Source organism: Phoenix dactylifera, chromosome 17 (genome assembly GCF_009389715.1).
Source record: "Phoenix dactylifera cultivar Barhee BC4 chromosome 17, palm_55x_up_171113_PBpolish2nd_filt_p, whole genome shotgun sequence".
Taxonomy (NCBI): domain Eukaryota; kingdom Viridiplantae; phylum Streptophyta; class Magnoliopsida; order Arecales; family Arecaceae; genus Phoenix; species Phoenix dactylifera.
This window is the reverse complement of record NC_052408.1, coordinates 2,705,252-2,776,919: the sequence shown is the minus strand read 5'-3', so window position 1 is coordinate 2,776,919 and position 71,668 is coordinate 2,705,252. Positions and strand designations below refer to the sequence as shown.

The 71,668-nt window shown below is 42.8% G+C and overlaps 3 protein-coding genes and 1 long non-coding RNA gene across 5 annotated transcripts; 3 read left to right on the top strand and 1 right to left on the bottom strand.

Moving 5' to 3' along the window:
* Positions 1–14,410: 14,410 nt before the first annotated feature.
* Positions 14,411–19,113, top strand: LOC103724096 (growth-regulating factor 4-like). Its single transcript, XM_008815249.4, has 4 exons — positions 14,411–14,933; positions 15,620–16,010; positions 18,269–18,744; positions 18,842–19,113. The coding sequence occupies exons 1-4, from the start codon at positions 14,744–14,746 to the stop codon at positions 18,847–18,849; spliced, it is 1,065 nt and encodes a 354-aa protein (XP_008813471.2). The 5' UTR covers positions 14,411–14,743; the 3' UTR covers positions 18,850–19,113.
* An 8,388-nt stretch (positions 19,114–27,501) lies between these two features.
* On the top strand, positions 27,502–35,572 carry LOC120104166. The gene is made up of 2 exons (XR_005506626.1): positions 27,502–27,918; positions 34,665–35,572. It is a non-coding gene; the product is annotated as an uncharacterized LOC120104166 (long non-coding RNA).
* LOC113461070 (transcription factor MYB1-like) lies at positions 31,270–34,666 on the bottom strand. The gene is made up of 3 exons (XM_039114752.1): positions 33,650–34,666; positions 33,197–33,326; positions 31,270–32,060 (listed from the first exon to the last, which is right to left on the bottom strand). Exons 1-3 carry the CDS (start codon positions 33,864–33,866, stop codon positions 31,472–31,474), a joined length of 936 nt encoding a protein of 311 aa, XP_038970680.1. The 5' UTR covers positions 33,867–34,666; the 3' UTR covers positions 31,270–31,471.
* Positions 35,573–51,627: 16,055 nt separating the features above from the next.
* Positions 51,628–55,703, top strand: LOC103698239. 2 transcript variants are annotated; one of them, XM_008780229.3, is made up of 5 exons: positions 51,654–51,784; positions 51,945–52,571; positions 53,805–53,970; positions 54,062–54,346; positions 54,758–55,703. In XM_008780229.3, exons 3-5 carry the CDS (start codon positions 53,821–53,823, stop codon positions 55,394–55,396), a joined length of 1,074 nt encoding a protein of 357 aa, XP_008778451.2. In that variant the 5' UTR covers positions 51,654–51,784; positions 51,945–52,571; positions 53,805–53,820; the 3' UTR covers positions 55,397–55,703. The 2 variants fall into 2 exon arrangements, with proteins under 2 accessions (XP_008778453.2, XP_008778451.2); XM_008780231.3 differs by lacking the exon at positions 51,945–52,571 and having other exon boundaries at positions 51,628–51,784.
* The last annotated feature ends 15,965 nt before the right edge of the window (positions 55,704–71,668 follow it).

The following is a 71,668-nucleotide window of genomic DNA, read 5'->3' as shown; positions in this document are numbered from 1 at the left end:
TTATCTAATAACCATGCCAATTCAAATGGCACCTCAGCGAAGTATATACACCTGCATGCCTTCCTCTCTTCAACATTTTGCGGTGCTTGCTCAGATAAATGCACATGCATGGCCACAATTTGTTTCATGGACTGAGGAGAGAGCCGCTCTATGAATCTGGGCGAAAATGGAGGAACCATGGTACTCCTCCCAAAATTAAAGCTAAGACAGATGTTTAACGAAAGAGGGAGCAAAAAAATGATGGGCAACCTTAGTCTATATATTGCTCGTTAGACGCCATGTACCAGTCTTGCAACTGGCATTAAAGGATCGGTCCTTCACTTGCGCTTCAATCTCTTATCGTACTTTTCACTCATTCCCTCGAGCTAGAGACTCAAATCACTGCTGATTTTTGGAAGATCGTCCGTTCTTCACTCTCTTGCGATTATTTATAGAGAGCGCAGCAGCCGACTGCGCATCATATTATATAGAAACAAACGAAGTGCAGCAGTTTGTACCACCGAAAAACTCCCGCTAACCGGCAGAAAATTCTTCATACAAACAGAAGAATGCTCTGCAAGAAATCACTATAACGTTGTAATACCTCACTACTACTTGCTGCAGGAAATTCTTGTCCTTGGGTGCGTTCTTCCTCTTGGAAACGCATCAAACCAGATATCGAGGCTGGCAGCAGCAGACTGTATCCACATTGATGTTTGTGTGGCATAACCACACAAGCAAACAAAGCTTTCAAGGCTTGGATTCTTTGCTTGTTCCATCCGTGTCGACTTCAAATGGCGACAGAAGCATGACAACTATTCTCTGTTCGGCAAATTCTTTTCCATCATCAGAAGACATTCTTTCAGAAATGCGTTGGGTTTGCTGCAATCTCAAGCATATTACGCCCCAGCAGTCAAGGACACACGAAAATTTGAAGGTATCAGTACCACCCTTGATTAATAAACCTTTGTTCCTGCACCACGTTTGATTCAGAAACGTGCATGGTCATGGTCCTAAACTTTGGCAAACCCCGGCATCCATTCCTTGAACAGGATTTTGTAGGGAGTTCAGATTAATAAACAACATGTACTACTAATTTGACATGCTCTTTCATTCAAGTTATTTGAACATGAGATATTTTCCAAGCTTCCATTGTCTTGTCAAAACAGGAGAAGAATGAACCGATTTAGTGTTATTCCTCAAGAAAAATCAGTAAAGAATATAATAGTACTCGAAGAGCACAATGGCAGTCTTGCTACAGACATGCATTGAAATTGCCAAATCCATTGCGATGTCCTAGAACTAATCCTGAGCTTCTCTGGTTATAGAACTCAGTCTGCAAAGAAATAGAAGATATCAAGCAACTTTATGCGCCATCTTTTGTCGGCATTGCAGCTATGGAGAGTATCCAATGCTTGCACCATCTTCTATCGACACTGCAGCTATGGACAGACGGTGAACTTTGGTCCAAGCCATCCAACTAGAAAAACGCCGACAACTGGACTCAATTCAAGCACATGTAGAGCCATATAGGCTATATATATATATATGGACCACACTGAGGACTTTCTGAAGTGTATATCAAAAATATCTCTTATCGGCTTTGCAACTAAATCAGTGCTCCCATTCCACCATGAAATAACATATCATGGAACGTATTTGAGTATATATCAAGCATATAGGTACATGCAACTGGCCTAAGTTATTCGTAATTACCAAGCTTGAATGACGACAAACCGACAAATGTGTATTTCATGGAACAAGGGTGTATCCACTATGGGACGATAACCAAAATCTATAACACGCTAAGGTTACAAAAATTCTCTGCGACTAGGGTTGTAAATGAATGGGAGCCGCATAACCTGCTTATCATGGACCACATTGAAGGATTTCTTGAATGTATACCCATCACTCTTATCCTATTTGCAGCTACGGACACTAGTGGTCCAAAATTTTAGCCACCTAGCGAAAAAAGCTACATGCTATCAACCCTAATAAAGGCAGTTCCTCCTTCTCCTTCTTCCATCACGTCTATAAATCCTTAGATTATAGAAGTACATATCAGGCATTTTAACACTTGTCCAACTAAAACGGACCATGCATGAACTGCTCCACCAGACTTCATCCAATTTGAACCATGTGAACGAAATGCGTGTAGCCAAATCTTACAACCTTACCCTTAGGTTATTGGAGTTTTTATTTGAGTTGATGTTTGCGCGCGGAGAAAACCATCACATCGAACACTTAGTTAAAAGTGATGGATAGCCCCTGCTGCATCAAAAATCGTGCAACGGACATGCTCCCCACGAACACCTGGTGAGCTGCCAATGGCGGCCCCTAGCACAGGCATGCCAGGAGGCTCCAATAGGGGTCGGCAGTCTCGCCCAGCTCCAGGGATGGCCGAGACCACCCCATTGTGGTCAGCGGTGGCGCTGGGGATTTCGCGACGACCAGAGAACTCCATCCACCAGTTCACCGAAGCTGAGTTGGAGGAGCTCCAACGACGGTACCCCTAGGTAGTGGTGGTGCCGCCAGAGCAAGTAGCGCAAGCTAGAGGTGTCTGGGAAGAGACGACCGTGATCACGAGAAGCTTGGGCTGGCACGTCCCTGCAGAGTTGGTGGCACGAAATCTCCAGAGCCGAGCCAAGTTGCAGAGCTCGGTGGAGGTCCTGCCAATGGCGGAGGGGCTTCTCACCATCTGGTTCATGTCTGGCGAGGATCGGGCTGCAGTGATGGCAGTTGGCCCGTGGCGAGTGACGGGCCAACTATTGGCCATGGAGGAATGGCAGCCCAACTTCATTCTGGGCATCCACACGGTGAGTCGCACGATCATCTGGCTCCGACTGCTTGGGCTTCCCCTCGAGTATTGGGACAAGGAGTCCATAAACGAGATAGCGACAGTGGCAAGGTGTCCTCTGGAGTTCGATGGGGTCTCCAGTGAGAGGCGACAGATCGAGTATGCAAGGGTGAAGTTGAAATCGACTCCCTTCAACCCTTGATACGAGGGACCATCGTCTAGGGAGCGAAGATGAGGTCTTGGTAGGCCTTCATCTATGAAGACCTGCAGGGCCTCTGTTATCAGTGTGCCTGCATCAGCCAGCAGTTTGGCGACTGCCGGTTTCAGGGCTCGGGGCCAAAGTTGGGGAAGGGATCGAATCTAAAGGTGGTCGAGGGCCCGAAAGAACCGTCGAGTGGGACGAAGGAGGGAGCCCCTGCAGAGGAGGGTCGGACGGTCTTCGGTTTGTGGTTGGCCGTCGCCCGGATTCGCCAGCCACGGGAAGGCATTGCCGGGGGCGAATCGAGGAAGACGATCGAGGCTCCATCTGAGTCGACTCGGGGGCTAGGCTCTTTGCACTCGAAGCCAAGTCCAACCAAGAATGGGCTGAGTGTGCCCAAGTCATCGCCGATTTCGAGGGTTGTTAGAAACCGAAGAAAATTGCCCGACGAATCTTGTCGGAGAAGAACATCGGGCACGGCAACTCGGTTACTGGCATGGTGGCGGCACCCCCGCTTCAATCCTAGTTGACACTAGGTCGGCCACGACCGAGTGGAGGACCGAGCCAGTCCCAGGGCCCAAGCCCAAGCCCGACCCGCACAGCGAACCAGGCTGTGGGGCTGCAAGTCCTGGGCCAGGGCCCAGGCCCAGGCTAGACCCCCATGGCATGTTGGGCCGTGGGGCTGCTAGACCAGGGCCAGGCCCAGTTCCAACTGCACAGAGTGGCCCTAACGACAACGGGTGCGAAAGGTGGGCCCAGCCCACTAAAAGGGCCCCACAGCCCTTCCAAGAGGAGGACAGGCCCTGGGCCGGCAGAATGTGGACCGGCCCATTTGGCACTGGTGCCCTCCATGCCATCTATGTCAGGTGTGGTCGTGGCACACTTGCGAGCCAGCCGGCCGAGATTTCGGAGTCCAGGCTGGGCTTGGATGAGCTGAGCTCAGTGCTGCTTGGTTGTCGCACAACCCGATGCATTAAGCCATAGTCCAGCAGCCGAGGCACGTGATGGAGGGGTCCGATCAGATGGAAGTGGTGGCCAATAGGGAGGAAGGGGGGAAGAGGGAGCTCGGTGGGTGCAGCCCAGCCCAATAGTCCCCAACCTTTAGAATAAAGATTCTCTTATAAAACTGTCGGGGAGCCAGGAAACCCTCCTTTAGGCCATCTTTCCACAGGTTGGTGAGTTTGCATAAGCCCGAGATTTGTGTGCTATTTGAGACCCGATTGTTGGGAGCCAGTCTGCAACGGGTCAGGATGTCTATTTCGAGGACTTGGGGAGGCTATGCAGTGGAGTCACAGGGCCGCTCCGAGGGCATCATTGTGTTATGGCGGCTATAGGGATACAACCTTGACATCTTCCAAAAATGCAGCCAGCAGGTGGTAATGGTAATTTTAGAGGGGAGCATCCCCTTTGGGTCTTGTTGGCGGCCTACGCTAGCACATACTATAAGAAGAGAAGAACTTCATGGGAAGAGGCATCTAATCTCATCCAACTAGGGCACCTATGTTGATGGCAGAGGACTTCAATTGCATCAATGGCCTAGAGGAGAAGCGGGGAGGGAAGGTCTTCACCAACAAGATCGAAGGTAGAGAGTTCTAGGACTTCATCTTGTCCAACAGGCTAGATGACCTCGACTTCACAGGCCCGAGATCCACCTAGTGCAACAACAGGCTGGGATGGGTGTGTGTGGGAGAGGATTGACCTAGTTTTTGCTTCGGCTAGTTTTTGTACTCATCTCTGACGGTTTTCGGACTTCTGGGTTTGCCACCTATCCAGAATAGTTTCGGATTGCTGCCCCATTCTGGTGAGTACCTTACATGTTTCTCTGATTCATGGTCCCTTTCGCTTTGGAAAGATATGGCTATCCTATCCACGGTCGTGGGATGTGGTGAGGGAGGCATGGAGAACACCAGTCTGAAAAGACGTGATGTACAGTGTGACCCACGAACTGGAGTTGACCAGGCGCCAGCTGCTCAGATGGAATAGGAAGGAGGTGGGGAATACCTTCAGAAAGGTGGAGAAAACTAAAGATCCATCGTCGGGCTCCAGTCCCTAGAGGACCGCGGGGGCAATCTCCCAGATAAAGACAAGAGTGAGCTTTGGGGGCTGTTGGATAAGCATCACTCCCTTCTCAGGCAGCAGGAGGTGTACTAGAGGCAGGAGTCCATAGTTCAGTGGATCAGGGAAGGTGACCGGAATACGAGATTATTCCACCAATCTACCATCATCCAGAGGCAGTGAAACTGGATCAGTAGGGTCAGAGACAGCAGTGGACATATGTCTGAGAATCTAGAGACCGTCAGGCAGACCCTGAAGCAGTTCTTTTGGGCCAGATAGACTGAGTCAATGGGTGCTGCGGGCGGAGGCTGTGGGCCGGACCCTGAGCTGAGGATATCGAGGGACGAGAACGAGGCGCTGGTCAGTCCAGTGACAGATGTAGAGGTTCAGGAAGCCCTCTAGTCCTTGGGCGAGGAAAGGCCTCGGGCCTGAATAAGTTTTTCCCAATTTTCTTCCAAATGTATTTGTTCATCATCAAATAGGAGGAGACAGGGGTTGTCCGGCAGTTCTTCTCGACAACAACGATGCCCGATGAGTGAAAGCAGACCTTCATCACTTTGATTCCAAAGAGACAGAATCCGCTGGAGCCGAGCCACTATCGACCGATTAGCCTGTGTACCACCTTGTATAAGGTAGTGACAAAAATCCTAGTCCGGAGGATGTGAGGCACCCTATCTAGACTGATCTGTCCTGAGCAAGGGCCTTTCATTGAAGGGTGGTCCATCTCCGACAACGTCTTCATTGCACATGAGTTCATGTCACACATCCAGCAAGTGCTAGGGCGCAAGAGTTTGATGGGCATCAAACTCGATATGGAGCGAGCATACGACAGGATGCAGTGAGACTTTGTGACTCGATGCCTAGAGGGATTCGATTTTCACCCATTATGGATCACATGGATTTAGGGATGTATTCTGATCCTGTCCTTTGCCTTATTGATTAATGGATTTCCATCACAGTCCTTCGAGTCTTTGGTGGGGTTGAGATAGGGACACCTCTGTTACCTATCTTGCAGGATTCCGAGAGTTATGGATGTTTACTTTAATACCTCATGGGCTTTATCTGTAATATTCTAGTTTATCCGAATTTTTACAATGATGGCTTTCACACTATCGTCTTTTTCAAGGTCAATATTATTATTATTATTATTTTTTCTTTTTCTCTTTTTTTTGTATTTATAGATTACGCACTTTTACTCTTGTAATGATTCCTCCGTATAGCGAGCATTCAGTCAACACTCCCACACCAGATGGCATAAGGTGTTGGGCATTAAGACTTCCCTACGGACCTATGCTCGGGTTCATCATCACAAGCCCGCTGACCTTTAACGATAGGTAGCCCTTTTCGATGTACCTGACTAAATTCACTTTTCTTTTATTATTATTATTATTATTTTTTTGCGATAAAAGTGAATTAGATAAGTATGATTTATCAAGACTCAAGATTGCTATCAAACTTAATAACATAATATTGAACCTAACCCTTAGAAGTGCAGGCCATGTGTGTTGTGAAATTTCAAAGTAAAAATTATTTTGCAACTCGCTAAAATTTTTTTTAATAAAAAGAACTTAAATTGACTTACTCCTAACTAGTCATTGGGCTTTTTAGATTTTATATACTTTGTGTGTTTATCATTTCAGCACTAAAGCATAGAAATTAGGTTTTTTTTTGAGATAAACTTATTTAAAAATACAAAAACTTTTTTCAAAAATTTGAATCCTATACCCCCCCAACCTAGATCAGACATTGTCCTCAATATTTTTTTAATTAATTATTATTATTTTTTGTATTTTTTTAATAATATTATATTATTATATTTTTTATTTTTATTATTTATTATTATTATTTTTATTTTGGACGAAAATATGATGCATATGGAGGATAGAAGTATTGTACCTTAGTTGCATCAGTAATATGAGGACTTCTGAAAAAATACGATAAGAAAATGTGCAACAATAATCTATGGAAATTGGGTTGCCTCCCAACAAGCGCTAAGTTTAACGTCTTCAGCCAGACGCAGTGCATCCTTATCAAATCATACCGAGTTCATGCTGAGTTCTTCAAGAAAGAAAATTTGTAGGAAACTGATTGTTGGGCATAGAGTTGACTGCTGCTATGGCCTTTTCTACATCAAAGTCAAAATGGGTCAAGCATGTTTTCAGAGGGTCATCTTCTAAAATATAGGGAAGGGCTTCTTCTACAAAATCATCTATTTTGTCTATTAGGAAGCACTCAACTTTCCTCCCGGGTTGATCAGAGGCACGAAATATATTTAACTTGACCTTCATATTCCCAAAGGATATATTCATCACCCCAGTTCTACAATTTATACTCGCATTGGCTGTAGCTAAAAAGCGACGCCCAAGGATCACGGGGATTTGTTTCTTAGGATTAGGCTCATGTTCCATATTAAGGACGATAAAATCTACTGAAAAATAGAATTTGTCTACCTTGACAAGAACATCTTCAATTATCCCACATAGTGTTTTTACAGATCGTTCAGCCAATTGAAGGGATACCGAGGTTGGTTTTAACTCACCTAACCTAAGTTTCTCATAAACTGAGTAAGGTAAAAGGTTGACACTTGCCCCTAGATCTAAGAGTGCTCGATTAATGAAATTATTTCCTAAGACACAGGAGTTGGTGGGAGCACCAGGATTTTTGAATTTTGAAGGGGTGTTGTGTTGGATAATAGAACTCACTTGCTTAGTTAGGAAGACCTTTTTAGGCACATGTGTCCTAGATTTTCGCTTTTGGGTACAAAGGTCTTTGAGAAATTTGGCATAGGAGGAAACTTGTCTAATAGCATCAAGAAGCGGAAAGTTGATTTTGACTTGTTTGAAAACCTCCATCATCTCCTCTAGTGAAGTTCCCTTTTTGCTAAAGGAAGAGGGTGAATTAAGAGCTTCAGGAAATGGGACTTTTGGAATGTTAGTTTTGGCAGAAAGTGGACTAGTGGAAGAAGAAGAAGAAGGTTTTAGATTTTCATTTGACACATTTCTATCCTCTTCTTTACCTTCCTTATTGTTATCCTCCCTAATCTTATTGTCTACTATACGTCCACTCCTTAGGGTAGTCAAAGCATTGGCTTGCTCATGATGAATTGTATTTAGTTGATTTTCTTGAGCCATGTATTGTCCCCTAGGATTACTCACTGGTTGGCTTGGAAGCTTTCCTTCATCTCGCTTGTTCAGTGCATTAGCTAGTTGCCCCATTTGGGATTCTAACTTGGCGATAGATTGCGTGTGAGAGTGCACCAATTGTGTAATGGTTTCCAAACCTTGAAGGGAGGTCAACACTTTCTCCTCAAAGGCTGTGTTTCTATAAGATGGAGGAGGAGTGTGTTGAAATTGAGTCGAAGGACGGTAGAGATGAATATTTTGTGGGGTTTAAAAATTCTGAGGGTTTTGAAAATTTTGAGAGTAGGGTTGGGCAGTATTCGAAGCTTGCTGCTTCCAAGAAAAGTTTGGATGATTCCGCCATCCCGGGTTGTAAGTGGTAGAATATGGATCATTACCAGGTCGGGATTGCGTTTGGGCAGCATTTACTTGTTCTTGCACAAATTCAGAAAATTGTACTGCCGAAGGGCACTCAAAAATAGTATGAGACGGACTAGAACAGAGAGCACACACTTGTGCTTGGGGAAAGTTTGGAAGCTGTTCTTTAGACATTAGCTGGTCCAGCTTGCGGGATAGTGCATCTACTTTGTCAGATAGACCTATAGACTGGCTAACTTCATATATGGTTCCTTTTCTTTGAGAACTCGGGGGTGCTTAACGAGTGGAGGAGGTATAGTGGAGGAAATTTTCATTGAGGTTTTCAAACAACTGCCATGCCTCATGCTCACTCTTAAGCATGAAAGTTCCCCCACACGAAGTATCAACCATCTGACGATTTCGTTCAGACAACCCGTCATAAAAGCATTGCACTAGTTGCCATTTGGGTATTTGATGATGCGGGCATTTTCGGAGTAAGTCTCTAAATTTTTTCCAGGTTTCATGAAATTCTTCCCCGTCAGATTGGGAGAAGCTCGTGATCGCACGCCTAAATTGGTTCGTTCTTCCTATGGAAAAATATTTTTTCAGATATTCATGTTGCATTTAAGCCCAAGAGAGAATAGAATTAGCTTCTAATGAATGGATCCACTGCTTAGCTCTATCCTTAAGGGAAAAAGGAAACAGCCTAAGTTTCAGAGCATCATCAGTGAAGTTCTGAATTTTGACAGTAGTGCAGATCTCAAGGAACTCATCCAAATGTTTGTATGGGTCTTTATTGTTAAGTCCATAAAAAGAGGGAAGCATTTGGATGACACTAGACTTAATTTCAAATTGTACAGTCGCAGTGGTATCAGGTAGTCGAATACAAGATGGAGAGGTATAAATGGAAGGAGTAAAGTACTCCTTTAACAATTTGGGTTGTTCTTCAGCCATCTCGACAGGTGGAGCAGATCCTATGGCTCTATAGGTACGGATTTCGACTCGAAGGGCCTTAATAGAATGCTCTATTTCAGAATCAAAAGGTACTAATTCAGGAGATCTGAAACGACACCCTAGCATACACTAATAACTTTTTGATCAGTCAAGAGTCAAGCATGCACTAAAAGAAAAACACATCAAGTCCTTGTATTTGCCCTAAAATCACTAGACAGCTCCTAACTGGTTTGAAGAGGGCACCTAAGCCTCCAATCCGGTCTAATGAACTGAGTTGACCAGGTAAGCTCCCAAGTAAGTGGGGGGGTCACGATGCGTTGCAAAGGTCCCACTTAAAAACCACTTGCCTCGAACAGATGAACTGTCTTCCTTGGGACATAGCTTGCCTAGACATCAACTAAGTCACAGAGCGAAATTGGTGCAACTTTCGGTGATCTTCGTCCTATTGAGCTCGAATGTCCCTAGGAGCCGGCGTCTAATTGATTTTAATTAAAGTGATAGCTATGTGAGAATTGATTCACCTAATTTGGGCAAGAATCTGGTGATGAAATTCAGTTCTTATTATATTGGGGTGATTGCCCTTACTACGTGCGGATTAATTGGTATATGTGTATCAAGCATGCATTCACACTTTTACTGAAATTAAAATCAAACAATCACCACAAAATTTTAGGCTAATTAGGAATCAATTTAAAAAGGTTCAGATGTTACCAAAGGAAATTTCTCCAGCAAATTTTTTAAAGCCTACCTCTACAGCATTCCTTTTCCAACAGTTCTCTTTTTGATCGTCCTAAATTTTCTCTTCGATTCCTGATCAAATAATACCAAAAGAAAAACAAAAAATTAGTACGAGAGAAAAAAGAGATAAGTAAAGTAACAAAAATAGGAAAATTTTTTTATTTTATTTTAGATATATATGTATATATATATTTTTGAAAGTTTAATTTATAAAAAGAAAAACAACTATGCTAGCAATCCCCGGCAACGACGCCAAAAATTGATAGTCAACTTTAAAGACCACGCAATAGCACGTATTTGGTAGGATAGTGATTACGGGTATCGATCCACAGGGATTGGGGTACAGTTGCTTTCTTAAAAAAATATTTAAAAGAAAAAGTTTGTGAAGAAAATTAAACTAAGGAATTTAATAAAAAAATGCAATTAAAAGGATATCAGTTTAGAACTCACTCCCTGCATCTCAAAGGGCTCCCAGGGTCAAAGGGAAAACGAAGGGCTCCAACCTAGTGGGACAGAAGGGCTGCTTATTAGGGCAAGGAATTCACCACTATCATTATACTTAAAAAAAGAAAAAATAAAACCATCACGTGACAAGCCATGGTCCCGGGCCTTTTTTTTTTTGGTGAAAACGGCAATTTCATATAACTCTAACGTAAGTACATTCTGCCATATCAGAAGAAAGCAAAAAATATAGAAGAGGTGGAAGCTCTACCGTGGAAGTCCAGCAGATCTCCCATGAATGCCGTACAACGTAAGAGACGACCCAGTCTGCTGCTCTATTCGCCTCTCGGAAAGCATATACTACCTCAAAATCGTCCATCTCCAAAGCCAGCCTGCGGATCTCACAAATAAGAAGATGACCATCGCCAAACCTGTCCGCACCCCGGATCCAATCGATGACTATAGATGAATCCCCCTCGAGGTGCACCCGCCTAGCACCAAGCACCCGCCTCGCGTAGGATACGCCCTCCCAAGCTATCCGCAGCTCAGCTCCCACTACTATGAGCCCAGGCGTACACTGGCCACCCGCAGCAACCAGGCGCCCAAGGTGATCTCTGATGACAAATCCAACCCCTCCGGACCTTCCCTCCAACACCACGCTACCATCAAAACTTACCTTAAGATAACTAGGGGGTGGGGGCACCCAAGAAGCAACGACAAACCTGAGTGCTGAAACAGCACAACGAGTACCCCAGATGTCCCTGGCCATCCTAAGAGAACACAAGTCGAGACCGGAGGAAATCTCCCCAGCCTGAAGCACAGCTCTATCCACCACCATCCTCGTCGAAAACCTCCTACCCTCAAACAATCCTGCATTCCGGTCCAACCAAATGTGGTAGGCCAGATATGCTCTATGTATCCCTGCCTGGGCAAACCTAGGGCTCTGCTCGGATACTCTCAGCAGATGTAACAAATCATGTGCCGACTCCACTGAACAAGGAAGAGGGATAGGTGACCTCCTCCATATCTCCCTAGCCTTGGGACACTACAACAGGACATGCTCGATGGTCTCCACGGCGTCTGAACACATCTCGCAATATTGAGGGATCCGCACACCCCACCTGACTAGCACACTCCTGGTAGGTAGGCAACCCTAGGCCACCTTCCAGATGAAGAGTGCCACCCGCGGATGGATCCGCATCCTCCAAATCCACCCTCCTTCATCTGCCTGATTGGCTCCTCACTGAAGAGAGCCAGGAGATCCCTAGCTCGCACCTGCGACCGTCCCGATGGCACCCAGATCAGCCTATCAAACTCCCCTCGGTGGGCATCGGAAGAGCCAGGATCATCTCTGCCAGCTGCTCCCCAAACACCTCTCGGACCAGCCCCACCCTCCACCTGCCCTCATCTGGGATCATCAGATCACTGACCCTACAGCCTGCTAAACGTCCCGAATCCACCATGGTGGGCAGGCGGCTGATCGGCTGCGCGGTCACCCAACAATCCTCCAACACATCGATCGAGTGTCCGTCGCCAACAGCCCATCTGATCTCCGGCAATACCGCCCCCGCTCTGGTGCACATCTCCCTCCACACTGGAGAGTGATGACGGGCTGCTCTCGCTCCGGGAATCAAAACTCCATACTTAGCCCTCAACAACGAGGACCACATGCTGTCACGCTCCATAACAAATCTAGCAACATGGCGCGCCGCTAAAGCCTCCCGCTTCTCCAATAAGGACTGCACCCCTAACCTCCCCATCTGGTCAGCTGATACACCACCTCCCATGCCAGCAGATGAATACCATCTCTACCACCCTGCTCCCCCAGATGAAACTTCTGAGAAGCTGCTCAATGGTCCTCAAAACCGCCATTGGGATGAAGGAGGTGGAAAGTAAATAGGTAGGGATCGAAGAAAAGACTGACCGAACCAAAGTGATTTTTCCCATCATAGATAGTGAGTGCCTCTGCCAGCCCTCCACCCAGGTAGCGATTTTTGGGGCGGTCGTGATCGTACCCATCACGTGCACTTGCTGTCAGGGCAAGGGGCAGCAGCGAGCTGTGGGGGCGAGGGGTGGCTCCTTTTCTTTCTTTCCTTTTTTTTCGTTGCTTCCCCCCTTCGGCATTGGTGGCGGTGGGGGATAGCTTGCTTGGTGTTGGGCCGGGTATCAAGGCAAAGGGAGCAAAGGTACAGCACAAAGGCAAAGGGTATGGGCCCTCGAACATCTTGGAGGAGTGCCGGCTAAGACATGGCGTAGGGAATGATTGCTCCTAGAGGTCCCAAAGATTTTAAAAGGAGGAGAGGGAGAGAGGAAGCAGTTGCCCCTCCTCTCTCTCCAGTCTCAGTCACAACTCACAACTCACAACTCACAAGGGGGGGATGGAGCCGAGAGGAAAAAAGAGAAGGAAAGAAAAGTTACCAAGCTACACGATTAAGAAGATTCTTACTCCCCTATTGTGGAGTTCTTGGGAGCGTGCGGAGCAAAAGAGAGATGTGATGTGGGGCTCATAAATTAAGTGATAAGACCCACTTGACGCCGGTGGAAGGTCGCTCAATTATTTCAGCCAAAGTAGGTGCACCCCGGGCATCCACCATGTTTGGATTTTGCGGGTTCCCCTTTACTCGAATTAAATGGATCGCGGTTGCGGTCTCCTTCGGCATCGACGGATGGTTTGGGCCCGCAAGTCATTTGGCAGTCGTCGGTACGCCTCCTGCTGACATCCACCCGTGTCGCCCTTCGTAGCCATGGAGTAGTGCGCAGCCGGCAATCGTGTACGTAGTAACTTTTTACGCTGCAAATGGGTTCGGATCCGTACGATGAATATCTCCGGCATGAGCCATGCAAATGGGTTCGAATCGCATCTTTCTCACGCAACGATTCATCTTCTTCTTCTTCTTCTTTTTCCATCATCGGCCGCCGCTAGATTTTCTCTGCATGGATCTGAAAGCACTCCCAACTCTTTTCTATATGAATCTCAAAGCGCCCTGGCAGAGATACCACCCCTTGAGGCGATAAAACGTTAAAATAGTTTCTATAAGGAATGAAACTTACTCGATAGTCTATTACTCATGTCGAATCTGAGTTTGACGAGGTGAGAATTGTATAGGTTTCTTATTATTCATTGGATTATTCGACTGTTCGGATATAATTAGTCATATCTGTTCTTAGAGTGCATGGGCTGTGCGGCACTTGAATCGGATAAACACGTAGATTTTGCTCCAACTCACATCTCATGTTGCGTAAAACAACTTAGGCAGGTATGGCAGGGATGCTCTAATATTTCCTTCAGATACATGATTTACTTTAATGGAGCACAAATAAATTTACAAGTCTCGACTGTCAACCAAGAAAGATAAACAAATCAACCACAACGAAGTCTGTGCTTGAACATTCTCTTAGGGTTTTAAGGATGAAATCTTGGCTTGCAAGCCTAGCCTCAGGCCACACATTTCCTGATATTGAATCTCGAGGTACACGTAAGTGCACATTCCAATTCAGCCGCACCATGCAGATAACTTCCAAAAATTGTTAAAGTGGGCACCAAAATGAGTAATAATAACGGAGGTAAAATATTGTTTTTTTTTTAATAACCTCTTTCCTGCACCCAGAGCAGATATTGTCTCCTTTCCCAACACTGTGAACCCCAAAGTTTCAGATAGAGACGCGGAGAGCAAGAGATGAAACCGGCCCCCACTCTCCCCAGCGCTCCTCTCTTTTTACCTTCACCTCCCTCCACTTTGTATATATTCCATATCCCCACTTCCCTCGCCATTACTTTGTAGCAGCAGCATCGATCCCCTCAACCCCCTTCCCTACAATAAAATGTTTCAATAAATCCCACCCCTCCGCTATAAAACCTCGCTACCGACTCCGTCCCTTCTTTCTCCGCCGCCCCCTCGTCTCTCTCGCTTTCTCTCTCTCTCGGAAATGGCGAAACCTTGTTGCTTTTTCTCACCGGAGAAGGACGCGACCGCGTCTCGAACCCCATGTCATGACTGAGGGCCGGGGAGGTTCTTCTTCCTCTTTCTCTTCCTCTTCTTCTCCTTCTTCTATCTCTCCTGCTTCTCCTCGTCCTCCTCCTCCTCTGCTTCGATCTTTGGGGCGATGAACAGCGCGGCGGCGGCGGCGGCGGGGTGGCGGCCGCCGTTCACGGCGTCGCAGTGGCAGGAGCTGGAGCACCAGGCGCTCATTTTCAAGTACATCATGGCCGGGGTCCCCGTGCCTCCCGATCTCCTCATCCCCATCCGCCGGAGCTTCGAGGCCACCCCCGCTCGCTTCTACCACCACCCTGCCTGTAAGACATTTCTGATCCTCGATCTCCTTCTTTCTTTCTGGTTACTGCTATTTTGGATCAAACTTTTGGTTTTTCTGGGGTTTGCGGAGCTGCTACCGGCTTGCCCTTTTTAGTGGATGTTCCTCATAATTGCTCGGTTGCGATCTGGAGTTCGAAAGTTTAAATCTTAGTTTTCATCACTGCTTTCCTCCTTTTTCTCTGTTTCTCTTTCTCTCTCCATTTCTGAGGTCTTGTTTGAAGTTTGCTTTTCCTTTTTTGTTTCTTTAAAAAAAAAAGAGAGGCTTCTAATGCATTTTTTTCAAGTAAATGGTGCATAGTTGCCTTCATCTCTTTCACTTCTTTGGGCATTTGAGAATTCCTGCGACTTTTGATCGTAATTTGACGACTTTTTCAGCTTTACCCCGCTCCCCCCTCCCCCTTTTTTTTTTTTTTTTGTTTTAAGATGTTTTCCTCTCCAATGTTCTCCTTTTACTTGATGCTGCGATTAGTCGCCATTTTTTTGGTACTTTTGTTATGTTTTAGAAATGTGCGTGCCCCAAACGTGTAATCACCTCTTGTATGCATTGTGATATATTTAGAGTGCCACTATGCTTGATCCTCTGAAAAACTACAGAAGAGAGCATCCACTTCAGATACCAGTTCCTTCTGAGTCCATTGATATAGATTGGTTTTCCTTTTGAGTACAGTGGGTTACTGTTCCTTCTATGGGAAGAAACTGGACCCAGAGCCAGGTCGGTGCCGTCGGACGGACGGGAAGAAGTGGCGGTGCTCCAAGGATGCGTATCCTGACTCCAAGTACTGCGAGCGCCACATGCATCGTGGCCGCAACCGTTCAAGAAAGCCTGTGGAATCACAAACCCTCTCCCAGTCGCAGTCATCCTCGTCCACTGTGACATCCCTCGCCCCCTCCGGGAGCAGCGCGAGCAGGAGCGGTAGTGGCAGCTTCCAGAGCATACCCCTCCACTCCATTTCAGGTGGTAGCAACCTGCAAGGCTCTTACCCTGGCGGGGGCAGCTCCTCTCAGCAGCTGTATATGGACCCTCATTCCTATGGTATTGGCACCACCACCAGCAGCAGGTCTCTTTTCTTTGGTCATTTGCTTTAAAATGCTATATATACTTGCATCTTTTGGTAGCAGCCTGCACTGATGATTTTTGCCTGCGATGGTCTCTCTTATTGATGTTACTAGAATGTGATAAACAAATGATTGACAGGTATGGCACTCACTAAGGCGGTATCACTTGACTATCTGCTCTCTTTTCCTTTTTTTTTTTTTAAATTAGTATAACTGACAGGTCTCCGACTAATGGCTGCTGATGAGTTTTTTGTTTTTCGATTCTTTTCCTTACTATCTAATTATCACCAAGTATGCACATCAATGTGTAAGATAACGAAAATTCCTCATATTATGAAAAATAGCCGGCGTTCTGACGTCTGGATACCTATATATTGGCCAAGATATCCAGATATCTTGATTATTTAAACCATAATACAAATAGCAGAATATTCTCGCTTTCTTGGCTGAGATAAAGCAAATTAGGATCTCAGTTTATTTCAGTCTAAGTTGTCCATCAACGTTGCCAGGACTTTGGAGATTTAAATTATTGGTGGAGTAGTCTGAAAGTTAGTTGGTATTGTTCCTTTGTTGTTATATCCATGGTGTGAAAAATGTTCTAGTCTTCCACCTGAGCAATAGAAAATTGTGGATATGTGGCTATGCAGTGGTGCTTTGGCTGATTGGGACCTCTGGGACTTGGTTGTGGAACACCTGAGATTAATTCTTGCAGAAATAAGATTGCTAATGAAACTTACTGAAACCTGTCTGATATTGTTTTTTTGTCAGAGCTCGAGGAGCTGTGAGTCTTTTTTCTGTAGACTTGTCTTTTTCTTTTAGCTACATGATAAGTACTGTAGAGGATTGGCACTGTTAGAATACTGCTAGCAGCTTTTTTACTCCCCTGTATATTATTCTGTTTATAAGGAGTTAGTGGTAGTTGTCTGACGAGCTTTACATAAATTTGTCCTCTGCTATAGTAGAGGCAGTATGAGCACTCTTGCCTTCGAGACATGTCTATCTTCACAGCTGGCAGATATATTCACTCGTTGTTAAATCTCTAAGGCACCTCTTCCGCATGAGTACACTGTAGATGGATATCATGTTAACTTGCAAATGTAGTTATCTTTGTGTTATTTTTCAATGTTATACAAGCGTATCGCCATATGAATGAACCCACAGGCTTAAACTGGGGCTACTGGTTTCTTGGATTTTATTTTATCGATTATCAAGCAAAAGATTGCTTCTGGATATTCTTTTGTAATAACTTTGTGATAGTTTATAACATATGTCTCTGCTGTTCTCTCTGTTTCTTGCAATAGTTTTGCTGATGGCTGGCAAAAGGTTGGTGACCAAAATACTGCATTGTTCTCTCAGTGAAGGAAGCCTAGTCCTAGGCTATGACCCATAATGTATCATATTCAACAATATTTGCCCACTTTAATATGAAAACGCCTTAGTTATGAAACATAGATATTGCTGATCTCATCTTCGCGCGCTATAGTTTCCAATGTCGACTTAGTAACAGTGCAGGGTTACTTTTTTGCATTTCTTTAGTTTTGATTACAGGTTGCAATTCCATAGTTGTTTCACCGATATGGTGTTCTTGTCTCTCGGTTACTACATAAACTTTAATACTCAATTCTCATGCTAGAAGCCTTGTGTTGGTCTTGAGGACAAGGCACTTCTGCTTCCTCTGTCAAGCAGTGTTCGTTTTTGTCCATCACATGCCATTCTGAAGCTTACTGACATGAAAATTTAGGTATCTGTTGAAAAGAGAAAGTTCAAGATATCCCAAATGGTAAGGCAGAAATATGGACTAATTGGCATAACCTTAATATTTTTCGGTTTGTTTCATGCTTAAAACTATGCATGATGTTCACACGCTCTTGCACATCAAATAAAAAGTCCATTTAGTGTCTTCATGATATATCATTTTGGGATGTCCCTTGAAGATCTCATCTTAGGCTCCTTTGCATTTTGTGTAACATATATTTCATGAAGTTGTTGAATGACATCGGTCTGGTGTGATGCATAATCACCTGTTTGCGCAAGTTGGTACTTGATAGGGTGTGCCGGCTTATCCATGCCTGCCATTTACCAACATAGAAAACTTCAACATTAATTATGTGATGCGTCATCAAGTAGCAGGCCTGTCCATTTTGCTTGATGCTAGATGCCTTTAGTGAATGGAGTGATTCTCTTCATTTACTTGGAATTCTTTAGCTTAGTCTCCTGATTATTCTTTTCCGTTTGGAATGGATTTGGGCCGAACATACAGGTACCTCTCTGGATTGAAAGGAGAGTTGGATGAGCATAGCTTCTTTTCAGAAGCTTCTGGAAGTGCAAGGGGCCTCGGGATGGACTCCTCGGTGGATAGTTCATGGCGGCTGATGCCATCTGGGATCTCCTCATTTCCGCTGTCGAAATCTAGAGACCCTTCTGTTCTACAGAGCGCTTATCCTCAGCTGCAGACGGTGCAAGATCTTGGGCAGGTAACCATCAGCTCGCTGCCGAAACATCAGCAACAGCATTCCTTCTTTGGCGGTGATTTTGGTTCAGCAGAGCCTGCGAAGCATGAAGGCGGCAGCCAATCGCTCCGGCCTTTTTTCGATGAGTGGCCTAAGACAAGGGATTCATGGTCGGATCTGGAAGAGGAGAGGTCCAACCGGATCTCATTCTCGACAACCCAGCTCTCCATTTCCATCCCAATGGCCTCCTCCGACTTTTCTACCACCTCTTCGAGGTCTCCTAATGGTGGGTCCTTCATCCACAGGCAATTTTCTTACTTTGTTCTGCATTTATTTTGGATTGCCACGCCTCGTGACTTGTCCTTGGGCTACTTTTGCTGCAGATGACTGAGAGAACTCTACAGGCCTTGTGGTTCTGGCAGTGTTAAGAAGTCAGGAAGTGGCTGTGGTATCAGACTATAAGCAGTACTCTTAGGGTTACCTATTTGGTTTTCTTTAAAGATATTGTCCTGGGTTTTGTTAACAATCTCTCCATCCCACGGAACTGTTTGACTGATCTATCTGTGGCTACTGGCTAGTATTATATTATTTTTATGTACTGAAACTGCCTGTGAACACTTTATGCAAGTGAAGTTATGAGTTTAGTGCTTGGTGAGTTTGCTGAAGTCATCTATCATCCAGAGGCGCTGTGTTCAGAGTTGGTGGCATTAAGGGATTTTCCTAGGCCCAGCCAACACTGCCCTCTGGCTCAGGTACAATGATCTCTATCCTTGCGTTCCAAAATTCCAGTTTTCTAACTTGGCTTCTGTTGGCATCTTGCCGCTTTATTCCCTGGAATTGCTTGGTTGATGGCCAAAGTGGAGACACCACCCCGCCAGAAACTGATGGGAAAAGATGGCCGGGGTTTCGGATTGACAACTGTGAGGTAAATCTTTATAGTGGTAATGGGTCATGGGCTTGTTGATAGCCTTCCGTGGGACCGACTAAGCTACCGGGAGAATTGTGAAGTCTCTCTCTCTCTCTCTCTCTCTCTCAGTCTATATTTGCTGATATATGTTTTGGGTAGGAACTTAAGATATATTTGGATAGAAGCTGATCATTGATGGAAAAAGGGACGTCCAAATTCTAGGATGGCAGAACATTACAAAGAAAGACTAATTCTGAACATTGTTGTAGTCCTACATTAACTAATAAAAAGAGTGTTGCATGGGTTTATTAGCTTGGATCACTTCTTTTAGTAGTTTAAACTTTTGGTAAGTCAGTGACAAATGGTATCAAAGTTAAATTCATTGTGTCCCACAATCTTTATTAATTATGTGGATCTTGCGTTGAGGGATATGATATGATAGGATCAAGTAAGACTTGAGCTATAGGTGGGCCATCATTCTCTCATGTAGAAGCTAATTATGATGAGGCCATCATGAGATTGGGTTGGAAAGATAGTCGTTTTCTCAAATTGACTAATAAAACAGATGCCTTGTGGATTTATTAGTCCGGGTTGATCCTTCTAATAGGTTAAAGTTTTGGGTTGTGAGGTCAATTATGTATCACCATGTAGGCCTCTTAGGCTCTTACCGGGGGATACTAGGGTTGAGGAGGGATCGGTAAAGTCGAGTAGGATCTGGGCCATTGGTGGGCCTCTTTTACTTAACTGGGGAGCGAGCCATGATGAGACCATTATGAGATGGCATAGAAAAAATTATCATAGTTCTATATTAACTCATATAAAAAAAAAGGTACCATGTAAGTTTATTAGTTTGGCCTGGTTTTTCTAACTGCTTAAACTTTTGAATTGAGTCAGCTACAGAAGACAGCCTTATTTAGGATTCTTTTACGCTTTGTGATTATTATATTCGCTTCCAGCTTGTGCTTCATGTACAGTTCTGGATTGTTGTTCAAAGAATCATGTTGTTGGCATGTGTGCTTGTGCTGCACAAGCACACAATCTTTCTTTATTCTGTCACCTGCTTTATATTCCACTGGGGATTCGAAGGCTGAAATCCTAAAATGATTTATATTGGTCGGCATGTGCGCGTTTGCTTGGATCATTTTAGAATAATTTAAAGCCTTACATTGGCCAAGGCATTTGAAGTGGATGTCACCAATTGCTCTATTGGTTGTTTGCCAACATTTTTGATGTTTGGAAAGCATCGAAGTAGGAGGTCCCAGCAGGACAAGGAAATTAAGGAAAAAGCAAGCACAAAGTGAAATACGATATGATGCATGAGCAACGGGACATGGGATTAGGGGACTTCAAGAAGGGTTAATCATACTCTCTCTAAATTGATTCGAGCTTGGCGGCCTCATTGATTTCTAGACGTGAACATCCAATTGAGGAACTCTGATTGTGTCGCGTTCTTAGTGAACTTGCTCCGTGGAGGTGAGTACGAAGATTGGAATTAGAGAAGTTCATGAGCAATTACTTTCTAGGTAGATTCCTTATATTATAGATCAAATTTAGCTTTCTTTTTAATGATGGATATTTTAGGGATGATTGGTTACCACAAAGGAGACATATTGACGGTGGCAAAAAAAATGGCTGTCATTTTTGCATTAAAAAGTTTTCTAGACTTGTTACCTTGGTAAAAAATGCCACTTGCAGTACCAGGATTTTATTTTGTTTTGCTTTATTTGATGGAGGATATCATGTTCATTGGAATGGTAATCTTACTTTCAACCACAATGGCACACCAGCTGCAACCCCTCCATGACATCACCGCAGCTGTCCATGCACCAAGTCATGATTTGTTTGGTGAGAATGCGCATTCGTTGTGCGTGTTTTTCAAGGTTTGGGGTACCATATAACTAAATAGCCAGCATTATCCATAAAAATATAAAAATTAAAAACTAAAATTTACTACTTTAGCTCTGTGTCGATGCCAATTCTATTATAATATCGATGTATAGTACGATATGAGTGGGTAAAATGTACACAATATTAGAACGGTCCAAAATTGTATTATATCGGTACTAATTCTATTATAATATCGGTGTAGATGGCAAGACACGGTACAAGATTGTATATGAATTTAATATTAATATAATAAATTTTATAAAATATTAAATTTTAGATGAAACTACGTACATAAAAGTTAAAAGTTAGAGAGCTTCGGTGGCAATGACCCATGTCTGCCATATAACAAGATTCAGAATGTTGAAGGAGGAAGCCAGAATGATCCCAAATATATATATATTTTTTTTGACAATTGTTTGCTGTTATATTATATGTACATCATTTTTTCTCGCGAAAAGTTGTTCCTCCGAATGTAATTCAGATCGAAACACTAGATTTTTCCACCAGGCGGTAGTGATCAGGAGGCATCGGAACAGGATCAGGATGATCAGGGATGAGGATGGGCAGTTAGTGGAGGACCCAGATATGATTCGGAGGGTGCTGGAGGATTTTTTCAGGGCCACATGGTCTGAGTAAACGGGTTCTGGGACCTCAGAGGGTATCGTGCCGCCACTGATACGGATGGCAGAGGAGGATATGGCCGCATTGATTAGGCCGGTATCGGAGAGGAAGATTCAGGAGGTGATGTGGTCCCTGGAGGGGGACAAGGCGCCAGGTCCGGACGGCTTTCTTCCATTATTCTTTCGAAGGTACTGGATGGTTGTTGGTCAGGGTGTGATGGCTTCTATACAGCAGTATTTTAGCACAGCCGTGATATCTACGGATTGGCAGAGGATTCTAGTCACCTTGATACCAAAGCGTCATGATGCTTCAGAGCCTAGTCACTTTCGCCGATCAGTCTGTGTACTACCTTGTACAAGGCGACGACGAAGTTACTAGCTGTTAGATTGAGGGATATTCTTTCAAGACTGATCAGCCTAGACCAGGGGGCTTTTGTGGGAGGGCGGAGTATTACAGATAATGTTCTTATTAATTGCTCAGGAGTTCATGTTTGATCTTGGTAGGGCTTCGAGTAGGAGGAGTTTGATGGGGATTAAGCTTGACATGGAGAGGGCCTATGATAGGATGAAATGGGATTTTATGCAGCAGTCTCTGCAGCGGTTTGGTTTTCCCGAGGCATGGATCAGATGGGTTATGGGTTGTATCAGAACTCCTTCCTTCGCCATCTTAGTAAATAGAACGCCATCACGGTATTTTATTTCTTGTGGTGGATTGCGTCAAGGCTGCCTCCTCTCTCCATTATTGTTTATTTTATGCGCAAATGCACTTTTCAGGGCACTGTGACATGCAGTGATCACCCAGAAATTGGAGGTTTACAGGCCTATGCCGAATGCCACATCGATCTCTCATCTACTCTTTGCCGATGATTGTCTTTTGTTAGCCCGGGCGACTAGGCAGGCAGCATGGTTTATTTGGAGGATTGTTCAGGATTATTGTTCTATGTCTGGTCAACGGATCAATTCATTTAAGTCAGCAATTTGTTTTAGCCCGAAGACCAAATCGGATGTGAAGACCGCCATATTGGAGATTCTGGGAGTGGAAGAGCAGGAGGGCACTTTGAGGTATTTGGGAGTGCCGATCTCCAGTCAGCGTCTACGCAGCAGCAATTGCTCCTCTCTCGAGATCAGTATCAGGCATAGGCTGGAGGGGCGGCAATTACACTCTCTCTCCATGATGGGCAGGATTATCCTGGTATGGTCAGTTCTTTCCTCGATCCCGATTTACCTATTATCTAACTCCTTTATACCAGTAGCGACAGTGAGGAATATTGAGCAGATCTTCAGGAACTTTTTCTGAGGGAGGAACGGAGGCAGAGGAGGCATCCATCTTATGGCATGGGAGGTTGTATGTCAGCCTACGAGATATGGTGGTTTGGGGGTGCAGTCCTTGGTGGCAAGGCAAGAGATCCTAGCGGCACGGCATGCTGCTAGAGTTGTGTTGGAGCCTGATAGTATGTGGTCTTTGCTGATGAGGGCCAAGTATAGCGCTCTAGAGCCTGGGGCCCGTGCTGGGCGCCGCCATTCACCGGTCTGGAGAAAGATTTGTGCTAGAGCAGGGTTGGTGCTTCCTGCGATTAGATGAGCTATTGGTGATGGTCGTGCCATTGATGTGTTGGAGAATCGCTGAGTGACGGAGCAGCCTGTTAGTTGACTTCTGGTTATGGTGGATACGTCGGGGATAGCCGGTCTCAGGGTCAGAGATTTGATGGAGCCTGGGGGGACTATTGGAGGGTAGAGTTGATTAGGGAGGCTTTTGGGGAGCAGCTGGCAGAGATGATCCTGGCCCTACCAATCCTTCCCCGGGAGGGGCCGGATAGACTAGTCTAGATGCTGACAGGGCGATCGCAGGTGCGAGCTAGGGATATCTACATGTTGTTGCGCCGAGAGTCAGCCCGGCAGATAGAGGGAGGATGGATTTGGAGGATGCGGATTCACCCACGTGTGGCACTCTTCATCTGAAAGGTGGCATGGGGCTGCCTACCGACCAGGAGCTTACTAGCATGGCGAGGGGTGAGGATCACTTAGTGTTGTGAGGAGTGTACGGAGACTGAGGAGACGATTGATCATGTTCTCCTGCAATGTCCCAGAGCTAGAGGGATTTGGAGCCGATCACCCTCTTTGTTGCCCCATTCAGTCGAGTCGACATAGGATTTGATTCATTGGCTGAGAGTTTCCATGCGAAGGCCTAGCACTATTGAGGTCAGGATTCGGTGGGCATATTTGGCTCATTCTATTTATTTGGACTGGAATGCTGGCATCTTTGAGGGCAAGCGGTTACCCTCGTGGATGATTGTGGACAGAGCTATGCGTCTTGCTAGGGAGGTTACTACTACTACTATCATTAGGTTCTCTTCTGAGATGCCAGGGACACCTGGGGTACTCTTTCCGCTGTCATAGCGCTCAGATTCATCCTAGTTTCTTGGGTACCCCCATCCCTTGGTCATCTCAAAGTGAACTTTGATGGTAGTATGTCGGTGGACGGGGTGTCAGGAGGAGTTGGCTTTATCATCAGAGACCATCTGGGTAGTTTGATAGCAGCTGGTGGCCGCCGCGCGCCGGAACTTACCGCAGTCGGTACGGAGCTGCGGGCAGCTTGGGAGGGGATATCCTATGCGAAGCAGGTACTTCGTGCTGAGCATATATGCCTTGAGGGAGACTCCTCTATGGTGATCGAGTGGATTCGGGGAGTGGACAGATATGGTGATGGTCATCTTCTCATCCGTGAGATCCGGAGACTCGCTCAGGAGCCGAGTGATTTACAGGCTTAAATGTTTTTCGGGAGGTGAATAGTGCAGCAGACTGGAATATTACCTCATTTGTTGCTCGGCACTCCGGAGAGGTCATATGGACATCTGTAGAAGATATTCCTTCTATCTTGCATTCTTTACTTTCTTTTGATATGGCTGGATGTACTTAAGTTAGAGCTATATAAAATATCGTTTTCATCAAAATAATAATAAGTCAGTCGCGTCGGAGCTCCTTAGGTGCCACTTTAGTTACTAGCACGGTAGAAAGAGAGAAAAGGCAGAGGAAATCTTCCGTTGCAGCATCGCTTCAGACAGCTGTTCTTGTCAGAAGAATCACGTGATCTCGACCATACGCTCACCGCCACATCACGCACCGAACGTGACCTTTGGGTGGACATCAGGTGGGCCCCACCCGCCGCCCATGGCAGAATCCGCTGACGTGGCGATTTTGCGAGGCCGAACGAGGGGGCTCGTCGAGCAGGAGCAGCAGCAGCTGATGATGTCTGCCACAAAGGCTCGCACCTTGCAGCAGGGAAGATGCCCCCCGTTTTTTGTTAAATAATCCTAGTATTAAGGATGCTATGGCGAAGCCTTACAGAAGATATATATATATATATATATATATATATATATATCAGAAAGACTGTCATGTCGAGATCTTTTCCAGCTCCACACGTGTGTGTGGGAGCTCGTGCGTGCCGTCCAGCCGTGGCCGTGTAATGCGAAACAAGCAACCCTCGATATCTCCATGTGTGTCAAGTACGTGCAAGTACTGAGCTATTGCCCATGCTCATCTATCTAGGTCCCGCCACGGAACCCTTTTTATCGATCACGTAGTCATGTAATACATTATATTTCCACATTAATTTACCTCCCATGCCGAGGGTCGTACATTTTATACGCACAGCTTATCATCTCGATCAGCCCCGAGAAAATTAAGTTCGCTCGTATCACGACTGCTTATCAACTAATCACGCAATGAGAAGGCATCAATTTCCTCTTTCGGTACCGACCGCGTTTCCTTATGTGGGTGCTCTAATTGCACCGGTATCGGCTTAGGATTCTTATATTTAATTATTGGAGTATAGCGGTGGACTTGTAGGCAGTTTAGTCTCTCGTCTTTTTTTTTTTTAATATAGCGACATTTTTTTTATTTTAGACATATTCTAAATAAAAGTGGCAATCGAGTTGAGTCGAGTCGGATCGGATTGGATGCGGGTTAGATCAAAAATTAATCAATCCAAATCCGACCCATTTATTAAACAGATTAGAATTTTAAATCTGAATCCGACCTATTTATTAAACGGATAATCCGACCTAACCCACATTACCTATTTATTAAACAGGTTGAACGGATTAAATGGGTTTAGATAGGTTAAACATGTTAAGTGGGTTGGGTTAAATAAGTCAAAAATAGGTTAAGCAGGTTTTAAATAGGTTAAATGAATCAGGTCATAACCTGATCCGATTATTAAATGGGTCAAAACACGTTAGACATGTCATAGGTTTAAATCAGAATCCAACCCATTTAATAAATAGGTTTAGATAAGTTGACCCATTTACAACCTAAACCTATTTATGTCAAACTCAAACCTGCTTAAAGCAGGTTGTTCGTAGATCAGACTGACAAGTTGGGTCATAAACTGCCACCCTTAATCCTAAAGATATCACCTCAATTTAACAACATTTCGAGCCGATCTTTCAACTTTCCAAATCATTCAAAAATGATCCTCCAACTTTTCAATCATCCAACACGATTAGCCTGCCATTGCAAATGACCAAAATACCCCTATCCCCTTCAAACATCTATTAATGTCTTTCCATCATGTGGATAAATGGAGTTTGGAGTGTTTTAAGATCCATGCGATGGTGATCCTTAATTATGTGCCATGTACCAAGGTTACTTTGAAATTTGTATGGGCAAATAATCCTTAACTATAGTCCGTGGTGATCCTTAATTATGTGCTATGTACCAAGGTTACTTTGAGATTTGTATAGGCAAATAATCCTTAACTATTGTCTGTATATTAAGGGTGCTTGGAGATCGATGCAAGAGTACAAAAGTACGGAGTGCTTTGAGATATGTGCGGTATATGATCTTTAACTATGTGTTATATACTAAGGATGATTTGAAATCTATGTAGGTGGATGAATAAAAGAATTCGGAGTGCCTTGAGATTTATGTATGCGGATGAGTGAAACGGTTTGTGCACGCTTGTTGCTTAATAATATGGTATCAGTTGCTCATTTAGATTAGTTATTCCTTAGTTAAATACTCTGAAGAAAAAAAAAATGAAGAATTGAACAATGGATGTGCATACAAGTTATACAATGTATACATGTGTCCTATATCTACCTAAACAACTAAAATTTCCTTTCCTTGCTGTTGAATCGGATAAGTTTGCCTCAACACCGATCTTTCAATCCAATTGTTTTGTATTGGTGTATTCTCAAGCACCACACTTTTATGATAATTAAATTTGGTTTGTTATTGTAGATATCGAAAATTCAAATATATAGTTATCGACAAAATTATCTTTGCGAATTCTTATAAGTAACATTTGACATATCGATCAGTATTGGTACATGCCGACCATACCATACTATATTGGTACTGAACTGGCATACGGTATAAGGGATGCACCGATACTTGAAATGTTGAACTAGATACTGTACCGATACACTGATACTATAAGAGAATAGTACTGGTCCAGAATTTGATATCGACATGGCGGATCTTGTTTGAGTTCAGATCATATGCGGCCGACTCAATCTGAATAATTCATTGGGTCAAAAAAAAATTTACAAACCTGACCCAACCTGACCTAAATATATATTGGTTTGGGCTCCGGCCCGATATCAAAACCCAAACAGGAGACTGGGTTAGGCGGTTAAGCATACCTTTGTCCAAACCGAGCTGTTTGCAGTCCTGGACGCCACTTATTCAATGCCTCGTGTGGTAACGGTGCTCATCCTGTTATGGCCATCGTGCCAGTCACAGATTTCGCGTGCTTATTATCCAGGCGGGAAAAATTTCAAACACGCGGTGTGCGCGCCACTATGTAGGCCGGAACCCACAGCTCTGGTCCTCGCCGTGAACCTCCCAGCGGCGAGAGGGCCATCACCTACTCTCTCTTTTTCTCGCCCCCCTTTCATTTCTTTGCTCCACTACTCCGTGGTTCTTAAGGAGACGGATGATTTCATGATCAGAATCTTTTTAAGGATATGGATGCTTCATGACCAGAATCCTTTTTAAGGAGATCGATGGTTTTATGACCAGAATCTCGAAAAGGTTAAAGGTAATCTGAACGCATCTCTCTGTTCCATTTGATTTTGATGATCTTCGGATGATCTCATGTTAAATCTAGGAGCAAATTTGGTTGGAAAATGATGACTTAGCCTTCTTTCTCCCATGATTAGGAATTATATGTCAGTCTGGATCCGAATCATTTGTGTAGATCAGTGGACTAAGATCCTTTAGATGATTCTCTATGGGATTTTGCTGAATTTTGTTCAGATGCTTATGGTTCTTGATATGAAATACATGTTGATAGTCATTCTGCTATTTGCAGACTTCTGTAGCGATCATAGATTCTGTGAGGCGCTAAAATATTGTGAGTGAATTGTTGCCTATGTTTGCTGAAGAGAGATGGAGATGTTTCTTTCCTCTATTTTCATTGATATTTTCGATCATGATGAATTAAATATCTTTTCCAGCCCATAAAAAAAGAAAAGAAAAGAGTATTTCATTTATCCAGTTCTTGGATTATGTCATATACACCTTTAGTAATATATGCAATTTTTTATTTGAAGTGATGAATTGCCTGTGTTTTTTTTTTTAAAAGATACAAATTTATCACATGCGTGGCATTTGCTAGGTATACATTACCAATCTTTTTTCTCTTTGTGCTGTTCTGCTTACAATTGAAACTGTAAGAACACTACTGATGTCAGTTAGAAGTCGGTGAGAGTATGTAGAGATTGCTTGGAAGTGAATTGCTGAAATCATTCAGTCCAGTTCTATTAGTCTATTTTCCATGATTTTACCAACATTATTGCAACTATTCTGTGGAGCTCATATCGTGCAACATAAGCTAGTAATACCAATAATGCATAAGAATTGTTACTTGTTTCACCATCTATCCAAGTTAGTTCATCATCCATAGATCAACAAAGAGCCCCGAAATAAACAATTTGTGTCAAGTTCATGCAAGATGACCTTCTTAACCCCTTTTTTTTTCCCTTTATCATTGGTTCTTATCTGAGGCCAAATTCTTTGTTGTAGCAGCAGTCTTGCTTTTATGCTCGATAAGAATCTCCAGATGTCTGAAACTTGATGACCATCGGGACTAGGATGACCACATGCGAAGTGATAGCTTGGGCAAATAGAATTCAGCAAGATCAGACATTTTCTTTTTCTGTCTTTCCTTTCTTTTCTTATCTTCTTTGTTTTATTCTGCAGGTAAGTGGGGCAGTGTTGCTTACAGATGCTATACACTTGTCTGCCATGGTTATGTAGACACTAAAATACAATTTAACAAAAAAAAATGACTGAAACTGTCACAGTTTCTTTCCTAGGTTTTTCTAGAGAACAGGAAAAAAGTGTTTACTGTGTTCAGAAGATTCAACTTCATTCAAGCATATCAAAGTGATGGATTAACTTTATTAAACTCTGTCTATTGGGATCTGGAAGAATGACGGACATTTCTTGGTGGTGGTCAGGTTCATGTGTTGTTAGTTGAAAGTTAAAACTAGTCATGAGTGAGGATTTGGGGTTTCCTCTGGTCCTTCGAAAGATCAAGAGGAGCTAAGTTAGACTTATGTTCATGTGTTGGGTGGGGGCGTGTGCCTAAGCATTTGTCCTTCCAATATCCAAGAGTTTCTTCTCACAGAGTGGTGTCTGATTGACATACAATATTCATGTTTATGTGCCAGCTGCAAGTATTCTAGGCTAAATAAAAGTGTCTCAGTAACACAGACCAAGGGACATGACTGAGATTCTCTTATTTATTTAGCTGATAGATCATGGATGCCTCTGAGCATGGAAAGTGGCTTCCATATTAAGGGGAAAGAATCACTATCGAGCTGCCTTTATCATTTTTTTTTTCTTTTTCCTCGAGATGCCCCTGCTATAGCTTGGATATTCTTGTAGTGCCTTCTAACGGAAGATCAACAGTGTTGGCTTAGACTTTTGCATGACTAAAGCACACAGCAGGTTATGGAGTAGGGACATGCAGGTGCTGTATAGCATTCCACTGAAGATTGAAAGTGATTCTGGACAGTTGAAATCATAAGAAGAGGGCTTTTGGAACTGGAGGAGAAAGTTCCTGTGGCATTACCAACTACTTGTGGTTTGTGCAGCCATTTGAGGATTCTGGTAACTCCTATATAGCATTCAGCAAGATCACGCGAATGCAACTGATGAAATTACTAAATATGACTAAGTAAACACATAAATAAAACATGATTATGGTTTTAATGAAGAACAAGTGTCATAAATGAAGTACATATGCTCTTGGATAACAAACTTTTTTGGGCTGCAATTATGTACATGTAGCATGTGGATAAAGCTATCTTCTATTCGACAAATGAGAAGGTCAGGTAGCATGCACATTAATTTAAAGATAAACCTATGAGTCAAGTAACTGAAATTGCTTTTGTTCAGATGCAAGGTATATTGATTGAACTTATATGACTAGCTCTTCCCAGGACACAAAATCTAGGCGATAACTCAGAAGGCCACTTTTAGCATTCTAGCGATGAATGGAAGAGTATATCCTTGTACTAAAAGATTGAAATGATTGATCTTACATTCATCTTCAAGTCTATGCTAGTTGGAACTAGTTCATGTGACAGAAAGCCTCCAAAAAAAAAATATAATGTTTAGCGGTCAACAGTCTAGTTAATAATTTTTTATAGTTGCTTATAACTAATTTATGGTTTTCATTTGCTTAGTTGGAGTTGAACCACTTGGTTAGTTGTAATTAGTTCAAGTGTTAGAAATTAAAACGTTAACATGACTTAGTTGCTTGTAACTAATTTATGATTTTTATTTGCTTATTTAAAATCAAATCTTTTCTCATATTCAGTCTAAAGTGAAATTTTAGTAGCTCTCCATAGAAAATTACTCTGTAATTCACTGAAAATGAGAATGCAATCAGATTGTATATGATTTGCATTTAATCACAGTTGCTAGATGAGGATATTTCAAATATCCAAAACAACATTATATCAACTGGCACCATATTATTGTCAATACTATCAACTAGTGTTACATTATGAAAAAAAAATTGTGATACTTTCTCTTGAAAATAGGTGGCAAAATTTATGAATAACAAGTATAGATTAATTTGTTTATAGGATCAGTTCTTTGTTTTTGGTCCATGATGAATTGATATTCACCACTCTCACCACAACTACTTGTAATATTGGTTATTGCTTTTTGGTGCACATTCTTAATAATCTTCACTAACTCTCTCTCCTGTTATTTTATCATATATTTTTCTTAAGCATTCAGACCCATAACAATTAGTGCAGCAAGTTACATTTATAAATATAATCATGGACTGGTGTTTCAAGAGTGATTCAGGTGACAAGGGGGGACATGAGAGAACTTGAGGAAGATCAAAAGAACCAAGAAACCAGAGAGATGGAACCGATATAAAAACATATAAGTCGAAAGATAGAGTTTAACAATGTTGTTTGCTACTCATGAATTATTTAAAAGTTGCTGCTAACTATTCATTAGCAGCAACAACTAGCTGAAAGTAGATTATCAAAGGAGCAAAATGCATTCTTCAGATGATTGCTCATAGCTCATTTTATGTTCGTGAACATGACACACTAGGAGATCTATATCTCTGGGGGCATAAGTAATGAGTCCCATATATCGTTATCAAAAAAAGGGTGTAGCCCATCGCCCTCCTCTATTTCACTACTGTAGATCCCTTCGATGTGAATGTCTTTGTTGGCAGAAGCAACACTACCAGAATCGTGTAAGCTATTGTCACTTATATAAAAATGACCCTTGGCAGCTTGAGAGAAAAGTGAGTTTTGCATGATTTCCATAGTGCGAGATCCACACTCATATTGCTTCAAGGGAGGAGGAGCTACATTGTTCCCAATTGAATCTGAAAGATAACCATGTTTAAATGTAGCGCTTGGCCTGAAAGCATCTGGAGAATTATTCTTAGCATGTTCAGGAACTTGAGCAGCCAACAGGGTTTTAGTGCATCGTACCGCCTTGGTCCTGATTACATGAACTTCTGAGCTGCTCTCTTTCTTCCCTGACTTTGATTTTTGGAATGGTGTTTTCCTAGTTCTTGATGAAAACTGTTGCTGAGAGCTGCTTCCTGAGACTTTTTTCCTGAGATAGGTATTCCAGTAGTTCTTTATTTCATTGTCTGTTCTCCCCGGTAATCTTCCTGCTATCAAAGACCATCTACACAATGCAAAGGTTAAGTGGAGTGGGCACCACTACTTACACTTATGCTACATGATAGGATGAGACAAATCAAAATTCGGAAATGAAACAGTCCTGTTGAATTTTTATGTCAAAATCATAAGAGGATCTTGCATTTGGTAAAACTTTTTTCGCAATATCGTTTTTTTTCTTGATCATTTTTTCTAGTTCAACATTATATCACTGTATGATGGAGTAAGCTCAGATTCCTGACTGCTGCTGCTGGAGCTAGCTAATTAGTATGTAACACACTCTAATCTGTTTATGCTGTGTTGATATGATTTCATCACATCCTCTGAACCATCATGATCACTTTGTTTTTTCCTAGTCTAGCTCATGCTAATCAGGAATGGAGTGAAAGAAGTATTTAGTAGCTGCAAAACAATTTAATCCAAACAATAAACCATCTTCATGTATTAAAATCCAGAAACAATCTCGGAAGGGGAAGGGGGAAGAGGGAATAATCTGTTTCCAAAATCCATGGAGGTCTGGCCCATTGCCATTGCTAGGTTTCTGGAGTCCATGGTCACTGCCGGATTTATGACGATGCATTTTGTCTTCATCTTTATCTTTTCATGGGGATGGAGGTAACAGAAGAGGGTGGAGATGGGTGCGTGGAATAGAGGGTGAGGACGAGGTGGATGGGAAGGGGATCGAGTTGAAAAAGCCATGAAGAAGGGGTGTTGAGATGCTGCTGGGGTGCTGGAGAGGAAGCATTTAGTGTGGGAGAGTTTTGTTAAAAACGAACTGGGGATGGATTAGGGAGATGGAAACTAGGTTTTCAGTTGACCTGCGGTCCTCCCCAGTTGAACCTTGTGAGTCCCACTACCTGAATATCTGAATGGTTTCGTCCACATCACCATGTTCCAACATTGATAAATTGGTATGTGTTCTTGGAAAGCAACTAGTCCATCATAACAAGAACCAGGTCACCAGGTTCCTGTAGATCAAGGGCACTGGGTTCATATTTATTTTGGATCATAGGAATACCAAAATAGGTGATTTTTGTTGTCAATCATCTATCAAGATGATTTCCATCATGGACTATTAGATCTCGAAGAAAGACATGAAAGCTTAAAAGAAGAAAGAAGAAGTATCAAGAACTTGATACTTACCTATTGCCAAGTAGCTTATGGAGCCTGATGATCAATTCCTCTTCTTCCTTGGTGATATTCCCCCTCTTGATATCTGGTCTCAGATAATTCAACCATCGCAACCTGCAACTCTTACCACACCTATTCAATCCTGAAAGACCAAAGCTATGATCGTGTCAGCAAAACCTATTTTAGAATTCTTTAAATTCTGAACACATGAAGTCATCTATTCTTATTGAGAAATATCTTCAGCTTGAAAAAAAAGGTCATGAAATTCTCATGATTTTGTTATAGACCAATTCGTCCTTTAGATACCAGGATGCTGACTATTTGCATGCTTTTCTAGTTTACTACTACTGTTTGTTCTTCACTTATTCTGATTAATGTTTACAGCAACTAATGTATGGAAGCAATATTGAGCATGATTTAGGCAAAATGCAGTTGTACCCAGACATGCATAAACTACTCTCTTACCTGCATTAGCAGGTAAACTTCGCCATCTCCCTGGGCCATGGACCATGATATAGTCTGATAGTAGCTTGTCTTCGTGGCTCGTCCAAGCTCCCCTATTGAGCCCTTCTTCACGGCAGCATCCCTTCGTCGCCATCTTCTTCCCTGTATTTTTCCTTCGACCCTTGAGAATGCACTGCGCATGCGGCATGCAGCTCAAATAAACAAGCTTCAGAATCATATGCTACTCCAGCATTTAATGCCAACTGCTTGACATCTTCTGAAGTTCACACCTAGTCTTGGGTCCGACGAGGCCTTATGGCACTTTTTCAAGACTTGGTATGGCCAAAGAATCAAAAGGTCAAGTTCCCCATTGCAGTGTAAGTTAAAAGAGCATCATGGCGTATCCCTGCCTACATGAACGATCATTTCATCATTCTGTAAGCATCTAGAGCTTGTCTGCCTTACTTAGGATTCTCTCTCGCTCAGCATGATTTGATGACCGCACCTTTCTGGATAAATTGTCATATATGGGAACTTAACTACCCTAGGAAGAAACCCTAAAACGTCAAATAATTTAAGAGTGAGATGGCCAGCTTCTAATTTTTATCTGTTAATAGCATGTAGTTTGGGAAGTTGATGTAGTGGGAGCTGCCAAGCTAGGATAGCTCTTTCATGTGCTAATAGCTTGCTTCTAGCCTCTTATTCTTTGCCAGAGAGACCTTTTGCTGTTTAAAGTAAGACCCAAATGGTTAAATGAGACAAGGGCTGTAAGAAGGAAAATTTGATGGCGATGGCGGGTTGTGAACTTGTGATCATGGTGATGGAAGTCGTAATGCGGTGAATAGGTGTGCGGAGTAAAATATCTTTCATCTGGAAGTTCTGACAAATTTTCACCTTGTGGAGTACATAAATTCTACACCATTTAAGAGAGAAGTAAATTGAAATGCAGAAGGCTCGATAAGAAGTGCGTTTTCTCATTTATCTGATAAAAAGATGACTTATACATTCTAATTTTTTGATCAAGTACTCTTCCCAGGTTTTGTTGCTCCCAATGCTGCCCTCACACTGCGTCACACATCACTCCCAACGAGGCCTTGCAAATGGTTTGATGTTCTCCATGCTAAGCCGAGATGCATCGAACGTGTTACAATTCGATTCTTTTTAGCCTTTTTGACGGGCATAAATGCTGCGCAAAGCAGGCTGCAGGTGCTAAAGTGTTTCAGTTTGGGGGCAGCGAATGCCAAGTCGAAGTAGGATGATGCAAGCCATGCAGCTCTTGTAGTTATTGCTTGATATCAAAGTATCACCAAGAAAAGTTTGGTTTGTACTTTATAGTATTTTCTTTTTAAGATTTCAATCTGGACTGATTCCCTTCTAATTCTTCATGGGCTCAGACAACATGAGCAGAAGAGAAAGGGTAGAATGCAGTCAGTCATTCAATAAAGTCTGCTGTTTAGTTGCGTTAGAGATGGTGGGTGGGTGAAATAAATGAGAATAATAAAGCAAACCAGATCACCAGAATTGTGGCATCTCCTGAGGATGCTGCGCGTGCTTGCGAGGACGACGTGGACGCTGAAAGCTCAAATGGATAGATACCACCTTCTGGCCGGCAATTTTTCAGGGCAACTTTAATGCTCGGGGAATCCATCCTTTTATTGCGTGTTGGGCATTAAAACACCATTCAAGCACGGCAAGCGAGTGCATGTCAAGCTTACCTCCGAGAATTGCATGTCTGGTAATTCTCTTAGGAATCAAAGTATTTTCGTCTGAAAATTTAAAGTACGATTACAGGCATCGAACTGTTAAACATACATTCTGCATGCTTCCACATATACATGGATGTATTCCTTGTATATTATCCATGCCAAGCTTGTGTTGTTGAGTACTATGCTTAATATGTAAGATCAGCTTCCAAAAAGGGTTTTATGGTTGCTTTCCAACAAAGCCTGGAGTGTTCTATCCGGACTTGAAACCCCATTGTTTCATGTTTTCATCGAGTAGCATGGCATTGGCTTCTACCAGCTAAATCCAAATCAAGTCTAGTTTGGACATGTTCACCAGTCTGGTGGCCTACATGGTCAGCTCAAGCTCGAAGCCTTTTGGCGGATTTATATCAGATTCTTTTTCTTGACAGGGTCTTAGTCAGTGGATCTGCAAGATCATTACAAGATTTAATATAATTTACATTAATTATGCATCTGCTCAAATAAGATCTCACAATAATATATTTTCTCTTGATAGACTTGAATTTACCATTATAATAACGGTTTTTCACTTACCAATTGCTGCAGTGCTATCACAATGAATTATTATATGTGGAACTGGTTTCTTTCAAAGAGAGATTTTATGCAACAAATTTCTTAACCAGTTTGCTTCCTCACTAGCTGAAGCTAAAGCTATAATTTCAGCCTCCATAGTAGAGTTAGCAATAATAGTTTGTTTTTTAGATTTCCAACAAATGGCACCACCACCCAATATAAAAATATAATCGGTGGTAGAGGGAGAATCATCTGATAATGTGTTCCAATTTGCATCACTAAAACCTTCAAGTACAATAGGATACTTTTTATAAAACAACCCATAACTTTTGGTAATAGATAAATATTTTATAACTCACTCAATGGCATGCCAATGTTCTCTACTTGGCTTGCTAGTAAACCTGCTAAGTGTTAGATGTATGCCCTAGAAGCTAATCTAGCTGACACATTATTAATTCTATAACATAATTTTGTACTTGACTTTATTATTATTAAATAATAAATGGGCATTTTTTTCATTCATATTGTGTATGTGTCTATGAATCGTCTAAGAAATTAATAAGATGATGATGCATATTCTCAAGAGTTGAGAATTTGAGCATGTATCGTTTGTGATTAATTTCTAAATGCTCCTGATTGAAAGATCATCACGAAAACGGTGATCGATCCGATGAGGTCAGTGCACAGATCGCTTTTCTTATGGATGGACGAGTCTCGAGTCCACAGTGTAGGGACTTGAAGTGATAGTGCAGATACTTGTTAGAGAACAATGGTACCGAGCTGACCAAGACAAGAAGTTACTTGGATGTCTATCCACTCGTCAGTGACTTGCTTGATATTGCAGTAGTGTGACTAGTCCTTTGACCTGTGGTGCTTCGGCTATTCATAGTGAGGTTATTGTAGTTTGACTACACGTATACATGGTCTCTAGCCATATGAGTTTTTGTGGTGTAGATTGGCTGCAGTAGGTTCACTGTAGGAGTAGGGTATGCACCTATAAGGAATCTATCGATCTTGGTAGATAAGGAGTGATCCTATGTAATTTATAAGACTGAGTTCGTAAGACCTCGGTCGAGGCAGTACATACAGTGGAGAAAGAATTTTCCACTCTCGAACTTAAGTCGAATAAATCTAGACGTATGACAGACGACGGAGTTTGACGAGTTATTCATGACCTCCGTTCTGTAGGGATCCAAGATAGAAGGAATGTATCATACGATAACTGCACCTAGAGGTTCATCATTCCATTCTGCTGGGTGGCCACTATATGCTGCTAGATATCACTGGTGGATAGTGAGACTCATAGGGACTATCTCGATGGTCGATGATCCTTGGTGAGTTGAGTTGAAATTGTTCCAACCCATTGAAAAGAGTTTTCAATAATATTGTAATTGAAATCGCAATATATCTCACTACCAGACAGAATAGAACCTACGGGGTCACACACATTAGAGGTATTGACCAATCCGATGGTTGAATTGTGATTAGAAATCACAAATAATCAATTTGATTGATAACTGGTTAACCCACTAAAATTTAGTAAGTTGAAGAAGGAATAATTGCAATTGAATTGCAATTTAATTTAATTAGATTTAATTAATTGGACTTGATCGTATTAAATACGAGTCCTACTTGGAGTGGGATTTCTAGAGTCCTAATTGGATTTGGATCTCAAATTAAATTAGAGTTCTACTTGGAGTAGGATTTCTAGAGTTCTAATTGGATTAGGACTGAAACTTAATAAGTCCTAATTAGATTAGAATTTCTTAAGTCCTAATTAATTTCAATCTAATTAATTAAATGACTCTTAATTGGATGAGGATTGAATAGTTCAATTGAGTTATGGTTCAATTGAATCCAAATGGGATTAGGATTTGAAGGAAAATAGGTGCACCTAGTCCTCTTAAGAAGAGGATTGAACCACCTAGGATTAGGCCTCACGCCCCACTTGATTAGATCAAGTTTAGGGCGTGCGTGATGGAGGATGAGGAGGCCCCTTCCTTGGCCGAAATCAAATATCAAAGAAGAGGGCGTGCGCCCCTCCTCTTGGCTCCTAAAAAGGATAAGTGTGAAGCTCCTAAAAAATAGGAGCTCCACACACCTATATTAGGGGATATGGGGCGGCACCTTAGGGCATAAGAAGCCCTCTCTTCCTCCAGCCGTGGCCTCCTTTTTTCTTTTGGTTTTCAGCCGCAAGCAAAGAAGAAGAAAAGAAAGCCTTGGCGGCCCTCCTTCCTTCCTCTCTTGGGTTCCGACGCCAAGCAAGGGAAAAGGCTGCAAGGGGCTTTGTTCTTCATCCTTTGAACCATCCTTCTCCTTCCTCCTTCAAAGACAATCAAGAGTTGATGCAAAGGGAGTTTTTCAGCCATCAAAAGATATTTCTGCAAAGGAGCTAGCACTCCGGGAAGATTCAAAGACTTTGATCGATCCTCTGCTTCGTGTGGATACCCATAGAGGCCGGACGCGTGTGCAGGTTCAAGCGAACCTTCATCAAATACCACCATCATCAGTTTACAGTGATCATCTACCCGTATAAGGTGAAGATTTGATCTTCCTAATGGTTTAAAAAGTTTTTAATCCTAATCCATCTGCGAACGACGGTTTTAAATTAAGTTCATGCGATGAACGGGATCTCCCGCATGCCTTCCGCTGCGTTCAGAATTTTTTTGCGGTGTGCGAGGGATCCCAACAGTGGTATCAGAGCCACGGTTACGTAGATTAAGATTAAGATTAATCATTAAAGGCATATTAGATCTGAAATTTAAAAGATTATGCTTGCTGAAATTTTCTGCATGCAGAATTTTAGATTGCTGATTTTTCTGCATGCTGATTTTTGTATGCTTGAATTAATGATTCTATTACTTTGATAATATGATTACAAATATTTAGAATCATATCTTGCATGATCAGCAACTCATGAGATGACATAATCAGTTAAGTTTCAGATCTGTAAATTATATTTATGCATGAGATGCGTATGGTGATGATCATAGATGAACCCTTTTGAATGTACTGAAATGTTCTACGACGTTCTGTGATGTTATGTGATGGCATGTAATTAAGATTTTCAGATGCCTGCGTGTATCTTAAATTCATGTATTAGAGACCTACGTGTCTTATGAAAAAGGATTGTAATTATTTTTTTATTTTTAAATTTATCTGGGATGTAATCTGTGATGTGTGTTGCACGTCGATGGTTGATCGATGCATACCTCTACAAATAAGACTTGCGCAGATCGAGATCAAGGGTTGATTGAAGATGGATCAAGGAGTTGATCACATTTGGACCTAGAGGATCAAGATCGAGACAAGAGTTAAAGACGATCTAACTAATTGACGTGCATGTGCTTGTACTATGACCCCATCCTGGATTCATGATCATCACTAGTTATATTTATTTTTGTGATTATGCCTAGATGTTTATGCTTATGTCTATACATAGCGGATAGATATATATTTGCATGAGATGTGGATAATCAATCGAAAGAGACCTAAATTAAAACCTCCTCAATCAGTCGAGAGTGAACCAACATGAGCGAGTCATATTAAATTAATTTATCTAATTCGTATCTAGGAAAGTATGAAAGGTGGTTATTTAATTAGGACCTTACTCTCCGAGTATGGGGAGCCTCCCACCTGCTTACCTGATCAATTGCTCGATTACCTCTTATGAAAAGCTCAAGGTTGCAAATACTAAGATATGATTGTACAATATTAAGTCCATAGGTCTTCCACCGTAGTAGAGCTGCTAAGGTCTTTCCAGTGTTAATTTATTTCGGCTGGACACAGTAGGCAAGTTTTATCGGAGGACTGGACCTCTCTATTAGACATAAGATGTTGTGGGGTAAAGGTGGGGTTGGGCGCCAATAACTGTTAGGTGAGGATCTAATGACAACTTTATTTCTGTGGTTATACGGTGGGTCTGACTTAACTAAGGTAATGGAGCCAATAACTGTTAGGTGAGGTCTTCATGACTTAGAGACCAAGTATCACTGCAATTTGTTTGAGAAGCATTGTACAAGAGTTGTACACTTATCCATTTATATGTCACCAATAACTGTTAGGTGAGGCAACATGTAAATCGGTGGAACCGCAGTACCCACTAGAAACCCTAGTCGCGTAGGATTTTCGTTTCTCTATCAGAAGAGTGTGAGGGATTCGAGAAAATAGTGGGAGGAGTATTTCGTTTTAAAAGTTCCTAAAATAATTAGAGTTCAAGTACAAAATCTAACTAGAATCTTTACTCTCTACAAATTACAATGTCAGCTTTGAACCCTTTGACCCATATTCTTGAGACTAACCGACTGACCGGAACCAATTACAAAGACTGGCTTAGAAACCTGAAAATCGTTCTAAGTTGTGAGAAACTAGGATATGTACTTGAAAATGATATCCCTAGGTTACCAACACGTCCGACTGATGATCAGCGTGAGACGCATCAAAAGTGGACGGATGATGACATTAGAGTCAAGTGCTACATCATGGCATCTATGACCAATGAACTTCAATGCCAGCATGAGAATATGAAGACTGCTAGGGAGATATTGGCACACCTGTACGAGTTGTATGGTGAGCAGAGTCGCACAGCTCGTTTTGAAGTATCCAAGAGGCTCTTCAAGACAAAGATGCGCAAGGGGCAGTCTATCCATGATCACGGTCTGATTATGATCAAGGACCTAGAGGAGCTTGAGAAGCTCGGTATGAACATACACAAGGAATTGCAAGTGGATCTGATCTTGCAATCCCTTTCTGATTCATTTGGGCAGTTTATAGTAAACTACCACATGAATAAGATTGAATGCACTAAGACTGAATTGTTAAATATGCTGGTAATTGCTGAAGGGGCCTTCTAAGGTTCAAGGGGCACTGTCCTTGCTGCTGAGTTGACTTCTAGTTTCAAGAGAAAGTCTACTTGGAAGAAAAAGAAGCCTGTGAAGAAGTAGAAGAAAGACAAGAAGCCCAAGAAGGAAGTTCAAAAAAAAAAGGCTAATGACAAAGGAAAATGTTTCCACTGCAATGTCGACGGCTACTGAAAAAGGAATTGCCCTTCATATCTCGAGAGCTTGAAGAACAAAAAAGCAGACATACCTTCAGAAGATATGTTATACTTGCTCGTAATTGAGACTAATCTTACGGTTTCTTCTACTTCTAGTTGGGTTATAGATTTTAGTTTTAGTGCTCATTTGTGTACTACTATGCAGGATCTAAAGGAAAGTAGAAGGCTAGTGGAAGATGCAGTAATCCTTCGGGTTGGCAACGGGGCAAGAGTTACTGCTGTGGTTGTGAGCACCTATCCTCTGCGACTGCCATCCGGTTTTAGTTTATTGCTTAGAGACTGTTATTATGTACCTGCTGCTAGCAGAAATTTAATTTCTGTTTCGTATCTAGCACAGGACGGTCATGTTTTTACATTTGACAAGGACTGCTGTTCTATTTATTTCAGAAATAAATTAGTTGCACGTGGTTTTATGATTGACAGTCTCTATTACTTGCATATGGATGTATCTGTGAATATATCTGAGCAAGAAGTGAGTGCCATAGGATCCAAAAGATCCAAAGATGGGATAAACCAGAAGTATTTGTGGCACAAGACTTGGCCATATTGGAGAGGATAGAATGAACAAAATAGAGAAAGATGGGTTTCTTGGCTCATTAACTTTCGAGTCATATCTAGTTTGCGAATTCTATCTTCAAGAAAAAATGGCTAGATTACCCTTTGTAGGACATGGGGAGAGGACCACTGAGATACTTACCCTGGTACATACTGATGTGTGTGGCCAATTCGATGTGCTTGCTAGGGGTTGTTATTCGTACTTCATTACCTTTACCGATGATTTTTCACGATATGGGTATGTGTATCTTATGAGACACAAATCTGAGTCTTTTGAAAAGTTCAAGAAATTCAGAAATGAAGTAGAAAAACAAACAGAAAAACTCCTAAAAACTCTTTGATCAGATCGAGGAGGGGAATACTTTAGTGGGAAATTCCAGGAATATCTCAAGGAGAATGGCATAGTCTCACAATGGACGCCTTCAGGAACACTTCAACTGAACGGGATGTCAGAGAGGAGGAATCAGACTCTATTGGATATGGTTCGATCCGTGATGAGCTTCACTGATTTACCTATATTTCTTCGGAGAAATGCCTTACTTTCCGCGATTTACTTATTGAATAGAGTTTCCTCTAAATCTGTTCCTACCACACCATATGAGATATGGCATGGTAAGAAGCCGAGTCTTGGTCATCTCAAGATTTGGGGATGTCCAGCCTACGTCAAGCGATTGCAGGCGGACAAGTTAGAGGCTAGGACTATATGTGTTTGTTTATAGGATATCCTAAAGAGTCATTAGGATATAATTTTTACGTCTCAGAGGATCACAATGTGTTTGTGAGCCGACATACCATCTTCTTGGAAAAACAGTTTATCCTTGATAGAGGTAGTGGGAGGAAAATTGAGCTTGAAGAGAAAGTCTCTGAAAAGCAACGAGTTATGAATCCTATAAAATCTATTCATATAGAGCCAGTACATGTAGTACTTCCTCCACCTCGTAGATCTAGTAGGGTCTCCTATCCTCCTAATAGATACTTAGGTATGCTTATAAAGGATACCGAGTAAATATTTCTCATGGAAGATAGGGAACATGTATAGGATCCCAATACCTACAACGAGGCGATATCAGATATCGATTTCGAGAAATGGCTGGAAGCTATGAAGTCAGAGATAGACTCAATGCATTCCAACCAAGTCTGGACCTTAGTGGATCTACCAGAAGGTATTGTACCTATTGGATGTAAATGGATCTACAAAAGGAAGATAGGTTCGGATGGAAAGGTAGAAACCTATAAGGCGAGGCTAGTGGCGAAATGGTATAGTCAGCGCGAAGACATTGACTATTAGGAGACCTTTTTATCTGTAGCTATGCTGAAATCTATTCGAACATTGCTTGCCATTGCAGCATTTCATGATTATGAAATTTAGCAGATGAATGTGAAAACTCCTTTCCTGAATGGATATCTTGATGAAGATATCTATATGGAGCAGCCTTTGGGTTTCACTTCCAGTAATGGAGATCACAAGGTCTGCAAGCTGCAAAGGTCCATTTATGGACTAAAGCAAGCATCTCGGAGTTGGAACACTCGTTTCAATGATGCAATCAAAATGTTTGATTTCATCAAGAACGAAAAGGAACCGTGTGTTTACAAGAAGGTTAGTGGGAGTGCAGTCGTGTTTCTCGTATTGTACGTAGACGACATCCTCTTAATTAGGAATGATATTTCCATGCTAACCTCGATCAAGGTCTGGTTGTCAAAAGAGTTCTCCATGAAAGACCTTGAGGAAGCATCCTATATTTTGGAGATTAAGGTCTATAGAGATAGATCTAAAAGGATACTTGGCCTATCACAGAAGATGTACATAGTGAAGGTGCTGAAGAGGTTCAACATAGAAAACTCCAAAAGGGGTCTTCTACCCCTTAGGTATGGGATTCATCTCTCCAAGAAGATGTGCCCCAACACATCTGAAGAGATTTAACGCAAGAGCAAGATCCCTTATGCTTCGGCAATAGGGAGCTTTATGTATGCCATGCTATATACACGACCTGATATAGCTCTTGCTGTGAGTGTCACTAGCAGATATCAGTCGAATGCAGGCGAAGAGCACTAGACAGCTGTGAAGAACGTTCTTAAGGACTTGAGAAGAACTAAAGATTTGTTCTTGGTCTTTGGAAGAGCATCAGAGTTAAAGGTAGAAGAATACACAGATTCAGACTTCATGACTGATATTGATGATAGAAAGCCTACATCTGGATATGTGTTCTTGTGCAATGGTGGTACGGTAAATTGAAAAAGTTCTAAACAATTGATCATTGATGATTCTACTATGGAAGCTGAATATATCGCTGCCTCTGAAGCTGCTAAGGGAGCCTTCTGGTTCAAAAAATTCATTGCAGAGCTAGATGTAATGTCATCAGATACCATAACACTCTACTACGATAATAATGGCGCCATAGCTTTTGCTAAAGAGCCAAGGTCTCATCAGAAGTCCAAGCATATAGAGCGGCGCTTTCACCTCATACACGACTACCTCGAGAAGAAATATGTCGAGGTGCAGAGAGTAGACGCTGCGGATAATGTGGCGGACCCGTTCACTAAGCAGCTAAGTCAGCAGAAGACGAAATTCCACTTTGAGAAGATGGGACTTAGATATATGACTGATTGGCTTTAGTGTAAGTGGGAGATTATTAGATGTATGCCCTAGAAGCCCATCTGGCTGACATATTATTAATTCTAGGACATAATTTTGTACTTGACTTTATTATTATTGAATAATAAATGAGCATCTTTTTCATTCATATTGTGTATGTGTCTATGAATCATCGAAGAAATTAATAAGATGATGATGCATATTCTCAAGAGTTGAGAATTTGAGCTATGTATCATTAATGATTAATTTCTAAATGTTCCTAATCGATGGATCATCACGAAAACGATGATCGATCCGATGAGGTCAGTGCACATATCGCTTTTCTTATGGATAGATGAGTCTCGAGTCCATAGTGTAGGAACATGAAGTGATAGTGCAGGTGCTTGTTAGAGAACAATGGTACTGAGCTGACCAAGACGAGAAGTCACTTGGATGTTTATCCACTCGTCAGTGACTTACTTGATGTTGCAGTAGTGTGAATAGTCCTTTGACCTGCTGTGCTTCGGCTATTCATAGTGAGGTTATTGTAGTTTGACTGCACGTATACATGGTCTCTAGCCATATAAGTCCTTGTGGTATAGATTAGCTGCAGTAGATTCACTGTAGGAGTAGGGTATGCACCTAGAAGGAATCTATCGATCTTGGTAGATAAGGAGTGATCCTATGTGATTTATAAGACTGAGTTTGTAAGACCTCGGCCGGGACAGTATATACAGTGGAGAAAGAGTTTTCCACTCTCGAACTTAAGTCGAATAAATCTAAACGTATGACAGACGACGGGGTTTGACGAGTTATCCATGACCTCCGTTTCGTAGGGATCCAAGATAGAAGGACTGTATCATACGATAACTGCACCTAGAGGTTCATCATTCATTCTGCCGGATGGCCACTACATACTGCTAGGTGTCACTGGTGGATGGTGAGACTCACATGGACTATCTCGATGGTCGATGATCCCTGGTGAGTTGAGTTGGAATTGTTCAAACCCATTGAAAGGAGTTTTCAATGATATTATGATGGAGATCGCAATATATCTTACTAACAGACAGAATAAAATCTACGGGATCACACACATTAGAGGTATTGACCGATCTGATGGTTGAATTGTGATTAGGAATCATAAATAATCAATTTGATTGATAACTGGTTAACCCACTAAGATTTAGTAAGTTGAAGAAGGAATAATTGCAATTGGATTGTAATTTAATTTAATTCGATTAATTAATTGGATTTGATCGTATTAAATACGAGTCTTACTTGGAGTGGGATTCCTAGAGTCCTAATTGGATTTGGATCTCAAATTAAATTAGAGTCCTACTTGGAGTAGGATTTCTAGAGTCCTAATTGGATTAGGACTGAAACTTAATAAGTCCTAATTAGATTAGGATTTCTTAAGTCCTAATTAATTTCAATCTAATTAATTAAATGATTCTTAATTGGATGAGGACTGAAGAGTTCAATTGAGTTATGGTTCAATTGAATCCTAATGAGATTAGGATTTGAAGGGAAATAGGTGCACTTAGTCCTCTTAAGAAGAGGATTGAACCACCTAGGATTAGGCCCCATGCCCCACTTGATTAGATCAAGTTTGGGGCATGCGTGATGGAGGATGAGGAGTGAGGGGTCTACGCCCCTCCCTTGGCTGAAATCAAAGATCAAAGAAGAGGGGCGTGCGCCCCTCCTCTTGGCTCCTAAAAAGGATAAGTGTGAAGCTTCTAAAAAATAGGAGCTCCACACGCCTATATTAGGGGATATGGGGCAGCACCCTAGGGCATAAGAAGCCCTCTCTTCCTCTAGCTGTGGCCTCCGTCTTTCTCTTGGTTTTCAGCCGCAAGCAAAGAAGAAGAAAAGAAAGCCTTGGCGGCCCTCCTTCCTTCCTTTCTTGGGTTCCAATGCCAAGCAAGCGAAAAGGTTGCAAGGGGCTTTGTTCTTCATCCTTTGAACCATCCTTCTCCTTTCTCCTCCCAAGGACAATCAAGAGTTGATGCAAAGGGAGTTTTTCAGCCATCAAAAGATATCTCTGTAAGGGAGCTAGCACCCCGAGGAGATTCAAAAGCTTTGATTGGTCCTCTACTTCGTGTGGATACCCGTAGAGGCCGGACGCGTGTGCGGCTTCAAGCGAACCTTTATCAAATACCACAATCATCAGTTTGCGGTGATCATCTGGGGAAGATCTGATCTTCCTAATGGTTTAAAAAGTTTTTAATCCTAATCCATCTATGAACGATGGTTTTAAATTAAGTTCATGCGATGAACGGGATCTCCCGCATGTCTTCCGCTGCGTTCAGAATTTTTCTGCGGCATGCGAGGGATCTCAACACTAAGTACTCCCACTGTATACGTAATATCAGGTCTAGTACAATCAGTCGCATAACACGAGCTCCTAATAATACTAGCTTACTTCTTTTGGTTAATCACATCAATCTCATTTTTCACATGAAATAAATGAATATTAGCATCAGAAGGAATAGCAACATGTTTGCAATCAAAATAGTTATACTTTCTCAAAATTCTTTCAATATAATGCGACTGATTAAAAAAAATTCCATCATAAGTTTTCGAAATTTTCATTCCCAAAATAAAATTAACCTCACCAAGAACTTTCATTTGAAAATGGCTACAAAGCATATTTTTTGTTTCATTTATAACATGCAAACTTGAGCCAAAAATTAATAAATCATCCACATAGAGGCTAACAATAACATGTGCATTTTTCCAAGATTTATAATATATGCACTTATAGATTCATTTGGCTTATAGCCATTCTCAATCATGCAGAAATCAAATTTTTTATGCCACTCCTTAGGAGCTTGTGTTAAGCCATACAAGAATTTATTAATCTTACATACTTTACTTTCTTGATTTGTTCATGCTCCGCAAAACCTTCGGGGTGATCCATGTAAATTTTCTCATCTAGATTTCTATTTAAAAAAGCTATTTTTACATCCATTTGGTGAATACTCAGAATATGATTTGCAGCCACTGTAATTAATAATCTAATGGATGTAACTCTAGTGACTGAAGAAAATATATCGAAAAAATCAAGGTCAGCCTTTTGTTTAAAACTTTTTGCTACAAGCTTGGCCTTGAAATTATCAATAAAACCATTAGGTTTGAGTTTTTTTCGGAGGATCCATTTACAACCAATAGTTTTACAACCTTGTGGTAATTTCACGAATTTCCAAGTTTGATTAGAAATTAGAGAATCCATCTCATCAGTAACAACCTCTTTCCAAAAAATAGCATCAGGTGAATTTAAAGCTTCTTGTAAAGTCAAAGGACTTTCCTTCATATTAAAAACATAATAGTCAAGGCTAAAATCTTTTCAACTCTAACCTATTTACTCCTTCTCAGCCCAACTTCAAGATTTTCATGGTTTTGTAAAGAAGTAGAAGAACTAGGCTTACATAAAATATTTTCTCTAAAATATTGACCCCTACTATTTTTAGTTTTGAAAGAAAATTTTCCTTCATGAAAAATAACATTACCTGACTCAAAAAATATATTATTTTTTATATCCAAAAATCTATAGGCTGTACTATTTACTACATATCCAAGAAAAGCACAAGTGGTAGCTCTAACACCCAGTTTTGGTCTTTTAGGTTCTGTTAGTCTTGCAAAAGCTAAATAGTCCCAGACCCTTAAATATCTCAAATTTGGCTTATACCCTTTTCCACAACTCAAAAGGAGTGAGTTTTGTTTTCTTATGAGGCACCCTATTCACTACATGACATGTAGTCAAAATTGCTTCACCCCAGAGATTTAAGGGAACACTTGAGTCAATCGACATAACATGTCAAATCAATCAAAATTCTATTTTTTCTCTCAGCTACACCATTAGATGTAGAAAAGTATGGAGGAGTAGTTTCATGGATAATTCCCAAAGATTGCACAAAAGTGTTAAAACCTATAGATTTATATTCACAGCCTCTATCATTTCGAAATCTTTTAATTTTTCGACCAAATTGATTTTCAACTTCTTGGAGAAAATCTTTGAATTTTTTGAAAGCAGCACTTTTACTTTTCAATAAGTAAGCATAAGTATATTTTGAAAAATCATCAATAAAAATGATAAAATATCTATTTTCTCCACGGGCTAAAACTTCTTCAAATTCACAAAGATCAGTATGAACCAGTTCTAACAATTTAGTTTTTCTTTCAACACTTTTATGAGGCCTCTTTGTGATTTTTGCTTGAGTGCAAATTTCACATTTTTCAAAAATTTTTGTTAGTCTCAAAACTAATCCCAAACTACTCATGATTCCCACGTATCTACTATTTATATGACATAAACGAGAATGCCAAAAATTCATAAAAGAAAGCATATAAATGGAACTAGATGATGCTTTATCATTCTCAATATTTAACTTAAACATCCCATCACAAGCATATCCTTTGCCCAGAAATATCTCATTTTTGGTAATTACATATTGATCAGATTCCATAGTCTGTTTGAAGCGAGCCTTGTTGAGTAGAAAACTCGGCATCAAATTCTTCATCATAGTTGGAGTGTGAAGCACATCTTTCAAAAGTAGCACACGTCTAGTGTTGCATTTCAGCTCAACCTCACCACTCCTAAGGTTTTTTGTTTGTCTAGAATCACTAAGCATAATAGTCTTCTCATCCTTGAAGGAAGTGTAGTTTTTGAACCAATCTCTATCATAGCAAACATGTCTATTGGCACCAGAGTCTGCCCACAACCCTTCAACACACTGAACCATGTAGATATTTGTAATCATCGCTACAAGAAGCTCCTCGATTATATTAGCCCGAGAAACAGGCCGATGTTTTCGGAATCTGCAAGTTCGAGCAATATGCCCACTTTTGCCATAGACAAAACATGTACCAAAAGAATGGTTTTGTGAAGGAGGTATTTGGTTCTTATTTTTCTGACTCGAGTTTACCCTACTGCGAGATTTTCCAGGAAATTTCATATTTTTTCTCTTTGGCTTCAAGTGGCTAAATTTAGGAAAATGATCACTAGGCAAAGCATTATTTGAAGCAATTAAATTTACCTTAGCTGTGGAATATTCATTACCCTCTTGTGTAATAAGTGCATCTTGGCTTCGAGCTTCCTCCTCCACTCGGATGTGAGTGATCAAGGTCTCTAGTGACGTCTCCTTCTACTTGTGGTGCATAGATTTCAGAAATTTCCTCCATGATGGTGGTGCTTGTCAATAATACCAGCCACAATTAGGTTGTCCCCAATCTTGATACCTTCATATCTAACCTCTGCAACGATTATTTGGAAATCTTGTGCTTGTTTAGCAACTTTTCATCCACCATTTGAAAGCAAAAAAATTGGCTTGCTGCATATTTCTTTGCGCCAACTTCTTCAGTATCATGCTTGTTCTGTAAAGCTTTCCAAATACTCTTTGCAAAAGTGTAAGTAATATTATAATAATCATCGAGATTATTGAAAAGGTAATTTAAGAGATAACATCGATAATTATACTCATCTCTGGTATATTTAAGAGATTATTGTAAAGCTTTCCAAAAACTCTCAAATTATTTTTGTGAATAAAATGAAGTGATATTGTGTTTTGGAATGAAGGGGAAGAAGAGTTTCCATAGAGAGTTTGGAACTTGGAATTTATGAGAGTAATAAAAATATACATGCACTTAGAAATCCTAAATACAACTCTCCCACCAAATATACTTTCCAAAGTAGAATCATTCCCATTCATCTCCCCAAATACATGAACCATGAAATACATGAACCTTATAAATAATATAAATATTAAACTTTAATATTGAAATGCACCAATGATAAATATGGCCTACCAAAAGTCTTTCAACGCCTGTATCAATATGTCATCACTCCCTTTACTCCACTTGAGTGAAAATTGAGTATGCAAAGATGATAGAAATAAAAAAAAGCACAGCTATAGATAATGATAAGTGCAAAGATGACAAATAATTAAAAGAATTGCCAATTTTAGCTTCTGAGATGGATAAAATTAATGTAGGGAGCCATAATACTCCAGAAGCCAAATGGCTTGGCTATGTCCTGCTGATTTCTTCTTTTTACTTCCCACATGGTATGGATTATAAGCATCCTCTAGCTGTAGATGAAAAGATCTATTTTATGAGCTGTTCATGTTTGCGATCAATATTGTCATTTTTTTTCTTTTTCAGATTCATGTAGGAATTTTACTAATGACATCCAAGGTGCCTCCTTTTTCTATTTTCATTTTCTTTATGAAATAGTGTATAGCTTGCCAACAGGTTCAAGGAAAGCATGAACATGAACAAATATGGCAAGTGGAAAAGATTAATAATATGGCAAGCGTAAGGTAAATATTGATGTGATTATGAAAATGGATAAATGTCAAGGAGCCATGGTAACACAAGACAAATAGGTCTCAGCCAACCTAGATGCAAATGTCAAGAATTCATTGTAGTAATAAACCCAACAATGAAGGTAAACTAATATGGGAGAAAAGCTGTGGAGTACATATAGAAAAGGAATATAAATGGAGGCAAATAGAAAAGCTGAAGGAGAACAGCTTCATAGGAACCATGAAGACACAAATTAAACTACCTTGTTAGTCAACGGTTTTGTCCCTCAAGAGCAGCAACACGATCAGAAGCAAAGATGAAGTTTGCAAGAACACTGAAAAGAAAGATCCGGGAAGGAAAAAAAACTAAAAAAGTTATATATTATGAATGAAAAAATAAAAAAAGAGAAGTATGCAAACAAATGAAGCATCTATTAGCTGGAAATGCTTGCGAGGTTTTTAAATTTGGCTAGTACTGTAAAGACCGGTGAGAACTTGGTATGAAGGATGAGTTTATACTTTATACACCTAGGATAGTTTTTGTTCTGCATGTATTCATTTCTTATATTGTTTGTGACTTGCTCTTGAGCCAGTTTGTAACGGCTAATTCGTTTTCTCAATGAATGGGTTGGGTTTTCTTCCCCACCATTTGCTAGGAAAAGAAAAGAGTATATAAAGGAAGCAAACTTTAGTAGCAAATAAGTTGGGATTGAATCGTCTCTTGAAAGAAGAAAAGAAATAGATGGAAGCAACAAGTGCAAGGAAGCACAGAAGGAATACAGGTCAGAAGGTATACCTTCTTAAAAATATTAGCTGATATTTACTATAATAATATAAAACACGATTTAGTTAATATGATTTGGTCGGATTATAAGTAAGAAGAGTAGTTTCTTTTCTTGAAAAAAAAAGAAGAAGAAAGAAAAGGAGCAACTTGACCCATATCTTTTACTATTATTTTATGTTATATATTAGATGCTATATATAAAATCAGTTTGTCCTGCTCGCTCGCATGGAATTCACAAGATTTCTTCTACATTTAGATCATGTGAAAGCAAAAAAAGAAAGAAAAATTCCTCAATCTTATCGCAGCTAATTTTCCAAACAAAGCCGTCTCCGATCCAACGGCATAGATGAGCCCTCCAGTCCATCGGTCGGCGGATACTCAACATTAGCGTAAAGAGATCAACACGTCGCGCCGGCAAACAACCGGCCATTACGGGTAAATAATCGAAATGGTGACCGGCCCGACCGGTGGCTTCGCGGCTTTGACAAATTGGGAGGGGAGGCGAGGGGTGGTCTCGTCTCGTGCTCTCCACACGTTTCTTCCGTGCTGTGGGATCCCGCTGGTCCGAGAGAAGGGAATTGAAGGAGGAATTTTGTGTCCAAAATCTCCTCGAAACTCCATCTCTCGAGGTATTCCAGTGTCTTTCCCCAATTTCTAGACGTTGATTTCGATCGAATTCGACTATTTTTCATTATCTTTGACCCCTTGGTAGTTTCTATTTTTGTTTGGATCATGTGTGTCTTCCCTTTCTGTGTTTTTTCCTGAAATTTATGGTGGTTTTTCTTATAGTTCAAGCAAAATGTTCGTATTTCGAGTTTAGCTGGACGAATTGGATCCGGTTTTGAAGGAAATATGGGATTTCAGGGTCTATAAAGATCCATGTCTTCCATGGAGATTGGAGGGCTTCCGGGAGATTCAAACCTTTACAACGGACACATAAATCGCGTTCTTTTGTTCATGTCCAGGGGCATAATTTAGGAGATTTTTGGGTTTTCGATGTGTATAGATACATAACTCTTTGCAAATTCTAGAGTTTTGTGATATTATTGTTTCCTTGTATAACTGGTTGAGGTATTGAAGTCTCGTTCTTTGGTTCAGTTGGCCTGTTTGTGATTTTGACTCTGGATTTGCGTGTTACTGGTCTTCTTCATCACTGATTCAGAAGTAGGTTTGGATGTAGCTCTGGTTTGGGTTGTGCAGTTGAGATTTCGGTAGCCTGTTTGGTTTCCTTTTCTTCTAGCAAATTGGTGCACCAGGTCATAGCTGTTTCGAGGCCGGTTTAGACCCCAGGATACCAGATCTGGACTGGAATTGCATTTTTTTTTTCAAGCGCTACTGAAAACTTTTACATAAGAAATGCCAATTATATATGAATGACCCAAGGAAAGCTGAAGTCTGATGATGAATTTGTGATTGGTAAACTTTATACTTTCCATGTATTTTGTGTTAGTGCCGTTGTCTAATTGTATCATGTTCTTTTTTATCTGATTTGGGATTCACCAGGGATGCCATGTTAAATATATTCTTGTCTATGGGAGCCATCTAAAACACAGCTTGTATAGTAAAAGCTTGAAATCATAGTTATTACAATTTAGCTTATGCCGGTATTGTGTTCTAACAATTAGAATTATTGAAGTTTGGTTTACTATTATGAAAAGGATAGTCCTTGCTGATCTTCTTCGGTGTTCGTTTCAGTCTTCAGATGACTATCATGTTGCAGTGATGTAAATTAAACACTGTGGCTGCTAGTTACATAATTGTTTCGAAACTTGAGCATCATAATTAAACAACCTTGCTCTTAGAAAAATAATCTGCCTTTTGTCATCCTTACTCAAAATGTTCCATATTTTACGTTGTATGAAAGTCTCAGACCAGTGGCTGTTTACCACTTGTTGTTCTATTTCATTCTCCTTTTTCACCAGCCTTTTTGTTTTCTTTTACTTTAATTAGTTTGAAGCCTCTATGATATCCAACAGTGCATGACTTATTTCAATTCATTAACTGACTTTCTCTATTTTCTTCACATGATTCACACATGATCGATATACTCCCCCATGACCTTTCCAATTAGATAATGCTCCACATACTATCAACTGTTATATCGCTCTAATCTCTATAGAACACATGATGATGAATGAATGCTTAATTCAACTTTACTAGATTTCCAGTCTCTGAATTTTATCATATTTCTCCTTAATTTTGTGCTTCAATCAATTTATGGAGTTCCATCACTCCAACTCCTATGGTTGGTTCCATGTTCCTGTGGATATGCTCTCTATTCTTTCGGTTTCAGTGAAGTGCATGCTGTGACTTAGCTATCCAGGACTAAGTTTCTTGACAATTTCCTTTTGGTTTTAGTTGCAACTTGCATTCTTCAGGTTCACAGAAGTTATTTAAGATGTAATCTGGGAGATATATTGCAAATACCTCCTATATAGTGACTTCTTGTTTCTTTCCTTATTCTTGTCTAAGCATTCTTTTCTGCAACGTTATTCGTATATCAAGTTGACTTTATTTTAGCTTTTATCAATACAGCTGATTACTGAGCTCCTTCCAGAAACCCATTATTTTCATGCTACTGTTTTCTTGTCCACTTTTTATGATCTAATAGTAATACATATGAGCAAGAATGGTTTTTTGCTTTCTCAGGCTACTCGTTCTCGAAATGGAACTCTTCTTCAGTGGTTTCACCAGTGAATCGTCGGCACCTGAGAATTTGTTTGCTCATCCAGACATCCAAAGATGCCCATTTTTGAGAAATATCAATGAACCAACAAAGTTTTCATTCTCTTCGTCTGTCAAATTTTTTGCTCCTGTAATTTATTCCTCTATCCTCAACTAAAAGGAAATTTATTTTTACATGTGCATGTGGATCCTTACTTCAGTGATGTTTGTGCTTCTTTTAGGTACAAGGAGCCAAGGGTCCAATCTTTGAAGATGGACCCAGCTTTGATATGGCATTCAAGCTTTTCCATGGACGTGATGGAGTTGTCCCACTTTCTGGAAAAACTTATGTGCGTGATGAAAATGTGGAACCTGAGCCTGCGCCACAGTTTAACCCTTTAGGAGCCAAGGCAGCTACTATCAGCCTCTCAGCTTTTGGACTAGGAGGGCCCTTTGGCTTTGATTTCTTCTCAAACAAGTGGAAGAAACAGAATAAGAAATCCTCCAAGAATGATCCTTCTTCACAGGTTAGCATTGCTCTCGCAGCTCGACTCTATTGCATCACTTTGAACTTTGAACCGGTCAAGGCTCTGTATTGTGATAGACCTTCGTATAAATATCTTTCAGTAGATAGGACTCGGTTATTACTTTGAACTGCTGATCTGTTCTTAAAGTGGCTAGCATACTACCTTTTTCCCCCTTCCCAAAAGATATGTTAATTGTAGCTTTCCCTTGGTGTTGTGCATCTGGTTTTCTCCTACTTGGACCTTTAAAGGTTTTGAAGCATTCAATTAGAATAATCATAATCTTGGTGGGAAAAATGTAGTTGTTTTTTAATTCCAGCAAGGTTGAATAAGGCAGTTCAAAAGTTACCTTTTTAGCTAGCAAGATATAATTTGTTTGCTCAACTTCTAGTTCTGCCTATTCTTATGTTTCAGAAAGGAGGAGATTCCTCACATGAAGCACTAAGCAATGAATGGCTGGAAACCGGGCAGTGCCCCATTGCAAAGTCCTACAGGGCAGTGAGCCGTGTGCTGCCTCTTGTGGCAAAGGCCCTACAGCCACCAGCAGGTGTGAATCTGAGGTGCCCACCTGCTGTGGTGGCTGCTCGAGCAGCGCTAGCCCGAACCGCCCTTGTGAAGAATCTCCGCCCCCAGCCATTGCCTGCTAAAATGCTAGCAATTGCCTTGCTAGGCATGGCAACCAATGTTCCCCTCGGGGTATGGCGAGAGCACACCAAAAAATTCTCCCCACAATGGTTTGCAGCCGTCCATGCTGCCGTTCCATTTATTGCAATGCTCAGAAAATCCGTGCTGATGCCGAAGACTGCAATGGCATTCACTATAGCAGCCTCAATTTTAGGTCAGACCATCGGTTCGAGGGCTGAACGATACAGGCTGAAGGCATTGGCAGCAGCAAGAGACTCTGGAAGTCCTACTAGTAAGGTGACATTTAGTCTGAAAGAGAGTGGGCAGTGCAATGAGGGTGAAGGGGGAGTCTGGGATCCACTTCCACTCAAGGCGGCAGGTTTGGGCTCGACTTCAGCTACAGCACCAACTGCGAGTGTGTGTTCCTGATAATGGTAAGGGATATTGGTTTATGATCAGTAAAATTATCTTTAGTTGCGATTATTGTCGTAAAAGACTACATGAATGCTTGCGAAGTCATCCTCTGGACAATGCAAGAGCAGGTTAGAAGATAAATAAGAGCAATTGGAACTGTTTGAGACTAATAATGCAAACTAGAATCTTGTAATGTTATATCCTAGATATTAATGGATCTCTGGCTGTTGTGTGATGTGTAAAAGGATGCGTACAGAGATTCTTATCCTTTTGCCTTTGGCTGCATTATGGAATAAATAAAACAGTTGTGATTTTGTTGGCACTTGTGGAGTTGGTAGATGGTGTCATGGGTTGATGCTGTTCTCTGGTCCTGCTTGATTTATTGATGCTGGACCAAGTTTTGATAAACAAAGTCATGCCAGCTACCCTCCCAAGAGTCAAAAGAAGATGATGAGATGATGTGACCCTTTAGAAGTATTTCAAAGCTTGACTGAACAAGCCCTTGCCAGAAAAATCTCATTTATACTCTCGCTACATCGATTATTCATTTATCCTTCTACTCGGTATTGGATATGCCGATTATGTGCCAGGTATGTAACCAAAGACAACTTTTGAGCACGAGGGGAGGCTGCATAAAAATCTAGTGTCTAATTAGTGGCTAAAAAGACTTGTCCAGTTGGTAATTAAGCTCAACTTCATGGCAACTTTAGTGCAACCATCTAAAATTCCATCAAAACATCTAAATGGAAAAAGATAGCAAAATCTTTGATGCATTAAAAGACTCATTTGGTTTTTTTTGAGGAAGCTAATATTTGGATATATAATATTTGGAAAATAGGTTTTATATATTTGGCTGGTCATAAAAAAAGTGATACATTTTTGAGTATTTGTTAAGCATCTATTTTTATAAAAAAGTTGTGTAAAATATTTATTATGCTTTTAATAAAAAAATATTACCACATTTTATTTAAAAGCTTAAGGGCACTTTTGGAAAAAAAATATTTTTAATTTTCAGCTAGTGAAAATTGGATTTTTTTTATATTCCATATGAATTGTTTTTTTATGAAATATAAGAATCTTAATTCAACATAAAAGTTACTTTTCCTTCTATTTTCTTTGAAAACTACAATCAAATATGAGGTATTTTTTTATATTTTTTGTTGACCACACTTTTTTCTTTCCTCTTTTTGCGGATCAAACAGGTACAAAAGATTTTTAAAATATGACCATATTGCTATAAACAAGACACCTTACGAAAAATCTGATTCCTAACAAAGTAAAGATTTTCAGCGAACGGCTCTTTAGAGTGAGAAACTCTGAGGAGAGAGGAAGTCTGTCAAACCCAACGGCTATCTTCGCCGGCGTCGGTGAGATCTCCGTTGTTGCCCGGTGGACGGTGGAGATCGAGGTGGGCCTCGTGTTGTTGGCTTGGTTGTTTGCTTGCTGTTTCAGGAATCCCAATGGCCCGGAAGAAGGGGAAGCAGCCGATGGCGGGGACGACGAGCTCGGCAGGGGAGCAGGCGGCGGGGTCGTCGACGGCGGATGGCAAGGAACCAACGGAGCTGCCCGCGGTGCCGATGACGAGGACGTGGGCGGAGGTTGTAGCTCAAGGCAAAGGTACGAATTCGGGGTGGAAAGGGGAGCGACCGGGTGGCCGGGCGCGCCATGGACCTTGGGTTACTCATAGACTGACGGAGACGGAGGTGGCTCGTTTGAGCCACCACTTCTCGTCGATCGTCGAGCTCCCGGGGGAGCCTATCGAGGTAGCCCGCCGGGAGTGGGAAGGCCTCGCTGTGGTCGGTCGGAGCCTCGGCCGGCGGGTGCCGGTCGAGTGGGTAGCCAAGGATGTGGCTGCCCGGTTGAAGAAAACAGGGGAGGTGGTGGCAGTTAGCCTAGCCGAAGACCACTTTGCTCTGCGGTTCCGGTTGCCGGAGGTCCGGGACCGCGCTCTGGTGGAGGGGCCCTGGGTGGTGGCGGGGCAAATGTTAGCCATGGAGCCGTGGACGCCGGACTTTCTACCTAGGGATTCTCCGGTGAAAACGGTGGTTGTGTGGCTACGGCTACCCGGGCTTCCTCCAGAATATTGGTCGACCTCGACCATTTTGGAGATTGCTGCCAAGGCAGGGCGGCCGTTGGCGGTGGATGGAGTCACAGAGGGGCGCCGAGCCATGGGCTTCGCGCGTGTCAAGGTGGCGATTGATGCCTCCGCTCCCCTCCTCCCAGAAATTCGGATCCTCGGGAGGACGAAGGCCCTCTGGCAGCCATTTGTATTCGAAAGCATCTCGGATCTATGCTTTCGGTGTGGTAGAATCAGACACCTTGAGCTTGGGTGCCGGTTCGGGGCTCCGGTGCCGACGGGTGCGAGCCCTCCGGGGGAGGCGGACCCCGGGCCGATCTATGGCCCGTGGTTGGTGACATCTCGCGCCCGGCAGCCGCGGGAGCAAGGGCCGCCGCAGTCGAGGAAGACGGGTGAGACTGTAGCTGGGTCGCCCCCTCCTCGGTCGCCCTCGCCGGGCGCCGAGCCCCCTGCTGGGTTGCCCCCTTCTAGGCCGCCCTCGCCGGTTGCTTCGCCTATCCCTTCGGTGTCCCCGCCGGACCTGGAGGGTTGGCAAAAGCCAACCAAAATGGCCCGTCGCCACTCCCCGCCGGTTGTGAAAGGGGCCCTGGACTCCGGCGGGCAGGTGGAGGGTGTCCCGGAGACGGTGGGGGGAAGGATCGGGTCCGGCCAGGTTGATCAGGCCGGGCCAGGTGTGCGCTTGGTGGGCCAGCACAAGGGAGCGTCCAAGAAGCGGCCCAGAAACGCTGGGCCGCTGCTGGATCTGGGTCGCTCCCTGGTCCGGGGACGGGCGGGCCACAGGGGAGCCTGCGGGGCACGTGAGCCCCGCGTGGTGCATGTGGTGAACCGCGCGACGGGTTCCCAGGCCCGTCGCGCGGCGGGTAGCGCGTGGCCCAATCTGGCTGGGCCACGCGCGGAGGACTCTGGGAAGGCCCCTGTGGGCCTTCCACTGTTCACAGCTTCTTTGGGCTCTACGGGGCCTGCCATTGGGCCCGATCTGCTGGCCGAGCGGATGGGGTCCAGTGCGCTTGGTTTCCAGTTTATGGCCCAGGTCCCCAGGGTGGTTCCGCTGTCCGAGGTCCCTACTACTCTAGACCCTCTAGAGTTGGATGTGGGACAGGGGGATGGTGCCTCGAGCGGGCTCGAGTTGGGCGACGCGATTATGGATAGTGGGCCCCCTGTCTGTGTAGATTGTCCTATGACGGGCTCTCTGGAGGGGCAGGACGCACCTGCACTTATGGAGCACGGGGTAGGTGACTCGTGTGGTTCTGAGGGGGCGGCTAGCTGGTCCGCAGATCACTCGACGGTTGTTCAACGGGTGAAGGCGGCAGTGCTGCGAGTCGTGTCTGGGGTTAGTGTGGATGAGGGTCAGCGGGATGATCCTTATCATGAGGTGGTGATGGACCCTGCGGCCCAGAGGGTGGATGTGCCTGTGGCCGACCTCTCGGACTTTTCCCCATGAGGATTCTTGCGTGGAATTGTAGAGGGGCGGCGAAGCCGGCCTTCATGTCATCCTTTAGGAGGCTGGTTCAGATCCATAGTCCAGAGATCTGCCTTCTCTATGAAACACGACTATCCGGTAGAGGATTGGGTCGTGTTTTGCGGCGATTTGAGGTTGACTGGGAGTCATATGTAGTTGAGTCTCGGGGGTTGTTCGGGGGCATTGTGGCTTTATGGAAGCGGGGTGTGGCCACAGTCGATGTATTCCATAACTGCTCCCAACAGGTCCTAATGATTATCTCGGAACCTAATGTTGCTCCATGGGTCTTGAGTGGTGTGTATGCTAGTACTGACCATCGGACCAGGAGGGTATTGTGGGATGAGCTCTCCCACTTACTCGCTCAGGGCCTTCCGACGGCGATAGTGGGAGATTTCAATTGCATCCTGGAGGGGAGTGAGAAACGTGGAGGTAGGGTGTTCACTGACTCTGTGGATAGGAGGGAGTTCCGCGATTTCATCTCGCGTAACGGCCTAGTTGATCTAGGTTTCTCCGGCCCGCAATTCACTTGGTGTAACAACCAGTCCGGTCGAGCCAGGGTGTGGGAGCGGCTTGATAGGGCTGTTGCTTCCATCGACTGGCTCATTAGATTTCCTTCCTATAGGGTTCGTCACCTACCCCGGATTGCTTCAGACCATTGTCCTTTGTTGATTTCGACGGTATCGGTGTCTAGTTACCGGTGCCCCTTCCGGTTCGAGAAGGTTTGGCTGTCCCTCCCTCAATCCTGGGACATTGTCCGAGGAGCTTGGAGTCTACCAGTTCGCGGTGATGCCATGCAGAGGGTTTCACGCAAACTGGAACTGACTAAGCGACGGCTACGACGCTGGAATCGTGAGGTAGTGGGCGACATCTTTAGGAAGTTGGAGGATGTGGAGGCCGCGATTGCTGACCTCCAAAGAAGTGAAGATCAGGTGGGTGTGCTCTCCGAGGCCGATATGGTGAGCCTCCGGGGACTTCTCGCCACTCACCACTCGATCCTGTGTCAACATGAGATCTTCTGGAGACAAAAATCCAGAATTCAGTGGGTCAGAGAGGGTGATCGGAACACTAGTTTCTTTCATCGCTCTACGGTTATCAGAAGACAGAGGAATATGATCCGATCCTTGCGGGATGAGCAGGGCCACCGGGTGGAGAGGGATTCGGCCATTAGCCATATCCTGCTTGATTTCTTTCGATCTCGTTGGACGGAGGATAGTGGGTCTGATGCAGCCGGCCAGCTCCCGAGGGCCGATTCCCAAATTGATATGACCGAGAACGCTATGTTGGTTCGACCAGTGACGGAGGGGGAGGTGCGTGAGGCTATTTGGGCTCTGGGCGAGGATAGGGCCCCTGGTCCAGATGGCTTCCCACCTTTTTTCTTCCGGAGATACTGGGGTATCGTTCGGAATGCAGTGGTGGGAGCAGTCCTGTGTTTCTTCAGTCGAGCTGGGATGCCTGACGACTGGAAGGCCACATTTGTCACGCTGATACCTAAGCGTCAGGATGCGGCCGAGCCCAGCCACTTTAGGCCGATCAGTTTGTGTACAACTTTATACAAAGTTGTGGCAAGGATACTGATGGAACGTATGAAGCCCCTCCTCTCTAGCATCATCTGTCAGGAGCAGGGTGCTTTTGTGAGAGGTAGGAGTATTTCTGATAATGTCATGGTGGCCCAAGAGATAATGTGGGATCTTCGACGGGCCTCGAAGCGGCGGAGCTTGATGGCTGTCAAGCTGGATATGGAACGAGCTTATGATAGAATTGGGTGGAGTTTTCTTAGGCTAGCTTTGGAGAGTCTGGGGTTCCATGAGACATGGATTGGGTGGGTTCTAGGATGTGTTCGGGGACCAAGGTTTTCTATCTTGGTCAATGGCTCTCCAACCCCTTTCTTCAGTTCTACTATGGGGCTTCGGCAGGGTTGCCCGCTATCTCCATACTTGTTTATCATTTGTTCTGATGTCTTGTTTCGGTTGCTGCGGGGGGTGTGTGCCTCCGGAGTCCTGGAGGCTTATGTCCCAGCTCCAGGGGCCCCGCCGATTTCACATTTACTCTTCGCCGATGACTGCCTCCTCCTGACCCGGGCTCGCGTAGCGGACGCTCAGGCTATCAGGAGGGTTTTGGCCGTCTACTGCACTATATCCGGTCAAAGAGTGAATGCCCAGAAATCCTCCATCTCCTTCAGCCCAAGTACGTCACTCCGGGTTCGACGGGGGATTCGGAGGATCCTGGAGATGCCCGAGCAGGACGGGACCTGGACCTATCTGGGTGTTCCGATCTCGGGTAGGAGATTGCGGGTTTCCGAGTGCACCGAGCTGGTGCAAAGGGTTCAGAGCAGACTAGAGGGTTAGCGGGCAGCGTCCCTATCTATGATGGGCAGAGTCACGCTGATTCGATCTGTTTTGGGTTCCATGCCCATCTACCTTATGGCAAATACGGTGGTGCCAAGGACTGTTCTAGTGAGGATTGAGCGACTCCTTCGGGGCTTCTTATGGGGATCACTGGGTGGGGGTCGTGGGGTGCACCTGGTGGCGTGGGAGAGTATCTGCCTTCCCCTCAGGGAGGGTGGTCTTGGGGTGGTGTCTCTCCTGGAGAGACGAGAGCAGCTCCTTGCCCGGCATGCCTCCCGTTTCATCCTGGAGCCGCAGGGGTTTTGGAGCCGGATCATGACTATCCATTATGGGGGGGGCAGGTCCTGAGGGCTGGGCCCAAGGAGGGCGGAGATGCTCCTTTCTATGGCGTGAGATAGCGAGGTACTTGCCATTGGTGTCAAGTCACACCCGATGGCTGATAGGTGACGGGCATAGCATCGACGTGGCCGGGGACCCATGGGTCGATGGCCTTCCTCTGCGGCTTTGGCCGACTATGGTTAGTGTCGAGGCTGGGGAGGGTCTACTAGTCTGTGATCTTATGACTTCCGGGGCGGCTGGCTGGGATGAGATTCGGTTGGCCCTTCACTTCGGGCAGCATTTGGCGGAGTGGGTCCGCTCACTCTCTTTCCCACAGAGTGGTGGACCTGACGTATGTGTGTGGAGGTCCTCGTCCAGATCCAGGGTCAGGATGGGCGACCTCTCCCGCATCATTAGGTGGGAGTATGAGCCTGGCCCAGATTGTGTCTGGATCTGGCGATTGAAGCTTCACCCGAGGGTAGCGTTGTTCCTTTGGAAGGTGGTCTGGGACCGTCTTCCTACGAGAGCTGTACTTGGAGGTCGAGGTATGAGGATCCCATTGGTGTGTGAGGATTGTGGTGTGGCTGAGACAGTGGACCATGCCCTGTTTCGGTGCTCATGGGCTAGGAGTACTTGGCGTCTGGCAGGGGTCCCACAGGAGGTATGGCACTGTAGGGACCTGTTCTTACAGGCCATGCGTCACGGAGTCCCCTGTGCTTCGTCAGGAGATTGTTCGAGCGAGCTGCACTGCCTACCAGATCTGGCTGGCTAGGAATGCTCGCACTTTCGGCGAACGACGTGTGTCGCCGCGATTTGTGGTCGAAAAGGCACGCGTTCAGGCGGCAGAGCTGTGTTACACCATCCCTGTTGAAGGGACCTTGATAGCTCGGGACATCTGGGGTTCCCATTCTGCTTCGGCAGTTTTCCGTACGGTGTTTTTCACCTGGGAGCCCCCACCCCCGAGTTTCCTCAAGGTCAACTTTGATGGGTCTGTTCTGGATGGTGGCACACGGGGTGGCGCGGGTTTTGTTATTCGGGACCCGTCTGCCAGGGTGGTGGCTGCTGGTGGCAGTCAGTTATTTGACACTTCGGTTCCGTGTGCGGAGCTGAGAGCAGCCTGGGCGGGTATTCGCCATGCCCGGTGTGTCTTACAGGCTAGGTCCATCATACTAGAGGGTGACTCAGCCACTGTCATCAGTTGGATCCAGAGGGGTCCAAGGGGTGGCGGCAGTGATCATCCTTTGCTTCGTGACATTTGGGCTATGGCGAGGGATGGATGGGCCTTTCAGGCCAAGCATATTTACCGTGAAGGTAACGGCGCCGCGGATTGGGTAGCTGCGTATGTAGCTTGTCATTCCGGAGGCACCTTGTGGATTGATGATGGGGAGTTGCCTTTGGCACTTCGAGGTATCCTATTTTTTGACCTTATTGGGTGTATCCGTTTCCGTCGGGTATGATACCCCGTTTTAGCAAAAAAAAAAAAAAAAAAAAAAAAAAGCTTATGTACGGGGAAAAGGTTTGAGGGGGAGCAGGGGCGAACAAGAAAGCGGCTAACATTGTATTTGTAGGCCCAAGTCCCCAACCATTCTTTGCATCTCGTCTCCACGTCGCTTAATTCTTTACCAGCTTGGGGACAGCCAGCCTCCACTATGAAGTAAAACTCATTTCATTCTGATTTTTCCAACGAAGGCTTCAAGTTTCTTTCACACTTTAATTCAATGGTCCAAATATAATAATCGTGCCAACCGTTCTCTATGACCTTCTCCAAGTCTATGTGCATAAAAAACACATGTTACCCCTTCCAACCGTATCTTGTCTCTTATTTTCCAAGGTGACGAAAATGGGTAAAGTTGGCCTTGTAATTTCCAAAGCTGTTTAAATTGGAAGTTGTTGCTGTTGAATTCAGACCGGAGTCAGAGCGTAGCTCGGATGACTCTGAGGTCGGAAGAAATCAAGTTGAACTGGTTAGTTGAGGTAGAGATTGTTGGTCTTCTCCGAGGGCGGTTTGCAAAAAGTCCGCTTGCCGGAAAATTTTCGGTGGAGGATCCTTCGACGCCTAAGTTAGAATAGAGAAGCAACAGTATGGAAAGAAGAGATTTCAGCAGAGTTGAGTTCTTTGTGAATGATATCGCATAGGTTGATGTGACTGCTGTGTTGCGCCCCTTGCGATGCAATGATCGCAGCGTAATCTCGCACGGGACGTCGTTCATCATATAAACGCACCACAGATTGTAGAGTTCAAAAATTTTCCTGGATCCAAATCCAGAAGACCTTTGAACTCATAAGGGAGGAAAGATTAGGAACTGAAGGGATTGATTAAATATCACAAAACTAAATTAAAAATCAGAAACAAAGGTTTGAAGATTCTATCTTCAAACTTTGTGCGGGTGGAAAAATACCGCAGCCTAATGATCTTTGGAGGTTCCTGTTGGAGCCGCACACACGTCCGGCCTCTACAGGTATCCACACGAGGACTCGACTATCTGAGATCAAATCTCACCGGAGTGCTAGCTCCTTGCAGAGACCTCTCATGATTATCAATGATGATTAGAAGAAGATCAGTAACATATCTCCTTGAAGAAGAACTCTTTCTTCTTTAACCTTGCTCACAATGGAGGAGGAGAAAGGAGGAAGCTTTGCACCATGGAAGAAGTGGATCTTCCTTGCCTTGCTACCCTAGAGGAAGAGGATGAAGAGACCCCTCTTGTCGCCGTGGAGAAGAAGGAAGAAGCCTTGGGCATGGGAAGGAAAGAACCCTTCTTTCCTTGGCGTGTTGGCTCTCCTCTTGAGATTATCTTCTCACGCCTCCAATGCAACCTTGGGAGAGGAAGAAGGAGGGGCTTCTTGCTGCCGTGGGAGAAGTGGAGGAGAGGGAGAGGGAGGAGGCGTGGAGAAGGAGAGACTCCAATACCATTCACACGCCTCCCCTCCTTCCTATTTATACTTGGTGGCTTAGGATTTTTTAAGGCTTATCAAAACAAGAGATAAACTCTTCCTTGCCGCCCACCCTTGGATCAATGCCAAGTGTCCATGGCGCAATGATCAAGAGGATTAGAATCCTCTTATGTGGCGCCTCAAATCAATGCATAACATGTGTCCTTGGATCAAGAGATTAGAGCCAAATCACATTGGGCTTGGACATCTTTCATGGCACCTTGGATGGGTCCTAATCTCATTAGGACTAAAGCTAACTTCTAATCATATTAGGAGAATTAGTTGGGGTGCCATGCATCCTACAATGCCATGGGGACTTTAGAGTCCGCATGGTGTGAACACGACTTGATGCATTTTTATCCTACAATGTTATGTGGTCTTTAAAATCCGCCTGGTGTGAACACGACTTAAGACATATTCCAACAATATAACCTGATCTAATGAGGGTTAAACCAATCATGAGCCCAACTCAATTTGGGTCGAACCCAATTTGATTTGGCTCATCAAATCAGCCCAATTGCAATCTAATTGCAATCAATTCTACTTAATTCTTCTTCCATAAACTCACTAACATTTAGTGGGTTAATTCAATCACCAATCATATTGATAATTGACATCAATTATGATTCTAAATCACAATTACGATAGTCTGACTAATCAAATCCTCTATGTGTGAGACCCCGTAGGTTCTATTCTATCTGGTAGTGAGACATATTGAGATCTCCATCTCAATATCACTGAAACTCGTTTGATTTCAGTTCTACTCCTAGGGTTCACTGATCATTAAGTGAATGCCTTCGAGCCTCACAATCCACTAGTGATACCTAGCAGTATGTGGTGGCAACCCAGCAGAACGGAATGTCTGAACCTCTAGGTGCAGTTAGCGTATGATACAGTCCCTCTATCATGGATCCCAACATGACGGAGGTTATGGATAACTTGTCAAACCTCATCGTCCGTCATATGTCAAATTTATTCGACTTCTAGTTTGAGATATAGAAAATACTTTTTCCAAAATACCTAGCTAGAAATTTATCAAACTTAGTCTCATAAATCACATAGGATCACTCCTAATCTATCAAGATCGATAGATCCCATCTAGATGTAACCCTATTCCAAAATGAACCTACTGCAGCCAATCTGCACCACAAGGATCTGAATGGCTAGGGCCCAAGTTCGCATGCTCGGCAAACTACAACAACCTCACAGTGAATAGCTAAGGCAACACAGGTCAAAAAATTAGTCATACAACTGCAACATAAGTAGTCACTAACGAGTGGATAGACATCCATGTGACTACATTCTTTGGTCACGCTCAGTACACTTGTTCTGTGACAAGTACTTGCATAATCACTCTAGTTTCTTTACACTGTGGACTCGAGACTCATCCATCTGACTAAGTAATCTGTGCACTAATCTCAGCAGATCGATCACCGTCCTCGTGATGGATCCATCGATCAGGAGGATTTAGAAATTAAACCTTAATGACACATGCCTCAAATTCTCAACTTCTTGAGAATATGTATCATCATTGTATTAATTTCTTGGATGATTCATGGACACATACAAACATGAATGAATAACAAATTGCCTAATCTTATTAATCAATAAGAGTCAAATTACAAATTTATGCCCCAAATTACAAATACGCGTCAGCCACATTGCTTTTACAGTATACTTCTAACAATCCCCACTTGCACTAAAGCCAATCAGACATGTATCTAAGCCCCATCTTCTCAAGATGGACTTCTAACTTCTGCTGACTCAGCTGCTTAGTGAATGGATCCGCCACGTTGTCAGTGGAGTGTACTCTCTGCACCTCTACATACTGTTTTTCAAGGTAGTCACGAATTAGATGAAATCGCCGCTCTATGTGATTGGATTTCTATTGAGACCTTGGCTCCTTAGCGAGTGCTATGACGCCATTGTTGTTGCAGAAAAGGGTTATGGCATCCGAGGACATGACACCTAGCTCCTCAACGAACTTCTTGTACCAAAAATATTTTCTTCGCAGCATTTGATGCGGCAATGTACTCTGCTTCCATGGTAGAATCTGCAATAATCAGTTGTTTAGAACTCTTCCAATTTACCGATCCTCCATTACATAAAAATACATATCCTGATGTAGACTTTCTATCATCAGGATCAGCCATAAAGTCTGAATCAGTATATTCTTCTACCTTTAACTCAGTCCCTCCTCCAAAGACCAAAAATATATTCTTAATCTTTCTCAAGTACTTAAAAAATATTTTTCACAGCTATCCAGTACTCCTCGCCTAGATTCGACTGATATCTACGTGTGACACTCACAGCATGCGCTATATTAGGTCAAGTACATAGCATGGCATACATGTAGCTCCCTATTGCCGATACATAAGGGATCCTGCTCATGCGCTGAATCTCTTCAGACATTTTGGGGCACATCTTTTTTGAGAGATTTATCCCATGCCTTAGGGGTAACAATCCTCTTTTAGAGTTTTCCATGCTGAACCTCTTCAACACTTTCTCTATGTACATTTTCTGTGATAGGCCAAGCATTCTCTTATATCTATCTCTATAGACCTTAATCCCCAAAATATAAGATGCTTCCCTAAAGTTTTTCATGTAAAACTTTTTAGACAACCATAATTTGACCGATGTGAGCATGGAAACATCATTTCCAATTAGGAGTATATCATCCACGTACAGTACGAAGAATACTATAGCCCTCCCACTGACTTTCTTGTACACACATGGTTCCTCTTCTGACGCTCGATCGAAGCTCTAGTCGTTAAAGGCAAGTCGTTAAGCTATAGTGTGTTCTCCTCTCTCCTTAGATATCACGAAGGCACTAAAGAGCATTGAACCGAATCGGCGGCCATTGATTCATTAGATAGAGGGACCATTTGACTACTGACTGCATGAATGGATGAATCCCTCCGGTCGACTTGCCAAGGAAGATAATTTGTCGAAAGGATCGGTTTGTCCTGTGATGACGCTCCTTCTGCCAAATAGCCTTGAATGGAAAAATAGTGGTCGGCTTGCCCTTGTTCTCGCCTCTATTCTCGTCTTTTTCTCCTGTTTCCGCATCCCTTCCCGCAATCAAAACCAACATTCTGAATTTTCCTGTGTGTGAGCCCGGGGCAAGGGAAGCGCTTCAGCCCGGATGGCATGGGTAGTCCTCGTCGTGAGTTGATCCGGTGAGAATGTTGTCGTCAACGTATAAAAGAAGGTGGGTAGGAGTTCTACCCGGCAACTCGCTTTCGAGAGTCTTTAATAAAGACTTTATTGGCCTCTGTCTACCCTTTCAACTTCCATCTCAGTCCGGTAAGCATAGAATGCTTCAGCTTGCGTTCACCCGCGTGATGCTTTTACAGAAGGTCGCATCACTAACCCTCAAGTGACTCTTCCCATACCCCGGAGAAAAAACGCTGTCGACCATAACACGAGAAAGTTAGGCCAACGAATACAAGAGGGGTTTCCCGGGGCGGGGTGCCCCGACTCAAAGCCGTATTCCCCAATTTGCCAGCCAATGTTGTAACCATTAAGCGCCATGGATGCAACACAGAGAGAATCGTCAATCTCAGCGAGTTTTCTAGGTTTTTTTTGGTATTCCTTCTCGAGCTTCTATTTCTTCCGTTAAGGGAGATTCGGGAAAAGATGGAATAGGAAGACGTGTTTCCAGAACGAACAAGATACGGGTGGAGAAGGGGAAGTTAGCAAAGTTAGACAAGATTGGAATGGGCATAGGAACATGTATTGATGTACCAGATCGGCTAATGCTCCCAGGTTGATGCGATGTATTCCACCAGTTGACTTTTCTTGATCGAGGGGTAACTGATAATCAACATAGTCATGTTAGTCCCCCACCAATGAGTCCAAGAGTGCTACGACGATTTCCGAGTTCAGTGCTCTCGGTGCCAGCTAGTCTTCTATCGGGGCTCTCTTCGTTCTTGATGAAATCAAACGAGTTGATTACATCATTGAAACGAGTATTCCAACTCCGAGATGTTTACTTTAATTCATAGATGGATCTTTGCAGCTTGCAAACCTTGTGATCACCATAACTGGAAGTGAAACCCAAAGGCTGCTCCATATAGATATCTTCCTCAAGGTGCCCATTAAGGAATGCAGTTTTCACATCCATCTGCCAAATCTCATAATCATGATAAGCTGCAATAGCAAGCAACATTCAAATGAATTTTAGCATGGCTACTGGTAAAAAGGTATCCGATAGTCAATGCCTTCGCGCTGACTATAACCTTTTGCTACCAACCTTGCTTTATAGGTCTCTACCTTGCCATCCGAACCTAATTTTCTTTTGTATATCCATTTACACCCAATAGGTACTATACCTTCAGGTGGATCTACTAAGATCCAAACTTGGTTGGAATGCATTGAGTCTATCTCTGACTTCATTGCTTTCTTCAGGTGTCTAACATCACTTCGTTGTAGGTTTTGGGATCATCACCATGTTCCCTTTCTCCCATGAGGAACACTTCCTCTATATCTCCTGTAAGTATACCTAAGTATCTTTCAAGAGGATGAGAGATCCTACTTGATCTACGAAGTGGACGAGGTTCTTCATGTATTGGCTAGATGTGAATAGGTTCACTAAGCTTAATTGTTTATTGCTCTTCAGAGACTTTCTCTTCGAGCTCAATTTTTCTCCCACTGCCTCTATCAAAGATAAATTATTTTTCGAAGAAGATGGCATGTCGGCTCATAAATACTTTGTGATCCTCTAGGATGTAAAAATTGTATCCTAACGACTCTTTAAGATATCCAATAAAACGAGCACCAATTATCCTAGCCTCTAACTTGTCCGCCTGTTGTCGCTTGACTTGGGCCGGACATCCCCAAATCTTGAAATAACCAAGATATGATTTCTTACCATGTCATATCTCATACGGTGTGATAGGAACGGACTTAGAGAAAACTCTATTCAATATGTAGATAGCTGTAAGTAGGGCATCTTTCCACAAAAATAAGGGTAGTTAGTGAAACTCATCATAGACCTGACCATATCCAATAGGGTCCGATTCCTTCTCTTTTATACCCTGTTGAGTTGAGGTGTACCAGAAGTTGTCTATTATGAAACTATACCATTTTCTTTGAGATAATCGTGAAACTCTCTACTAAGGTACTCACTGTATGCTCAGATACGTTCACAGATACATCCATATGAAAGTGATAGAGACTGTCAATCATGAAACCACGTGCAACTAATTTATTTTGCAAATAAATGGAACAGCAGTCTTTATTGAAATTGAATTCAAAATGTTTCGATGCTAGACAAGATATACAAATCAAATTTCTGCTAGCACTAGGTATAAAATAATAATCTCTAATTATCAAACTAAATTCTGATGGTAATCGCAGAGGATAGGTGCCCACAGCAGGAGCAACAACTTTTGCTCCATTGCCAATCCGTAGGATTACCACACCTTCTGTAAGCCTTCTATTTTTTTTTAGATCCTGCATGGTAGTGCACAAGTGAACACTAGAACCAGAGTCTATAACCCAACTAAAAATAGAAGAAATCGTTAGATTAGTTTCAAAAATGAGCATATTAGACATACCTTCAAAAGGCGTGTCTCCCTTCTTGCTCTTTATACTCCCCATATAGATAGGGCAATTCCTTTTCCAATGGCCGTCTTCATTGCAATGGAAACACTTTTTCTTGGGTTCGGTCTTCTTCTTAGGAACTTCTTTCTTCGATTTTTTCTCGATTTTCTGTTTCTTCACAGGCTTCTTCTTCTTCTCAGTAGACTTTCTCTTGAAAGTAGAAGCCAGCTCGGCAGCGAGAACTGTGCCCCTTGAACCTTTCAAGGCTCCCTCAGTTGTTACCAACATGTTCAACAATTCAAGTTTGGTGCATTAAATTTTATTTATATGGTAGTTTACAATAAACTGCCCATATGAAGATGACAAGGATTGCAGGATCAAATTCGTTTGCAAATCCTTGTGCATGGTCATACCGAGCTTCTCAAGCTCCTCGAGATCCTTGATCATGGTCAAATCATGATCATGAACAGACTGCCCCTTGCGCATATTAGCTTTAAAGAGCCTCTTGGATACTTTAAACCTCGCTGTGCGACTCTGCTCACCATACAACTCTTGCAGGTGATCAAGTATGTCCTTGGCAGTCTTCATGCTCTCATGCTGGAATTGCAATCCGTTGGACAAGGATGCCATAATATAGCACCTAACCTTATTGTCATTATCCAACCATTTCGCATGCATCACACGCTGCTTATTGGTTGGAGGGCTGGTAACATTGGAAGTTCATGGTGTAGAACATATGCTATATTCTCGCAACTTAAGACAATCTTCAAGTTGCGAAGCCAATCCTTGTAATTTGGTCCGGTCAACCTATTGCTATCTAGGATTCGAGTTAATGGGTTGGAAGCCATTATTATCTGCAGAGAGGAAAGATTCTAATTAGAAATTTGTACTTGACATTAATTTATTTTAGAAACTTTTAAAACAAAAGTGGATCAAATCCTTCCACTATTTTTCGGATCTCTCACACTCCCCTGGTAAAGATACGGAAACTTGCGACTTAGGGTTTCAAGTGGGGTGCTGTGGTCCCACCAATTTATATGCCACCTCATCTAAAAGTTATTGGTGACACATAGACGATGAGTGTACAATTCTTGTACAATGCTTCATAAGCAAATTGCGGCTAACCTGATTTTCAAATCATAAGGACCTCACCTAACAGTTATTGGCCCTGTTCCTTAGTTAAGTCAGGCCCACTGTATATCCCGCAGAAAATAAAGCTATGATTGGGTCCTCACCTAACAGTTATTGGAGCCCAACCCCATCTTTGCCCCACAACATCACATGTAATAGAGAAGTCCAGTCCCTCGATGCAACTTGTCCACTGTGTCCAGCCGAGACAAGTCAACGTCGAAAAGATCTTAGCAGCTCTATTACGGTAGAAGACCAATTGACTTAATATTGGGTAATCTAGTTTTAGTGATTTCAACTTTGAGCTCTCCATAGAAGGTAATCGATCAATTTGCCAGATAAGCAGGTAGTAGGCTCCCCTTACTCAAGAGTAAGGTCCTAATTAAATAACCACCTTTAAGCTTTTCTAGACACCAGTTTGATCAATTATCCAAATAGGGCTAGCTCAATGTACCGTTCACTCTCGACTGATTTAGGAA

Bases quoted from the DNA above. Each gene is read 5' to 3' on its own strand.
- LOC103724096 (XM_008815249.4), top strand. From the start codon at position 14,744: ATGAACAGCGCGGCGGCGGCGGCGGCGGGGTGGCGGCCGCCGTTCACG. The intron at 14,934-15,619 runs GTAAGACATTTC...TTTTGAGTACAG, and splicing joins CTTCTACCACCACCCTGCCT to TGGGTTACTGTTCCTTCTAT. The intron at 16,011-18,268 runs GTCTCTTTTCTT...CCGAACATACAG, and splicing joins GGCACCACCACCAGCAGCAG to GTACCTCTCTGGATTGAAAG.
- LOC113461070 (XM_039114752.1), bottom strand. From the start codon at position 33,866: ATGATTCTGAAGCTTGTTTATTTGAGCTGCATGCCGCATGCGCAGTGC. The intron at 33,327-33,649 runs GTAAGAGAGTAG...TTGGTCTTTCAG, and splicing joins AAGTTTACCTGCTAATGCAG to GATTGAATAGGTGTGGTAAG. The intron at 32,061-33,196 runs GTAAGTATCAAG...TGCATTGTGTAG, and splicing joins CATAAGCTACTTGGCAATAG to ATGGTCTTTGATAGCAGGAA.
- LOC103698239 (XM_008780231.3), top strand. From the start codon at position 53,821: ATGGAACTCTTCTTCAGTGGTTTCACCAGTGAATCGTCGGCACCTGAG. The intron at 53,971-54,061 runs GTAATTTATTCC...TGCTTCTTTTAG, and splicing joins CTGTCAAATTTTTTGCTCCT to GTACAAGGAGCCAAGGGTCC. The intron at 54,347-54,757 runs GTTAGCATTGCT...CTTATGTTTCAG, and splicing joins AGAATGATCCTTCTTCACAG to AAAGGAGGAGATTCCTCACA.